A 71,795-nucleotide genomic window follows, 5' to 3' on the forward strand; every position below is an offset into this window, starting at 1 on the left:
TCTGAGGCACATTAGGGAAAGTTGAAAGAGTTCCCCATAAGAGGGGCTCAAAGAGGCTAACCGTTAGACAAAAAAAAGGCCAAATAAATCAGCCGTTAGACGAAAATACAAACAAATATTCGTCGTTAGGGATAAAAAAGGTAACCGTAAATATTTTTCTAATCTCAACCGAACAAAAATTGACTGATAGCCATAAAATTATCAAAAATTCAAACGTTTACCGTAAATAGTCATCACTCCAAGTTAGACTAGCTAAAAAAATGGTTGGATGCAAAAATTCTCAAATTAATTATTTCCAAATTCCTTTTCTGTTTGGTTTATACTAGCCTTCTCTTGGTTGTAATAAGCTCGCACATCAATAAGGTTTTATTTTTTTTTGTCTTCATTGAGAAGGATCGAAGGAAGACAATGATAATTATGCTAAAAAGTTATAGCTCATTGGAAGAGATCACGAGAATAAGAAAGGATTGAACGAATTGAAACAAGGACGAGAATGATGATGAAAAATAACATTCAGCAAACAGTGAAAACAAAGTTTGGCACAAAACAGGTGCCCTATGAAAGTGCGTGGCAATGCGACTTATAAATAGGTTTCTCCCAAAACACAATGCTACGAAGATTTTTCGGTGAAATGTTTGTACGATATGACTAATATAAGATTACAGAAATTGATTGAAATTTACATTCAAACGGTATAGGTGATTGCGTAAAGATAAGAATGGGTTTTATATAAAAGACATCTAATCGCTTGGAGATGTAATCGTTTTGGAATAAATTGAGATATAGCATGGATATCATAACTCTTCGTAATAACGTTTTGGGGAAAACTGCAAATGGAAAAACGTTGTGCGCGTTTTTGGTTTACGGTTGTATTTGTAGAAAAGCTCTCATCTAGGTAGGGGATCAAGGAGTAATAAAGGAACAAAGAAAAAATTTAAGAAAAGCTTGAATGAGGCAAAGGATATAATAAAACAATTACCTGGAGAGCAGTTAGCTGCAGTGAAAATAGAAGGCAAGAGAAAGAAAATGAGATGGCGCTTGAAATCAGCAGACATGACGGATGGCTGAGGCACTTGGCGAAGTTTAACTTTGCTTGCGCTTTAACTTTCCTTGTTAAGTCAATAGTAAAGGTGTCATATCATCAAAATGAGCTCAAACACGCCAACTCTATACTACTTTCCATATTATGAAAGAGAAAGAATTCCGAGAAATTAAAGTCAGTTTTGTTTCAAAGAAATTGACACTCTGATCTCGCGGTGGTGGCATTGAAAAACAGGAAGTAATACATAGGGGACTCTCTCGAGGAAATGAGTCATCAAATTGCTATGTTCTCAGGTCATGGATCACGGGTAAAGTTTGTCAGTAAAGTTTGTAATTAATTTTTGTCAGTAAACTTTGTCAGTAAACTTTGTCAGTAAACTTTGTCAGTAAACTTTGTTTGTAAAAAAATATTTTCTATCGAAATTTTGCTCTCTTACCATTGCGTGACGATCTCAGAAAAACAGGAAATCAATAATGCAACAGGAGCTTTCTCCGAAGAAATGTGTCATAGGATTTTATTTCATACTACGATGTTAGAACTAATTTTTTAACCTGCCCGATGCTTACATTGTATTTTTTCCTGTTTTTTCATTATAATTTTAAAGAATATCTTGAGAAATACACATTTTGACTATCGTGTAATTTCTGTAGGTACTCAAGATCAACTTCAGGAATTAATCCTTATTCATTTTCTTTTCTGTATTCAGCTAAATTGACTTTATCAATAGCTTTTTCACTCAACCCTTTAAAACCACCATTTGAAAGATACTAACTCATAGCCCAACTATATAGCTTATTAGAATTTAGATACATCTGATTTGTCCCGACGATACCACAGCTGAGCTGACATTAAGGTCATGATAATAAAGGAATGATTGTAAACTAAAGAAGCTATTGACCATTAACAAATTCCTCTTGTTCATACCATAGGAATTGTATAGAGAACTGTAACGAGAATACATATATTAATGTTAGGATGCGAAGAGTAAAGTCTAGATTTTGCAAGTCGTACAAGCTTTGACTTTATTGACTTCTGGAAATGTGTTCATTTAGCCCATCGTTAACTTTTGGAAGACTTTTTTTCTTACTTACAACTTGGGTTTTTCAGTGCTTTCTAACATGATTATTAATTTAACCCTTGAATCAAATATTATTTAATATTAATACTTGTAGAGCACGCTGTCAAAAGAGCATGAATCACGAGAACGATGAATCATCAGCACACCACAGCGATGTCAAATGCCACTACCAAGCCCAGTTTGACAACAAGATTTTTACTTGTAGGGTGAGCTGTAAAGCACATCTAATTAGGCATACTTTTCCATCTTCTTGACTTTCACCGACTCTTGGAGTTCTTGCCACAAGCTTTTTTTAAAGCTATTTATCCCTTTAACTCCCATGAGTGACTGAGACACAATTTCTCCTTACAATACCATTAATCAAGCAGACAAGTGATGAGCATGAAAACAAAATGTCAACAAGGGGATTATTAGTAGATCTAATACCAAATTCTCCAAACGAACATCATATGAACTGTATGGCAGACTCTAAGAAGAGTTGCTAAAGGAGATCTTGGTTGTGAAAGGTTACTGTAGTGCATAAGTTGCTGTTGATGATTTCTAGTTTCAATGGCTGGACAAGTGTGCGTACTTGACAACCTTACCAATACTGTGAGCTATGAGATAATGAGCTTAAGGTTACTTCCCACCTTCGCGAGTGTCCTTTGGGAAAAAAATTCGTACACGCGCTTGTTTGAGCAAAACCCTAACAAATTATATATCAAAAGAAAGCTGAAAGTACTTTGCGATAAAAATATAATTTAAGCGAGTTTTACTTTTAGGAAGTGTCAGGAGCCGGTAAGGGGCGAAACGACCGAGGGTTCTTCTATTGAATTTATCGGGTATAGGAAACCGCAGCACGAACAAACTGGTTGCAAAGTCTTATTCACAAGGCATCAATCAACAAAAGTATGTCGGGCTTTCCCGACATTTTGATTGGTTGTCGAGATATCCGCATCTGAATTTGGAGTAGCTTAAAATATGCGAGACGTGATGCGTGATTGGACGCTACGGGAAAATATTTTGAAAACACACTTTTGTTTTTCATTATCATTGGAATATTTCGGCGAAATTTCAAGAGAATCGGTCAAATCTAAATATGCTATAAATTCCCTCAAAGTGGATGTACTCCTCTCAAAATCAAATGCGAGATTTTAGCTCATAAATGTTCGTAATCAACTCTCGCCACACTCGGAGATTATGTCGCCTCCTGAATCCGCAAACCAATGGGACAACGGGACCTCCCGACGTCAATGACAATAGATCAAGAATTCCCGCGAAAAGTATCGCATGGTAAATGCGGTTTCCTTTTTCGCTCTGTAGAACTTTGGGGAGGACGACAATATAATGGGCAAAGTTGCTAAAGGCAAAAAAAAAAAAACCTACGATAAAAAACGTAAAGTTGCCGAAAAGCAAGACCAAGAATCTACATACAGCTTAAGGAATACCCTTATTGCTGAAATTAGTTTACTCGGGTAGGTTTATTTATGATTTCGAAAGTATGATTCGAGGCGATTGCTTGTGCTTTTGTATTGGATCCGTCAGATTCCGACGAACAATCTCGTTTGCGATCTGCACTGACTTTCATTTTTAAGCTGCTTGCTCCAATGATATTCGAGCGTTGCGGAACTTCAGCAGTCGCCGAGCTTGTCAGAGGTCCTTGTGCAAACCAAGAACCTTTGTCGCTTTCAGCAAGGATATTATTCTTTTCTTGGAAGAATGGTGCGCTTACTTTCTTCTTTGGGCCCCTCTTTTTGTTCATCCTAGCCCAAGGACTTTTTTCTGCTTTTGATTTTTCGATGAACGCAAAGTGAACGCACTACGCTTCTACGTGAAAATTTTTTCAAGTGCGCGATGTATACAAAATATGCAAATAACATGAAATTACTGCGAGAATTACTCCCAGGGGACTCGCTCAGTTACGAGATATGACACCTTCCTAAATTATTAACTTTTATTTGAAAATACGTTTTTCTAAATGAGTGAGACGCTTTTTGATATTTTAAAATTGTTCTTTTTGCAGATGTTAGGTAAAATGTCTGACTTCGATTTAGTCAAATAAAAAAAAAAACGATTGTTTTGGCCTCTGAGGGTGGGAAGTAACCTTAGATTACTCTCTGCCTTGCTAGTCACACTTATTTTTGCTATTCCTTCTATGATATTGATTTAAATTAATAGACCCATCGGAAATTAACCACATATATGACATGCATAATTTTTTTAATACTTCCTTTCCTTTTTCGAATAAAGGTCTGTTATGAGAAGGGAAAACAGAATCTGGTAGTTCTAAAAATGTGTTCCTCCAGTGATTCATCCTGGCTTAGATTTGTTCAGTGTGCCTGGTCTGGGTGAGCACTTGCAATAAATAATTATTTTTATCATTAATTTGGATATAAAGCGTGTTGTCATTGGTTAAAAGAGCGTGTTTTTTGAGGGTACAGAGCATGGAGCTGAGCTAAAGCTGTCACGCCATCTGCCAAATTGTACTATGTTTGACCTTTTCCGGGACTTCTCTCTGGCTTTTTTTCGTTAATTGAAAGTGAAATTTCGGAACAAGCGAGCCGGCAAGGAGCAACAGAAGAACCAAACAAAGGTTTTTTAAAAGGCCAGGCGCCGTAAGGTATGTTATTACAACGTGAGCAGAAACGAAATCCTCCGGGAGAAAACGAAATGGACAGTCCGAGTTTTAGAGGTTTTCACGCTTAGTTAAATGGCAAGCTTATGTACGGTAATAAAAATCAAACACAGCTAACACTTGTATAATAAGTAAAGTTTCGTGATCAAAAACAAAACAAAACAAAAGAGGAATGATGAAAAATATAACCAAACTTGCATAACTGTCAAAATTCATACTAATCATGCCGGTGTCAGAGCTACTGCGATCACGCTGTAGTCCATTCTAACAGGGATTCTGATTGGCTTATTATAGCGTGCTTTATGAGAGTATAGAGCATGCTGACGACACTGTTGTTCGCTTCGGAAATAAAGTTTCTTGTGAAAATTGGTCGTAATGCTTAGGAGTCGTAGTCGAGTGTTTCTCCCTACACTTCTTTCGTGCTCTAGCTGCTTCCTGCGTGCTTTACAACAGAACACAGCACAGTCAAAGGCTTCTCTCTATTTGTTAAGTAAAAATCTTGTTTTCTTCTAAATTTCTTTTCTCTTAGAATTATGGTGCTTCAAAAATATACTCAGCAAGGAATTGAAAAGGATGGGGTTAACAATGTACAGTTTGTGCATAAAGGATTATTCCACACTTAATTCACAACAACAACAGTACTATCTCATGATTATCGTCATTATTTCTATTATTGTTATTTCATATTATATATAACGAAGAGTTAATCACCAAAGTGTAGATCATAAGAGGTGGATATTTATCTCGCCGTTTTGCAGCTCAGTAAATATCCATCAATGACACTGTGTAGTGCTGTTGATGAATATTTACCATACAGATACCAAAAAATCAATATATATTCTTGAATAAACTGAAAATAGTCGGAAATTAAACTCTTCACGGGTAACTTGGTCTCATCGCATGCAGAGGTGAATAGTACTTGCTATTCACTTTCGCACTAGCTAATTGTGCGTGCACACGAAGCGCTTTTCATCTGCGTGGTATATTTATGTATGTATGTATGTATGTATGTATGTATGTATGTATGTATGTATGTATGTATGTATGTATGTATGTATATATATATATATATATAAGAAAGATGTTTTTTCGTCTTGTCACGAGCGTGGGACATGAGGAATCGAACCTTAGACCTTCGGATTTGCGCTCCGATGCTCTACCACTGAGCCACAGAGACTCTTACGAAGTTCTAATGACACGCGTCCTGCATACTGCTAGGATCAGCAATGTCGATAGCTTAAGAACATATTTAGTTACAGTGGTGTATTAATAATAATTACCATCATTTATACCAATATTGAAATGTTATCATTAAACTCTAGAACTTGCAATATGTGGTTGGTGGGGCACCCAAAAATTTGCATATACATGTAACTCTGTATTTATAGGAAGCCAAATTAGTCTGGTTCCCATAGAAAGATGTGCAGTGCCAGCATTAAATTTCTTAGGTCAACAGATGTACAAGTCTTAAACGTCTTGACCCCTAAGAGTGACTAGCAGCTAATTTTTTCAAGGTCATACAATGAAATGAAAAAAACTACGTGGGGGCTAAAATAGATGAGACATGTAATTGGTTCAGAGAGCAGTGTAATTTTTAGCCTAGAGAAAAATTAGGGCAGGAGAAAAGTCACCCGTCTATGTCAATACTGGCATATGTGTGCTGACCTCGTACTGAGGCTGGGCGTCAAAAAAAGTTTTCAGCAAAACAAAATAAAATGAGAATTTGCAGCGATTTTTTCTTTCATTTTAGTGATTCCGAAACACCATTTATTAGTGAGACAGGTGTAGTATCATAAATTTAGTTTGAAATGTTTGTCTCCGCGATAGAACTAAAATGAAAAAAATGAAAAGCGATAAAAAATAATTCTATGTGGCTTTCATTTTCACACAGTCTTTAAAGTTGCTAATTAACTGATCGCTCTCCAAGTAAGCAATGCATTTGTGTTTAAAGAGTGATTAATCATTCTCTCCTTTTTCATGCCCAAATTTCATGGTATCAACCTACGAATTACTCTTCTCTCTCATCAAAAGAGTTGTCTGATTTCATATATTTGTGAATTCATGCGCTGATTGCTATGTGCTTTTCGTTATGGTTACTGCAGTGCGTTGACATTTTCATCAGAAAGTTTTTTCATAGGAACCCCTCTCAGCTTAATGTGTACAAAAGTTAACCCTTGCATGTACCTTTGCATTCTCGGCCATTCTCAGTGAATCCGGAAAAGAAAAAGAAACAGCAAGCGAAGAAAACAAACAGATAAATTAGTGGGTCTAGTGGAATTGCAAGTAATCATTTGCCATTCTTTTAATCTCGTTAATACTAAATCAAATGTATTCGTATGTAAGTTCATTGTAGTTATATTTTAATTTAATTGCCCACAGTTAAAACAGCATGTCAGTCTACTATCCTCTGTGTGTCTCTCCCTTTCACTCTATCTTTGTTTTTTTTTTTTTTTTTTGCTGCTTAGAAATGACGATGTTAATGACAAATGTTCATGTTGTTAGTGTACGACTTGAACGCTTCTTAATAACTGAATTGAAGATCTCACCTGAACGATATAGAGGATTTTTTTGTTTACCTGTTTGGTACTTCGGACCTTGGTATCCAGCAAGACATGGACACTGATAAAGTTTGTCTGTAAAACGGCCCACAAGGATTTTCAGCACACATGTTCTTGCGAAAGAAAGAGAGAGATAAAAAAGAACTTTCACGCTCCATACGACACGACTTAGCCCAAACAGCGTACTATGCAAGTGTGTTGAAAAGTCACACATGAACTGCTTTTGCAATATTCACTTAAGAGAAACTTATAAAATGGCCATTCGATTAAAAGATCGTTATTCTGTGGAGTTAGGTCGTGGTTGGTACACCTAAGAAAATGAAGGGATGAAAAAATGAAATCAGTGAATAGAGAGGTAAGCGAATAAACGAGAGAACGAGTGAAAGGAAAGCAAATCTCATTCAGTCTTGAAACAAACCTTCACTCTGGAAGAAGGCGCGGGTAATTATTTTTATCCCAAGAGAAGTTACTGATCATTTATCTTGGATTACGCTGCCTTAACTATGGCTGCAATAATGAATGCCTAGTTATGTTCATACTGCTACATTTGTTCTCATGCCAAAACGAAAACAAGCGACTGGAAATGGAGCCTATCCTTTTAAAAGATTTACCTTTAGTGTTAATCTTTCGAAATATTCCCGCTATATTCTTAAAAAATTTTAGCGAATCCGCTCTAATTTACCCTAATCCAAATATCACTTTTGCATTTTTTAAAAGAATTTTCGCGAGAGTCATGAGGAAGAGTTGAACAGCACTAGACCTTGTAATTTTAAACAAATTGACGTTTCCCTAGCTTCTTTAGCTCATACGTATGTAATGATCAATATCTGAAAAGCTCTCACATTGGTTAAAAAAAAAAAAACAGAACAAAACAAAACACACACACATTCATTGTAAGTGGAAAAATTGTACTCAGTGGTGTAACCTTAAATAGTCTTGGCCATAGACAGTGTTGTCTATACCGTGAAACATGGCGTCAAGTTCCATTTTTTAAAAACCTAGGCTAGCCCCACATTTGAATCGCACATTTTTGTTGTGACATTTATTCTAGACTCAGTTCACTTTACAAAAAACCACAAAGAGCTTTGCGTTAAACAATTTAAAGAGCAGTTTGAATGGCGTCGGCTGAAATGTGTGGGATACATGATTTAAGTTGAGCTGGGATGACTTCATTATTTGGGACGATTGAGTACACACTATTAATCAATGAAATACCCTTCTTCTGAACTAGATTTCCTATTTTTCTGCATCGTATTTCCTTAAACCCGCATTTTCTTAGGCAATCTGAGTTAAAATTTATTTTTTCGATGTCTATTATCATCAGGGAAATTCCATTTCTGCGTGACATTGCCTAAAACAACAGTCGAATTACCGTACTAACACTGGTTAGTTTGGTGCTAGCAACTTCTTGTAGGACACAAGTATATTATTCCTAATTTCCAGCAACATTTTTTGAAACTTCAAGTTCTACACAGGAGGCGAAAAATTATTTTAAAAAAAATTGTTAAATTCGGTTGCATATCGTCCTTATCACGTAAATATAATTCCCAAAATATTTCTTGCAGGGAAACAAAAAGGAAAGTGATCATGAGAAGGAAATGGAATCCATTTTCGAAACTTTGACGAGTCGGGCTTGGTTAACTCACGTTGTAGAGCGCCGGACTGGCGTGGAGGAGGTCGAGGGTTCAAGCTCCAGACCGGCCAACACTCAGGGTCGTAAAATATTGAGGAGAATGTGCTGCCTCTGCTTTGACAACGGTTCTTTTCGGGTAAGTACGATAAGCCATAGGCCCCATCTCCTTTCTCTTCTCTGAAATGATTAACAGGTAGGTTAAAGAACCAACGCACTTCTCGCAAAGAGTAGAGAACAAAGCTCCTGGTGTTGTGGTGTGGCCATGTCATTCTATACACAGACCTCCACTTCAACCAGTTCTCGTTTCAACTACCGACACGGTTTTTTAAGCAAGACCACTTTCATCTAGAATTCCATCTATCTCGAAAAGAGGCCTGATTAAGGAATTCAATAAATTTCCTAAAATGGCGGGAACGTTTTCTATATTGGAAACTAATTTAAAAATTGCAAAAATTAACATTTACGCTTGTGACGTGGCCCATATCACATGATTGTGTGAAAGACCCATCACGATTGTGGGCGTTGAAACCATCCGCCGTTACATACCGCACACGTTTCAGGATCAGAAGACACAGGTGCCCGTGCTTGTACTCTTCCAACTCAACATGAACATTCCACTCATTGTTAATCGGAGATCTTTTCTTCAAATTAAATCCCGGCCCTGTCAATGGAACAATACCAACAATCACCTTTGTGCGTGGTTCTCGTAAGCGTTGTGGATCGCTAAGACACCCTTAAAACCTAAGCAATGTAAATATTTCAGATCCAAACACTCGCTCTAGTAGCAATTTTAATTATCCGCTGTCTGTTTGTCCATTAAATGCTAGATCAGTGAGAAATAAAACAGCTTTACTCCTGGATTACATACGTGATTACGGTGCTGATCTTTACGCTATCACAGAAACCTGGCTTACGGACAAAGATGCTTCAGTTAAAGCAGAATTCTTCCCTGCGGGTTACAATTTCATCGACTACCCTCGAACTGGTTATCGCGATGGTGGTACTGGCTTAAATTTCCGTGATTCTCTGCGTGTCAAGATGGTTGATGCGTGTGGAAAGGATTCTTTTGAATCCTCCGAATGGCTTGCTAGTTGCCTGGGCTGTAGTTTGCGTCTACTGATCGTGTACCGTCCACCTTATTCTACCGAGCATAAGGTTACAGTCAGTGTTTTCCTCAGGGAATTTTCTGGTTACCTCGAATCGTCTGTGCTTTCAAAGGAATAGATTTTAATCGCTGGTGATTTCAATATCCACGTCGATGACACAATGATGTGCGGTTTTTTTTTTCAGCGAGAAGTCAGCCATGAGAAGCTTCCAGCTTCTTGGCCCTTCTTGGTTAAGTTGTTATCGATACTGCAACCTGACGAGTTTACACAGAAATTTATTCTTAAAAGAAATAAAAACCAACAACAAGGTTATCACAGGGGCTGTCAGACCAAAGATTAATAACCCAAAAACCGAAACATTGGACTTTCAAATTGAACACATGCAAACTGTCAGCTATGCAGGAAAATGCTAACTACCAGTTCTTGATTGATTTTAAGCTACTACATTTGATTGATTGAGAGGGTGTCCAGAGTTTTAAAGACCATTCATGAGGTGAAGTAAAGTAACACCGGTGCAATTCTGGTTTATTTGGAGGCAAGAAAATCCTACATTACCATCTTCACCTCTGCTCTCTTAGAGATCAAATAAATAATTTCGCCTCACAGAAAAACAATAAATCCATAAAGCAAGAGGTAACGAGATTTAAGGAAATTATCAGCCTCATGATAAAGCAGACTTTAATTTATTACCACCTTCTCAGAGCTAACATTAAATGAAATGTATAGCAGGTGGCAAGGAAAACTTACGCTGCGATTCAGGGAGTATAAGGTTCTATGGGACCTACAGTAGAAGGTTCTTAGAACGTTTTGAAAATGCTATGCCTGAATGTTGGAAGAGGCTATCTGCCAATTTCACTGTAACATAGTTATTAAACTTTAAGAAATAATACTACGGGTGTGTGAGATATTATAAGTCGACATAACAAAATTCAACATTTCTCTTCTTGTGAATAGTTTGGGTTAAATTTTTCCATGCGTATTTCCATGCTTGTATTTCTTGTGAACATTTTACTTAATAAGTTCATTTCTAATTTTTGTGAGCTATAATTGATGATAAACATTTTTGAGGCTGTTCTGTGCTAAACGTTCTTTGAGATTTTTCCCTAGATTCCAGGCTACTTTAATTTATCCACACTAACCAACTGACAAAAACAGTGTTTAAGATTATTGTGACTGCTCTAACAAAATAAACCAGCCGAAAAATAGAAATCACGTGCAAGGGAACATCAGCTCATAACTCAAGGGGCTGTTCCCGCTACGACTCCAGCCAGTCAGTTAGTCAGACAGGTGTGCTATCATAGATTGAGTTTGAAATATTTTATGTTTCCGGGAAAGAACTTAACAACGAACATGTCAATAAGTTTGTTTTTTCTAAGTGAAAAGCGATAAAAAGGGAGTTGTAAGTGGCTTTCGTCTCGAGGAAAATCATTTCAAAAGAGAGTCTAACCAAAAGGGAAGGCAAAATGGTGATCAGCAAAGGGAGATGAGGTTCTGGGAATCAGCGGGAGATTTGTAACGAAATGGTAAAATAAGTAGTAGGGTGGAAAGAGCGTAGAAAAGAGGGCACCTATGTAAAACGGGCGATGTGGTGGAGAGGCAAGATTAGTTACGGAAGATTGTTACATCTAAGCAGCAAGGAAGTTATCAGATAAGTGCCCCGCCCGACCTTAGATGAGCGGATAAGTTCAATACTGTGCATTTACATCTCTCTGAAGGCAACGAAAGATAAAACTGGAGCAAACAAGTCTATTTTATTGAAGTGTCGTTTCAATTTCATTAAGGCCACAAAGCATAACTGTTCCTTTCCAATTCGATCCTGAAAGGATTGCATTAATGCAAAAAACAATCCAAACGCAGAGGGAGAGATTTTGACCGGTGCACCTCTTCCTCATAGGTTAAACTTCTGAAATTCTAGGATAATATAAGCAAAAACTATTAGCTTATAATTATTTCTACGACACAGTAAGCGAGTTGGACATCTCTGTTATCAGAATATTTGAATGCTGTTTAACATGCCGTTTTACATTATAGAATGTTCAACGTGGTTTCTCAAATTTACCTATGTAGAGATGTAGAGTTAATATAAAGAATGGCTAGAGATTGATCCAGGGTAGAGCCAAAGTTATACACGGACATAAGTCCCTATCTGAGGGGTTGCGCTTGAAACGAATCGACAATTAGACTTATTATTAGGTTTATTTTGCAAAACCCGAGTCATATTTATTGTACCAAGATGTATCCCATGGCTTTGAGGTGTTTGTTTCCATTATCTGGATAATTAACGGCCTCGTTACCACACGTGTTTGAATCGTCAGGTTGCCCTTTTGTCCCAAATCCGATCCTTGAGTCGCACGAGCCACACTCATTCTTGTTTTCGCTAACAATACCAATTCTGGCTTTAGAATATGTACTCCAACTACAAACGACATTAAACCCTTCTTTGTTGCAGTTGGCCTGTAACGAGCCTTGGGAACCAATCAACTCTTTCCACTTGTCACGACCTAGTGAGGTGGCGCGGTATTGGCCATCAGCGATCAGTGAGTGCAGAGAGTCAGCCTGCTTGTGGATGACAATGAACCTGAGCTGTTGGTTGATCTTCATACCGAGACAGATCTTGGAGAAGGATGTGTTCCAGTAGGTGGGTAGCTTTGACTCTTGTCCGTCGAACCCAGTCCCTCCTCCAGGAAGATTGTATTCTTGATCATTTATCCAGTAATGCTCATCATAATGGAAGGTGGTCTGAAATATAGGAGCAATTAAATTTTTTTTATTTACTGCGAATTAATGGATATTTTCTGTCAAAGTCCTGTCGTGTATCTGCATTTATTGATCCATTACGCATTTGTTTTACCGTTAAATTGACCTTGGTAATTACGCCATCGTGTCGTGAAGACTAAGGTCATTTTTTTTCCAACACGGACCCCGCGCCGTAGATCAGTGCATAACATACCTATCTAGTTATAAGGCGTTCTGATGTGTTTTCAATTGCCCGCCAATCAAGAGGCATTGATATGATAATAATTAATGAAGTGAATGAAGGATGATAGACGTTGCTATTCCTTAAAGAAATTCCTATCTCTTTTTAGATATAACAAAAACAAATTGGAGTTTGTTTGTGTCACGATAAAGGTAACCTGATCCCCCGATAAGACTCTGTGATGTTCCTATGATCCATGATTCCTCCTCATTGGCAAGTTGGTCGGCCCTAAATGTTCTATAGTCCTCCAAGAATCCTCCTCTACCTATCTCCCTTCCCCTCGCTGTGTAGGGGATGAGCAATGACAGCTCTTTAAATCAGTGTGATATCTACATATCCATTAACTAGCGTGGAACTTCAACTCAGATACGATATATTCTTTGTTCCGAACAGCTTTTAACCGAATTATGATCTTAATGATGTGTATTTCTTATCCAGCTGTTACATGATATTAAAGAAAAATATGTTAGCATATATTTATGCATTCTTTTTCATTCTTTTTCAACAGTCACTACACACAATAAGTCTTGAGCGAGGTCTGTTCTTCATGTATTACCTTCTCGATGAATCACAAAAGGCATAAATAAGTTACATGCACATTTTTAACTTGCAACGTTTTAAAAGAGAGCGGGTTCATACACGAGATGAATTATTTAATTAAAGTATGCACCTTTCTGCCGTCAATCTTCATGACTGGCGTCCATCCACCATCTCCACACCCAAAATTTCCCATGTGACAGAAAACGGACAATGGTTGGGAGTCAACAAGAAGGGTAACCACACCACTCACATTGGATCTTTTGAATCAAAATGAAAAAAAAAAAAAAAAGGAAAAAAAAAAAAGGAATACAACTAATAATAAAAACAATGATGGTGAAATAAAACTTGAGCTTATAAAAATAGTTATTATAGCTACAACGGTGACAGTGAAAATGATAATGGGAAAGATACTGAGTGATAATAACAATAATGATTCAACAAATAAGCAAATGAAAAGTTGATCCTTCAGCAAAAGACGACGTCAACAACTGCAGAATATAAACAACAGCCTTTGTAGCAACAAGGTTCGGTTATTTATCCTGGAATTAAACAGGTTTCTGGGGGCAAAAGATAATTTTTCACTTCTGTGAGGACAGTAATACAATCCACCAAAGTGAATTTAATTTAGACGGACTTTCTTTATTCGCCTATGGAATGTGGCTTGAAAATTGGGTTATATTCGGTGGCGTGATGGACTTAATAATAATAGATTATAAATAATCGAATATCAATCTACTTACATATCCTTGTCATGAATTTCTTTACACGAAGTAGCTTCTGGAAGTAGTTTAAAAATATCTTTGATTAGAATTATAAAATTATATTGTCTCTCGTGTGTTTTAATCTTTTTTTTCTTCCTGGCTGAACTGGAACATTTTCTTTTCTAGAGGACTTTCTTGGGTAGCATGCATGCATGTCACTTCAAATCCTACAAAAGAAGAGAGGTCGGTAGAGGGTATCATTATCATTGATAATAATTATTTCCATCCAGTCTTTAAAGTTACTAATTAACTGATGGCTCTCCAAGTAACCAAAGTAACTTGTCTTTGACGAGTGATTAATCATTCTGCTCTTTTTCCTGCTCAAATTTCATGGTATCAACCCACGAATTACTCTTCTCTCTTATCATAAGAGTTGTCTGATTTCATATATTTGTGAATTCATGCGCTGTTTGCTATGTGCTTTGCGTTACGCGTTATGGCTACTGCAGTGCGCTGACATTTTCATCAGAAAGTTCTTTCATAGGAACCCCTCTTAACTTAATATGTACAAAAGTCAACGTTTGCATGTACCTTTGCATCCTCGGCCATTCCCAGTGAATCCGGGCTTGCATGCGCAGTAGTAAGACCCTTTGGTATTGTTGCAAAAGGCATGGGGACTGCAATTGTGAAGCCCTTTGGCGCACTCATCGATGTCTGAAGACAACAAAAGAAACAGGAAGCGAAGGAAACAAACAGATGAATTAGTGGGTCAGGTGGAATTGCAGGTAATCATTTGCTTTTCTTTTCAGTCTCATTAGTACTAAATCAACTGTATTCGTATGTAGGTTCATTGTAGTTATATTTTAATCCACTTCACTTACCCACAATTAGAATTACTTTTCAAATCTTAGACGCCAGTTTCAGATTTAAGAAAAAAGCATGTAAGTTTACTTTCCTCTATGTGTCTCTCTCTTTCATTCTCTCTTGGTTTTTTTTTTCTTTGCTTAGAAATGATGATGTAAAAGACACATGTTTATGTAATTAGTGTTCGACTTGAATGCTTCTTAATAATTAAATTGAAGATCTCACTTGAACGATATAAAGGATTTTTTTGTTTACCTGTTTGGCACCTCGGACCTTTGTATCCAGGAGGACATAGACACTGATAAAGTTTGTCTGTAAAACTGCTTCGACAAGTGGCGTTGTTCGCGCAAGGATTGTCAGCACACATGTTCTTCTGAAGAAAGAGAGAGATAAAAAAGAACTTTCACGCTCAGTATAACACGACTTAGCCCAAACAGCGTACTATGCAAGGGTGTTGAAAAGTCACACATGAGCTGCTTTTGCAATATTCACTTAAGAGAAACTTATAGAATAGCCATTCGATTCAAAGATTGTTTTTCCGTGGAGTTAGGTCGTAGTTGGCACACCTAGGAATATGAAGGGATGAACAAATGAAATGAGTGAATAGAGAAGTAAGCGAATTAACGAGAGAGCGAGTGAAATGATAATCGGAAAAAGCACATCTCATTCAGTCTTGAAGGAAGACGAACGTTCACTCCGGAAGAAGGCGCCGGTAATTATTTTAATCCCAATTGAAGTTACTGATTATTCATCTTGGATGACGCTTCCTTAATTAAGGCTGCAATTCATATATTATAGAGTGTTTCCCCGGACAGGCTGCTTTGAAATATGAAAAAACACAGAAGAGAGTCCTTACCACGATGTGATAGTGATATGAGCTTTCGTTTTGTCTGATTTCCTTGGGGTTGCTGTACTTATCAGATGACAATAACTCGCACCACAGTCTTATTTCGAGGGCCAAGTTCACAGAAATACAAGAAGGATGTTGAAGGCATCTCATGGTACACTCCAAGTCGTCATATCAAACTCATGGGGTACAAATAGTCTTAACATGAATGTAGTGACCACGCCCACTTCAACACCCCACTCAAATCGAGTGTAATTTTCGAATGTTTTACCATCGTGCGGATTCTCTACGGAAAAAGCACTCAATGTACCTCTGAAATATTAAACTATAATATTGTGGCTTTCTATTTCGCTAATTTTCTAACTTGAAGGTAAAGTTTTTCCCTCGTCATTTTTACATTTTCTCCGAGCGGTTGCGTGAAATTAACAAGGCGTTTTTGATCAAAATACGACCGAGCGCAGGGTCTCGGGCGATATCTCTTTTACGCAGGCGCAAATTAAAAATGTACCACCAGAAGCAGAAAGAGTAACAAATTTCCTTTGTTTTGATATGTAAAGTGTCGAACAAAAAGCAGATTTACCCTCGTCAAATGGCGTTTCAAAACAGCTGTATCTCCCTCCTTTCGATTTTTTCCTGTTTTGTAACGTGAAAGCAGTAGGAGAGGGATCGGGAAACTCAGAAAGCGCTTTGGGAATTAATCTACCATCGTTTACTTACAAGATAAACAAGTAAGATTTGTGAAGTTCGTTGAAGTATGAAGTCTAAATCAATGCCTTTTTTAAGCTTGTTTGCTGGATTTTTCGTAAACTTCCCTGATTAATTTTTCGTTTCAGCTTACTAATCTATACTATTTCAAAGCAATGTAAAAACGGAGACGAAGAACCAGTCCTTTCAACAATCGTAAACAAAGTTTTTGAGCAATCAGGTATACGAGGTGTAATAATTAATAGCCGCATATCAGAAGTCTTCGGAAAGAAAGTATTCTGTCTTCAGAAAGCTGTCAAGAAAGCTAGTAATCGTGGCGGAAGGCAATTAAATGCACTTCTTAGCAAGTTGGAAACGGGTCCTCGGTGTCGATTTAATATCATATCGATCTCAATATCATATAGTTTGTATCTTTCTTCCGTGGATTCGCCTTTCTAACGAGGGATGTATGTTGAGTATTCATTGCAAAATCGCTTTGTTTTTTTTTATTTCCCTCTTTGGCCTGTCCGCCATTTTGAAAATTCGTCACGGAGAGCATGCGCATTACGTGGGGTCAGTGGTTGCGTACACCTGGAATCGAGAAAAACAAATGTTCGTCGCACTGGGGAAAGAGTTTGATATGGTGCACCGAGAATATTCCAACTCAAGGCACATTCAAATAACGGAACTCATCTATAGAAAACAGACCTCGTCTAACGTCTGTAACTCGGTGGTCCGCAGTGTTGTTTTCTGATGATCGGGTCAATGGAGCATTTTCAGCGAATAGCTAAATACATCTGTTACAATTTTTTAATGAGGTACTCTTTTTATAATTTAGCAAATAATTTGTTCCGTTACTTATTCAATCACAACTCTTCCCAAAAACTGCGAGGGTAATGCATATTAAAGAAGTTAGTAAATACCACACCTTTTTCTTAAATGCGAATTTGATCTTAGGGGCGTATACATAAATGTTGTAATATCTTTTCGGTCTTTCCTGCAAACGCTTCCCTAAAAAGCGCTCTCTCTTTTACGCTGCACAATTAATATCATTTTTCTTTCAAAATTTGGAAAGTTAAACTACTACACTTTTATGTCAATGAGACTCAGTAAACTATAAGACCACGAGACGGCTCTAGTCTCAACTATGATAATCTGCAGAAAAGAAGTACTTCCTTGTGTTTTTCAGTCGATCGGAGGCAAGCGTGAGGCAGCGCAAAGGGCGGATAACACGCAAAGTGAGAGACGAAAAAAGAAACTGAATAACGAATTTACAAGATAGGATTTATGTATTTTTTCTAACTGAATGTTATATAACTCACAACCATACACTTGAGTACCGCTCTCGCTAAGAGCGGTCCTCTCGACTTCCCGTCGATAGTAAAGGTTTTTTTTTATTTTTTTGCCCATGAAAAGGGTTTAAGGCGTATTTCAAAAATAGTTGTGTCGCCACAAGCCAAAGTTTATTTTTGGTTGGACCACCCAGTTTTTAAGAAATAATTGTAATAAATACAGGCGGAAATCGGGCCAAAAAGGCGTATTAGTGCACCGATTGCCTTAGAACCGCGGATATCTCTCTAACTTTCATTCACTAACATCTTTAAAACAACGCAAATCCGCATGTTTGCTCAAGTGCGCTCGAGATATCACTTTGACCATTTAAACTTTGGTTTTTTTATCTTCTACGTTGAAGATTTTAGGTTTCTATAATAACTGGATAGAAAATAGACCCCAAGTTGTCCTGAAAAGTCGCATGAACATGATCCGTGTGGTAACGCTTCATCGACTTACAAAGTAAACAAAGGTGACTGGATGGCGACTCCTCGATAATTATCGTTGAAATAGGCCATGAGCCACGCACAGTGTGGAGAAGATCAAAAATTAAAAATTGACACTCTGGTCTTTACAGACATTCCGCGTAGCTTACAGGGACACAGAATCAAGCAAAAATATGTTTCGGTGTTATTTACGAAACAAGACGCATACACTCTGAAAGAATTCTTGCATTTCCTTCTGATAATTTGCACACGGAACGCAATAAATTGGCCTTCCTTTCTGGAAATTTGTTTCCATCATTAATTATTTAATGCCGTTATGGACCACGACATTCTCCAGTGACATACTAAACATTTCCGTGGACCATCAAAACCTAATAAAAAAATATCCGGCTTGATATATTGCGTGACGTGATTATGCTAATTTGTTTCCATCTTTTGCTGGTATAAAAAGTGAAACCAAACACCAGCTAATGCAACGAATTAGAATCTAAAGTTATACATGAATTGGAGAATTTTACATTTTACTAATAATTTCATCTCTCCAGATGTTTACCTGTTTCATGGAAGGTAAATATTACAGTGGCCGCGGGAGATGGTTGCAAACATTGTAATGGATTACAAGCAATTGCAGACTATCGAGATTGTTGCGTAGACTATCCTAAAAGGTGTTTAGTGAACGGCATGAGTCTCTTAGCCAAGACGAAACCCTAAGTTTATATTCAAAACAGAAGAATATGGAAAGCTTATAGTTTGAGAAATTCTGTTGGTCAGCATGTCAGGTGATCACGTCGCGTGTAATAAACAAACCTAACTGTAGATAGAAATATGAGAGATGGTAAGATTTTTCTTTCTCTAACCAAACTGTCTTCAACAAAACTCTTTCTACTGGATAACAGTCGAACTAACGTTGAATGTAGATAAGTAAACTTTTCACTTCTAGATTTACACCGTCTATTTAATTCAGAAAGAAAAAGTGAGTTTTCTGTTTCTCTTCTCTCGTTGAATACAATTCACCACTTATTAGTGAGAACGGGGCCTGAGTTACCGAGTGCGTAATTAACAGTGACTTACGTCAGCGAAGCAGAGAATGCTTTCGATGTGCACGTTTCGAGCGAAAGGCCGTTTTAATGTATTCTGCTAGAATAAGTTGCCTGTTTTCAATTTTCGGGAAACTTTAAACGCAATTTTTAAGGTCAATATTTCCGATCGCGGCTATCGTGCGTGATTACCGGTACTATTTTTCAAGCAGTCAGTAAAAAGGACAACAGTTCATGACCAGCTCAGTTCATCTTCTTTCGCCTGGTAGAGCTTTTTTTTACTTTCCACAATACGTTTGGGACGTTGGATATGTTGTGATTTGTCCAGTTATACCTTTTTCTGGAGGTCGGTTCTCGCCTTGTCATAGATCATTTGTTATGGCGCACAAAACTTAAGGTCAACAGGGTCATGTTGCATGAACTTTGATTTGATTATCATATTTGCATATTTTTAACATGCGGCATGTATGACCATGACTGATTCTTGGGTCTTATTATCTCTTATAAATACAATAGGCCATGAATCAGTTATTCGAAACCCACTCATTTCTTTGGAAACCCGTGAACGATGGCGATTTTATTTCATGGAGCGTGTCTTAGCAATCAACATTTGGTTATTCCCAAACAAATGCAAAGGCTTTTTGTTGAATTTCTTGTCCTGTGGTATGCTCAAAGCGTGGTGCGCTAAGCTTGTGCTCAAAACATGTCGTTTAAATTTCCACGGCCGAAACCAAAGCATCCTCAAAGAAGTGTTTTTGATGGCCTGCCGCCATGGTGAAATTTTTATACAATATGACTTACATAAGATTGCAAAAACTGATTAAAATTTACTTTACATTCAAACGGTATAGGTGATTGTGTGAAGATAAAAAATGGGTTTTATGTACAAGATATCTAATCGCTTGGAGATGTAATCGTTTTGGAATAAATTTAGATATAGCATGGATATCATAAATCTTCGTAATAGCGTTTGGGGGAAAACTGCAAATGGAAAAACGTTGTGTGCGTTATTAGTTTTCATTTCTACTTTAGTAGAAAGGCCCGCCTTATCTAGGGCGGATGGGATCTAGGAGTAATAATGGAACAAGAAAAAAACCAAGAAAAACTTGAATGAAACAAAGGATATGACAAAAAATTTATCTGGAGAACAGTTAGCTGCAGTGAAAATAGAAGGCAAGAGAAAGGAAATGAGGTCATGGATAACGAGTAAAGTTTGTCAGTAAAGTTTGTCGGCAAACTTTGTCAGTAAAGCTTGTCAGTAACCTTTGTCAGTAAACTTTGTTTGTGAATAAATATTTTCTATTTAAATTTTGCTCGCTTACCATTGCGTGACAATCTCATAAAAACAGGAAATCAATGATGCAACAGGAAATTTCTCCGAAGAAATGTGTCACAGCATTTTATTTCATACGACAATGTTAGAAACTAATTTTTTAACCAGTCCGATGCTTACATTGTATTTTTTTCATGTTTTTTCATAATAATTTTGAAGCATATCTTAAGAAATACAAATTTTGACCATTGTGTAATTTCTGTGGGTACTCAAGATCAACTTCTTCTCTGTATTCAGTTAAATTGACTTTATCAATAGCTTTTTCACTCAACCCTTTAAAACGAAAAGTTGAAAGATATTGACTCATAGCTCAATTATATAGCTTATTAGAATTGAGATACATAATATATAGGTTTAGCCAAGCCTAAAAGCGGAGCTCTTGCTAGTTTATTTTCCGGCCCTTTACTATAATAAAAACTGCAATAAAACTCTTCAGCACTGACTGTAGAAGAGTTAATTCAAGGGAATTTAGGGACCAGTCCGGGGTTAGAAGGGGAAGAACTGAAATCACTAAAAAAGAGTATGTCAACACGGCAAAAATTCTCTATTGTTCTTAAATTGAAAATTATTTCATTTCTGTTTTGCTTGTTTTGACGGCAATCTCTGAACAGCTAGTGGAGGAAGACGACGAAGGAGGTTGAAATTCCTCGGCAGAAGTTTTGTCATGGTGTTTCGCTTTGTTGAATTCTTACTTAGTTCATGCAAATTCGTACACGAAAATGTCATATTTCTTCAAAGTACTATCTGTGCGTTGATGACTGAATATTTTAACGACAATTCTCCAATTAATATAGGTGAATAAAGCTAATTTTCTGACTTAATGACGAATTCTTATTATCAAATAAAACGTTTCTCAAAAAAAAAAAAAACCAATACTCGAACCAAAGGTAAACATGAACTGGATGTAAGTCATACTGAAACTAACCTTGTGATCTGACAGCCCTTTGTATCATAAAGCAAAGCTCCAATAAGAGAAGGGAGACAGAAACAGAATACATGACACAGAAAAGGATTCAAAAAGTTCTGGTCAAGAAACGAATTCTTTACTTAATATTACTTATCATGACAGGGGAAGTTTAAAACAATGGAAATTAGGCTGTCGCCGGTTTAACCAATAGCAGTCAAATCATTTCGCATGTCAGCTGTTGTGCCTTAGTTTCTACCAGTAAAAATGTTTGTTTAGAATGCTGCTCGGTTCAGCAATAATTTACCTGTCAATTGCCATAATTAAGTTTTGTCGCATCATTTTGTGGCCCGACATGCTATCATGAAAAATTCATACATAACAGTTATAATTATGCAGCAGTGTAACACGTCAGCAAATTTTCCTCCACGAAATCTTTCATATCCATACTGTCGTCCCATTTTAGGAATGATAAATTGAATTTTTTAAATGATAAGCAACTGATTTTTAAACTGTTTGTGCTGAATTAGGATAAATTGGACCTGAAAGAATTGGTTTAGGTCACGAACCTTCCTACAATTTTTTTCTTTCATAACAAAATCGATAAGACTTTTAGACCGGTAAAGCTCGCAAAAGTTCTTTGTCATAATGTAGTTTACTAAATTGGTTCGTCGTTGAAAATGTGTGCGTTAACTAAATGGATAGATGCAAACCTAGTTTGTGAAAATGAAGAATTCATTCGAAAGTTTCCTAGGTTATCGTTTTTACACATGCACAACAGCTGGCATTGTGAAACTTTGCCAAATTATCATGCAACCACTGTTTATTCTGGTGGTGGTAAGAACTTCCTGTGTGTCATGATATTCGTGATGGATAAGTTTTGATTATCATGGAGCCTTGTTACAAGCTAAGTCAGCCAATTCACCTCCGCGACACCTTTCATATCCATATTTCTGTGAATATTTCCGTCTTCCCCTTTTTTTCGCTGAAAGATATGTACAACAGCTGGGATTGTGATGCTTTGTTGAATTATCTTAACAATGTTTATTTTGGTTCTCTGGTAAGAACTTCCTGTAAATCATGTTCCTTCTCCATTATTTACTGCTCTCGTCTGGCAATAAAGGCAATTAGAGGCAATGAATCAGCAGAAATTCATTTTCACAAGTTCAAATTAGCTTTGATATCTACACAATTTTCAAACTTTTCACTTGATATACACTAATACACGGTCTGACTTCTTATCTTCATTATCAAAAACTGGAATGGTGTTGTACTATAAATTGCTGACTTTTTCTTGTAATTATTATTATTTTTATTATTATTGTGATCATTTTTAGTCTCAGGAGGGAGAAGTCCTACTTCGTAAGCCCTTAGCTTTTTTTTTTACCAATTTAATTATCAAATTAAGTCCATTATATTCCGATTTTGTAACTAGTAAGAAGACAAAAAAAGAAATAAAAAGGTGGGTTTTCAATTATCATAGAGTGCCATAGAAAATTAAAATGTGTCTCCGTTTATGGGAAGTTACTTCAACATCGTGGTGGCGCACACGTTAAAAAATGACCGTACAAAAAATATTGAAGGAATATTTCTCTGCAAATGAAATCTTTGAGGAGAATCAGTTGACTTCTCTTTCTATTAGTGGTAGTCTTTTGGCATACCTTCAATGAATTTACATTACTTCGTGTTTTCCCTCTAAAAATATAAATGTTGTCAAAATAATGTGCTCATGTTTCTTAATTTGTTTTGATCACTTTTATTATTAAAGAGGTTATTTATATTGCTTTCGAGTTAAAAGCAGATAGAGCAACAAACCTGTCTCCTTGGAGCTGTATTGTTGCTATGGTAGCCTTGATTGTTAGAAAAACAAACACAGTTTGATTATAGTTTATTGGGCATTTTTGAACATCGATTTCAAGGAAACAAACTGAAAAGTGTAGAAGCTATTATCCATAAAAAAAGAATAGGTTTTTTCCAAATAAAGAAACCATTTGAACCTTAACAAACTTTGAATCCAGACTCATTTGACCCCAGCCTCTCACAACCATCGATTCCCAGTAAACGGACGAATTTTCTTAGTTCAGGATAAAACTGATTTAGATAGTCTTTGAAATTCTGGTGCAAATCCTAGTTGCCATCCTTGTCCCTAACTTTATTAATATTATTACCTGTTATGAAAAAAATCAAGAAATGCTTCAACATTTTGCTAAATAATTTCATATCATAAAGAAACGAATATTTTTAGCTATTCGTAGAGATGTTTTTACCACCAACGAACATTCTGAAATTTTCAAAAATAGTGCATATCATAAATTTGTTTTACCGTTTTTTTTATTATTGTTATTATTACTTTTTTCTATTCATTTATTTATTTATGGAACAATCAGCATTGTAAAATGAAAAGATATCAAGTAGGAATCAATAGCATAAACCAGGTAAGAGAAGGAGCCTTCACATAGTTTTAAGGGGTATTCTAGGAAGCGGGGAATTGAGGGAACTAAAAAAAAAATAATGAATAACAACAAAACGGAAGCTGAAGCTACGCTGACGAAGCAGTCCACTATAAGTGTGAAACAGGAGTTTTAAACAATACAGTTCACGAAAAAATCATCTAAAAGATTCCATTTAGGTTCGGTGGTCTGTAACTTTCGAACTTTCGTCGGCCATTTCATTTCACCGATTTGGCTGAAATTTGGCATGGTCCTATTTCAGGGTCCTAATTGAGAAATTGATACAAAAAAGTTCCGATTATTTTTGCTTACTGAAAAAACTGCAAATCACACCTGGTCTGCCCGTACTTGCCCACCAATATGGCGGATCGAGGGTGATCTTTGACTTCAACTCGAGTTCTATAGTAAAGATTCCTCAACATTTCATGATATTCTTAAAAATATTTTCCACTCCTTTTAATACTTATTACGAAAAATATGGCAAATATCTAATGTTAACAAAATTTTATCTCAACGTTGTAAGGTCGTTTCAGGCCGCCTTGAACAATGACAAAATTTACCCCAACTTTATAACCTAATATCTCCAGTGTTGCCTCGATTCAAACGTTACCATTAATTATGACCAATGTTTGTTCATAGGTGAAAAGATTTCACTAATAAAAAAATAGAGATAATGTCTTTGTCGAGGAAAAAATATATCAGCCCGTAATGACCTAGCTATGTTTGGGACCTGGTCCTAAGAGCTCCTAGATCAATTCGCCGATCAAAAGAAAACGGTTTAAATACACCTTTCGTTCAGATCGTTTCCTAGTAATTTGGAAATATCTTCCTTCTTAATACATACTTAACGATGTTGAAGCGAAATTGTTGCAACGGGATGATTTTTACTCACTAATTGAATTTAAACAGGCGCTCCTGCTTTAACTAAGACATGCGCAATTACGCTTAGTAGAGTTTATTTTGCCTGCCGTTTTGAGAAACATTCTCATCAACTCTGATATACTTTTGCTGATAGCAGGTAGTCATTTATTTGAATTAAATCCTTGCAAGCTTAAGATAAATGGTACGGTAAATACAAATTTATGACCTAAGGAATGACCTAAAATGACCTAAAATGACCTTGAGTGATTTCAAAAATGACCTTAAAAAGCCTAGTATGACCTTGTAAGATGTAAACGATACGGTGTCGACAAAATCTGAATCGGACCGGCCGGACCGGATCGGATTGTTCATTTCGGTTTGCGGATTTTACGTGGTTTAACATTTGCTTTTTCGGTTTTCGTCAAAAATTCAAGTGCTTTTTTTCAAAATTTTTCCGCTTTTTTTTTTTCGATCTGAGCGGCAATTAAGCGCCTCCACTGATCTCGAACAGCCACGAAACACAAATGTTATTGAGAGGAATACGTGACAAACCAAATGTCGCTTAAATATCAGGTGTGGTTTCTTGAGGTTTGCTATATACCATCGGGTCGAGCGTGTGCATATCCCTTTCATGGTGTACTCGAGACATAAAGACTCGATTACAAGGCTTTAACATCGTTGATGCGAAATTCAGTTAATTGCTAGAGCAGGTACTGAGGCTTCTTTTATGCTTATGAGTTGATCAATTCGAAGTTTCAAATTTACTCCTCCCCCCCCCCCCCCTCCCCCCCGCCCGGGCATTTGAACTTTTAAAAATTCTCGCCCCGAAAAGAAGACAAAATGTGGTTTCAACCAAAGTGTAATGGAATCGGATGTATATACCAGACACTGTTACGGTGTTTAAACTCGTGATTAAATCAGCGGTCTGCACGGTCAATGGCATGTAACTTTTTTCGTCACGGGCTGGAATATTTTAAAAATTGATGTAATTTACATTTATTTTTTATTTCAAGTTTGATACCGAAAAAGGACGAAATTACAATATGCCCACGTCACCAAGAGGCTTAAGGCACACATTGGGTGTGTAGGAGAAAAAGGTGGTCCATGCCCCCAAAGTGGCCACACAAACAGACTACCACCAAAAGGAAACAGAGGGCTTTCTCTAGGGCAAGCCAAAGTTCTTTATCAAGAGTTGACTGTCATTATTTCTATTGGCATCCTTAATTTTACTCTTGATCTGCCGAAAACTAAATAAATGAAGATTTCGTGTAATTGGGAGTTAACATGTTTAATTGATGCTTTTTTTTTATCGCTGTAGAGGATGCTGTCACGAGGCTAGCAAATATTCAGTTTTTTTCCTTGTCTCACCGAGAGAAAATGAAGATGTATATGATATTTTGACAGTGATTCTACAAACACATATTTCTCTCCTTTACTATACAGCTATTTGCAGAGAATGCAGGAAAAGAGTAGGATTGCTACCGAACAGAGGGCGAAGTGAAGAAGACTAATTTGAGAAAGGTGGTGGTCGTGGTCGTCATAACGATGACGATAAGATGTTGGTGATGTTAATATCAGTTTTACTGAGTATGATAGCCGTGGTGCTGATAACGACAACAATGGGAGGAGTGCCAAAGATGTTGGCGATCTCAATATCAGTTTTAACGAGGATGATGAGGGCCGTGCTGATCACGAGGACGATGTGAGGTGCCAAAGATATTGGCGATGTTGATGTCAGTAAAAACGAGAATGATCGTGTAAATACTGTTAACGATGACAATAGGAGCGATGAAGACAAGAACACTGATAACGCTTTAGAACCTGACAAATCATAGCAAACAGGACATGTAAGTAAAAACTACCTCTTTGTTTGATGTCCATGTTATGATGATCCTTTAACAAAAGTAATTACAAATCAGGTTAGGTTTAATGCCAGTAAAGCACAGTATACTTAAAGAAGAATTAATCGATCAACATGGTGTTACTTTTAATTTTAAACAAAAAAAAACATGAAGATAAAAGCCAAGAAAGTGTACTGTTCCTCGATCTATGTGATTGATTACTTCTATTCACGGGTCCCACTTTCTCCTGAGGTAGACAGAAGTACCACCGGATGGCATTCCTTTAAAGAACGACAAAGTCTTGCAGCAGATACAGAGAGACATTTTGTTGAGAGCTTCCGGAAAAAGGAGTCGAACGAATTCCTCAGTATTTGCGGAGTAACCCCAGTTACAATGATGGACACAGGCCTGCATTCAGCAATGGAGTGAACCGAAAGAAGAAACATCACCGAAGCAAGCGGCGCTATGGTTGAAATTTTGCAGACTTTGTCTCCAAGGCATCACGATGAGTTATGGGACGAGTTAGGAAGATCCGAAAATTTGTGTGAAGCATTCAACACCGCCAAGACAAACACGTTTGGGTCATCACAGAGTGTTATTAAGTATCTTCCTTGCAGCAGCGCAGAGCAACGCCAGGTAAAACCCTCCGAAAACAAATTATTTCTATAATGGTGGATGTTTCCACTTATGAAGAAATACGACCTTTCATCCTTGGCCTCACAAAATACACGTTTTGCGAGGTAAGGAAGTACAGCTCAAATCATGGGTGTGGGACACTCGTGGCACTAAAATCGGTTCCTCGTTGTAAAATTGATCAGGCAGGTAATTTTCTGAGTTTTCTCACTAGCCACTCCATCGTGCAAGACTTTCCCTTTAGTGAAAAGGTTCTGAAATTGTTATCCGGGGAAGTAGTGCAGACGCTAAATATTATCAAGATGTCGGTCAACGAGCGCATTTTTAACCAGTATCTACAATACTGTGAGGAGAGCGGGACATACTCCCTTAGTAGGAGCACACTTCCAAGAATTTTAACAGCGTTTAAAGCATCAACAACAACATCCCTTCAAGGCCTTGATTGAATTCGTAAGAGTCTTCTTTATATATTTTTCGTTCTCAAAACGGTGAGCAAAATCAATCCCTCCGAGTGTTAATGGCAAATCGATAGTTTACATTCTTCCAAGTAAATGGCAATTTCTGGATGGGGGCACTGGGTAACATTGGAGATATCAGGCTGACAAGTTGGGGTAAAATTTCCACTCTTCAAGACGGCACAAAACGTCCTTCGAACGTTGAGATAACTTGTCATCAAAGTATGTCATTTCCCACATTTTTCCAATAAATTTAAAGAAAAGGGCTAGGTTTTTATTAATTTTAAGAGATGTTAAAAAATCTTTACGAAAAGACTCAAGTTGAAGTCGTATGAACATCTTCGATACGCCATGTTGCCGACCAAGTATGGCAGACTAGGCCGGCTTTATCGATAATTTGCAACTTTTTAATACCCATTTCGTGGTTAGACGCTGAAATCACCCTTCCTGCCAAATTTCAGCCAAATCGGTGTTGTTGAGTGGCCGCGATTTTTTGAAAAAGCTTGTAATTTACAGACTATTGCTCTCAAAAATCAATTTTTTTTCTACAAAAACAGTTCAATTTTTCCTTTTTTTGATACCATTCATTTTCAATGTAAATTTAACTCATGCTTTATTTCTTTCTCAGACTATTTTTTGTTTTCCACAATAGCCTATATTTCGATAGATCAGTAGTTTTCCCTTGTATGTTTAAGAAAACTAGCAAAATTACTCAAATATTACGGAAAAAATTTAAAAAGATTAAAAATATTTTCCTCTGCATCATTAACATTTTCGTAAAAAAACTCTGTGTCGGAAATGAGAATAAAGAATCTGCTATGTTCCGAAACTTCACGTTTCATTTAATCATTTAATAAAAAATCAACTTGATCTTTCCCCTCCCGTCTCATGCTCTGGTCTCTCTCATTTTTAAAGACATAACATGATCCTGTTGTTCAATTATCTGACACATCGCAAAAAATCAACCGAAAATCAATTAACGCTGAATAATCTCTCACTAGAATGGCACACTCGATAAAAATTGAAATTCAATGAACGAAATAGAAAGTTAGTCCAGTATATCAGTTCAGTGTTCCTAAATATCTCTAATCAGTATCAATGTGTGAATGCGATGAGGAGCGGCTACCGCTGGATCCCTCCTGGGCCTGAATGTCGGGGCTTCGGGGTTGAGTTGCGGAGGGGTCTGTACATTCTCCCGATCGCAGGAAAGCTCCAGTGGGTAAAGGTGTTGTACTGCCTGTTCGAGTGTTCTTTTCCCCGCTCGAAGTTTGGCAGCGCGAACGATTCCGCCTCGTCCCGAAATCAGGTCTTCCACGAATCCAATTGTCCATTCATTGCAATTTCGTTCCTCGTCCTCGATGATGACCACCTCCATTTTGGCCAAGGGCGTGGTTTGACCCCTGTGTTTCATCCGGTGTCGTTCTCTCAAGCCTCGTAAATATTTGTCCATAAAGCCTGCTTGCACCTTCGCAGATATTTAGCTCTTCTGCGCGGATCAAATTCTCTTGAATGGTGTGGTTTCAGTTCTGGTAGCTGGTTTGATCGAAGAAATAGTAGTGAGTTAGGGGTAAGCATGGGTAACTGTATGTCGTCTTCTCCACATCCAGTACCACTTCACACAGCTCTCTCCAGGTCAACATTCCGTATCCGATAGTCTTGTTTAAAGCTGTTTTGACCAGTACGATGAGGCACTCGAACTGTCCTCCCCACAAAGCGGCGTGGCTGAGGTTGAATTGCCACTTGATGTTCTCATGTGGTAAGTAGTTTTGTGTCTTCTCGTCACGCATAACTTGTTTGAGCCACTTTTCGGCGCCAACAAAGGTTTTGCCATTGTCGGAAAATATCTTCTCCGGCGCCCGCGGCGCACGATGAGCCGTTTTAAACTTCTTAGGAATTCACTGGTCGCCAGGTTTGGTAGTACTTCCAGGAATAATCCTTGTGTAAGACTGCATGCGCACAATGCAAGATAGGCCTTTCCTTCTGTTTTGGCTCTGATACGGTACTTGATGGGCCCTGCAAAATCAACTCCGCTAACCGCGAATGGGGTGCTCCCCTCTGTGCGGTCAGTGGATAGGAGTCCAGGAGGCTGTGTTGCCAGTGCCATGGCCTGAAACCGCTTGCAGCCTGAACACGCCTTGAGAACTTATTCTACGAGTGCCCTTAAACGCGGTACCCAGTATAGCTCTCGCACTTTGGTCATGGTAAGGGTCACTCCTCCGTGCGGTGTGTCGACATGTGATCGGTGAACTAATTTGCGAGTGAAGGGCAAGGAGTCTGGTAAAAACTATGGGGTAATGGCCTTGAATTCCTCCCCTGCACTCTGAAAAAATTCCCTCCTGGTTTCCTTGCACATTCAACTGTAAACGGTCTTCAAATTTCTCGCTCGAATTTGCTTGTTGTTGAACTCGCTTGATCCAGAACGTTGTCTGTTTCTGTATTTCTTCAGTTATAAGGGGACCAACGACTCTGTTTACGGAAAGTTCTTATGTTGTGGAGGAATCTCCCGATCCAGGCACCCACTCGCAACACACGCCACAGCTCGTGCTTCTCCAGCAGCTCATCGAAGACGTCGTTGTTCTCTGTTTTCTCTCGCGCGTTTGTTTCGTAGATGTCGTTAGAAGGTCTGGCGGCCGGTCCTGTGGTTTTGCTAACGAGCTTGGTCCTTGCCACCAAAGACCTGTCAATCTACTAACATCTCCTCCCCGATTCCCCACGTCCGCTGGATTCTCCTCTGTTGGTACATGCCTCCAGTTCATTTGTTTTTCTTGGATCTTCCTCACTCGATTTCCCACGAACTGTTTGTGTCGCCATTTCCGCGGTTCCAGTCCAGTGCTACTGTGCTACCCAGCCAACCATAAACACTTCTTACGGGAAAACCCTTCGGGACTTCTTTCACATTTTGTACTAGGTTTGCAGCCATACGTCCAGCCACTAGTTCAAAACGAGGAATCGTGAGTCACAGAGAGGGTCACGGGTGAAGCAAGACCGAGTGGATCGTAGATTTTTGCGAATTTTCCAAGGATGTACCTTTTGTCGGCTCAGCGGTTGAAATCGGGAAGCTGACTTTAATTTCGTCCTTTTCTTTGTCCCAGGGGACTCCCAGCAGTTTTGATTCGCCCTTTCTGATTCCCACTTGTCGTTTGGCGTAACTCTGACTTTCTTCATCTGAAGTCGCAGTTTCAACTTCTAACTTCTGATTGTTGGAATACCACTTGTGCAGCTTGAAAGTCGCCTCACCTAAGATTGCTGTGGCTGTCATCTTTATTTCTAACGTTTGTTTTATTTGAAAAGATAGAGGGGCCGCAGCCAGGATGAATCATCTTGTAAAATTTAAAAAACGATCTCTGGCTAAAACTTTTAAAAATACGAGCTTTCGGCTGTTTGCGCTACAGCCTTCAACGGGTAAAATGATAAAAAAGATAAGAAATACTAGGTGTGAAGTACAAAGTAGGAAATTAAAAATGCTAATAACTAAGAATGTTTGTTAAAAATACTAGGTGTGAAGTACAAAGTAGGAAATTAAAAATGCTAATAACTAAGAATGTTTGTTAAAAAGAATGTTGTATTGTCCGGGCAAAGGACAGGAATTGTTGTCTGCATTGGGAGTTAACTTGGAATGCCACGCTTCTAGTGTTTTTCTTGTTCTAAAACTGCCTTTGTCAATAACAGATGCATTATCAAAGTCTATTGCGTGATTATTGGCCCAGACGTGATTGGAAATTCTTGAGCCTTTTGCCGCGGTTTTCACATTTCTGAGGTGTTCTTTCTTTCTTGTGTTGAAGGCCCTGCCAGTCTCACCAATATAACACCATGAACAGTCACCACAAGGAATTTTATAAACAACATTTGTTTGAGATTCCAATAATGGTCGAAATTTTGGGGCCGGGAACTGTTGTTGGAGGGTGATAAGTGGTTTGTTCACCACTGTGATGTCGTGTTTTTTGAGGACACGAGTCAGAGGTTCTGTTACGCCTTTAATGTATGGAAGAGAGGCGAACGACTTGCGTGATTCGGACGCCTCGACCATCTTGAAAAATGTGCCAACAAGTTCCTCCGGGGACAACACACAACATTCTTTTTAACAAACATTCTTAGTTATTAGCATTTTTAATTTCCTACTTTGTACTTCACACCTAGTATTTTTAACAAACATTCTTAGTTATTAGCATTTTTAATTTCCTAATTTGTACTTCACACCTAGTATTTCTTATCTTTTTATCATTTTACCCGTTGAAGGCTGTAGCGCAAACAGCCGAAAGCTCGTATTTTTAAAAGTTTTAGCCAGAGATCGTTTTTTAAATTTTACAAGTTTGTTTTATTGTCTCCCCGCCACTAATTAAATCATCCACTAGTTCCGGGTTCACCATTTTGTATCGATGTAGATGTTCTTTGATAACTGCAGCTAAGAGGAATGGAGACGGTGCCAAACCAAAGAGTACTCGAGTGAATCGCAAGGTTTCTACCTGTTTGCTTGCCAGATCCTTTATTTAATGAAAGCGTAAGGCATCTCGGTCTTCTCTTCGGACGCGAATTTGCAAGAATGCTTGGTTTAAGTCGCCTGCTATTGCCACGGGATAGAACCTATTTAGTATCAGCACGTTCCAAAGCTGGTTCTGTAGTGGAGGGTCGATTTCGAGACACTCGTTGAGTGAGAGGACACGTGCATTTGCTCTTGCAGAAGCATCATAAACAATACGTATGTTTGTAGATTCTGCGTTCTCGCGCACGACCGCTTTATGAGAAATGTAGAACTCTCTTCCGTCCTTGACCACCTCGTCAGCGCGTTCTACGATCCCTTGACTCAGTCGGGTCTGGATAATGTCGTTGTACCTCTCCAGCTCGCCTTGCATCTCTAACTTCCGTACAAGATTTTTGAGACGTTTTAAACTTCCTGTGTAATTGTTCGTTAGGGGAGGATGATTCCCTCTCCATGTTAGGCTCGTCTCGTACTAGCCTTTTGAACTCCTGGTTAGTTGCTCTTTGAACTCTTCGTGAACGGTTTCCTGTTCTCCACTGGGATTGTCCTTTAGCCCCAGGACGTCTAACTTGCACGATTATTTGTAATCGATTGCGGAGGTCTGCGTTAAGAACATGTTGCTAAGATCCAATCCCGTTCCAGGTGACAAAATCGTCCAGCCGAACTCCGTATATTCTGCTACTGGTTCTCCCGAGCACCCAACTCTTGGTCTTGCCCCTGTTTTGATACTAGCGTACTCGTTTGCTCTTAGGATCAGATCAAAATCAAAATCGAATTACGATTCGGGGCGATTGCTTGTGCTTTTGCATCGGTTCCGTCAGATTCCGACGAACAATCGTGTTTGCGATCTGCATTGACTTTGATTTTTAAGCTGCCTGCTCCAATGATATTCGAACGTTGCGGAACTTCAGCAGTTGCCGAGCTTGTCAGAGGCTCTTGGTCAAACCAAGAACCTTTATCGCTTTCAGCAAGGATACTATTCTTTTCTTGGAGGAATGGTGCGCTTAATTTCTTCTTTGGGCCCCTTTTTCTGTTCATCCTAGCCCAAGGATTTTTTTCTGCTTTTGATTTTTCGATGAACGCAACGTGAACGCACTGCACTTCTACGTGAAAATTTTTTCAAGTGCGCGATGTATACAAAATATGCAAATAACATGACATTGCCGCGAGAATCACTCTCAGACTCGCTCAGTTTCGAGATTATGACACCTTCCTAATTTATTAACTTTTATTCGAAAATACGTTTTTCTAAATAAGTGAGACGCTTTTTGATATTTTAAAATTTTTCTTTTTCCAGATGTTAGGTAAAATGTCTGACTTCGATTTAGTCAAATAAAAAAAAAAAAAAAAACGATCGTTTCGGCCTCTGAAGGTGGGAAGTAACCTTAAATTACTCTCTGCCTGGCTGGTCACACTTATTTTTGGTATTCCTTCCATGATATCGATTTGAATCGGAAATTAACCGCATATATGACATGCATAATTTTTCAATACTTCCTTTCCTTTTACGAATAAAGGTCTGTTAGGAGAAGAGAAAACAGAATCTGGTTGTTCCAAAAATGTGTTCCTCCAGTGGTCTGGGTAAGCACTTGCAATAAATAATTATTTTTATTATAAATTTGGATATAACGCGTTTTGACACTAGATAAAAGAGCGTGCTCTATGAGAGTACAGAGCATAGAGCTGAGCTAAAGCTGTCACGCCATCTGCCAAATTGTACTATGTTTGACCTTTCCCGGGACTTCTCTCTGGCTTTTTTTCGCTAATTGAAAGTGAAATTTCGGAACAAGCGAGCCGGCAAGTAGCAACAGAAGAACCAAACAAAGGTTTTTTTATAAGGCCAGGCGCCGTAATGTACGTTATTACAACGTGAGCAGGAACGAAAATGCTCCTGGAGAAAACGAAATGGACAGTCCGAGTTTTAGAGGTTTTCACACTTAGTTAAATGGCAAGCTTATGTGCGGTAATAAAAATCAAACACAGCTAACACTTGTATAGTAAGTAAAGTTTCGAGATCAAAAACAAAACAAAACAAAAGAGGAATGATGAAAAATATAACCAAACTGGCATAACTGTCAAAATTCATACTAATCATGCCGGTGTCAGAGCTACTGCGATCACGCTGTGGTCCATTCTAACAGGGATTCTGATTGGCTTATTGTAGCGTACTTTATGAGAGTATAGAGCATGCTGACGACACTGTTGTTCGCTTCGGAAATAAAGTTTGTTGTGAAAATTGGTCGTAATGTTTGGGAGTCGTAGTCGAGTGTTTCTCCCTACACTTCTTTCGTGCTCTAGCCGCTTCCTGTGTGCTTTACAACAGAAAAGAGCACAGTCAAGGCTTCTCTATTTGTTAAGTAATATTTAGATATCTTGTTTTCTTCTAAATTTCTTTTCTCTTAGAATTATGGTGCTTCAAAAATATACTCAGGAAGGAATTAAAAAGGATGGGGTTAACGATGTACAGTTTGTGCATAAAGGATTATTCCACACTTAATTCACAACAACAACAGTACTATCCAATAATTATCGTCATTATTTTTATTATTGTTATTTCATATTATATATAATTAAGAGTTATTCACTAAAGTGGAGATCATAAGAGGTGGATATTTATCTCGCCGCTTTGCAGCTCGGTAAATATCCATCAATGACACTGTGTAGTGCTATTGATGAGTATTTATCATACAGATATATACCAAAAAAATAATATATATTCTTGAATAAACTGAAAGATAGTCGGAAATTAAACTCTTCACGGGCAACTTGGTCTCATCGCATGCAGAGGTGAATAGTACTTCTTGCTATTCACTTTCGCACTAGCGAATTGTGCGTGCACACAAAGCACTTTTCATCTGCGTGGTATATGTAAGTATATATTTATATATACAGTTAGATATATTTATATATGCAGTTAGATATAGCTCTTTGGCATACAAAGCTTTGCTTTCATGTCCAAATTGAGCACTCTACTAGGATGAGTCATTGCTGCTAGCATTATGCATGCTCACTAGTTTTTCTAGTTTGAGCACTCTGGCATGGCTTAGATGATCCCACATATGTGAGATCACTTGGGGTGGCTATATGGTCTTAGCTCCATCCTAGCATCAGCACTGCACTGATGAGGCCCAGAAGGCCGAAACAGTACTGTCTGCAGTTAGTTATATATATCAACAGTTACTTTAAAAATATATTTAGTTACAGTGGTGTATTAATAATAACTACCATCATTTGTACCAATATTGAAATGTTATCATTAAACTCTAGAACTTGCAATATGTGGTTGGTGGGGCACCCAAAAATTTGCATATACATGTAACTCTGTATTTATAGGAAGCCAAATCAGTCTGGTTCCTATAGAAAAATGTGCAGTGCAAGCATTAAATTTCTTAGGTCAATAGATGCACAAGTCTTAAACCTTTTGACCCCTAAGAGTGACTAGCAGCTAATTATTTCAAGGTCATGCAATGAAACGAATGACTTCCAATAGGGGGGCTCCTTTAAACAAATTCACCTTGCCAGTACCATTTAATTTACAGGGAACAGTAAGAAGAATAAGTACACTCATGTTAGCGTGTAAAGGGTTCAATTTCATTGAGTTTTCACTGTAACCTCAGATTCATTAAATCTGTTATCGTCAGGTATTGTTCTGGAGTGCTAAGGATGTGGGGTAATCTATCGTAGCCGTCAGTACTGGTTTGGAAATGAGGACCCAGTTAAGACTGCGGTCCCGGACTGAGCTTCACCATGCATGGCCTGGGGTAAGTTTTAAAGCTCGACCACCAACGATCAATTAAGCCAATTTTTCCAAATAATTCATTATAATCTGTGACATTGCTTGGAGAAACAGATTCCTGTGTTCTGTTTTAGCATTATAACACACTTTCTATTGGTTTACCATCATTATAATAACCATGCAGAATGTTGGGAGAACACATGAAAAAATTGTTAATCAGATTTTGGATCATATTAACTATGTCGATGATGCAGTTAGCAGTCTTCAATACTCCTTCCAGCAGGCAATGACCAACTGGATCATAGACAGAGTGGTCCAAGATTATTGAGTCCCAAATTCTGAAATTATAGTAAGTAAGAAAAAATTTGGCTCAGTTTCCAGTGAACTTACTGTACACTACGGTCATACACGATGAAGTCTAAGGCTCAATATGACAGCTTGTGGCTTCCATGGGCGACTTTCAGCAATAAATACAGACATTTTTTAACGCATCTTTATGATACATTCAATTTCAACAATCTCTGATACCAGTTGGTAGGATCGGTTAAAACTGTTGACTAAATAACGAGGGAAAACCTATTACAATTTAAATTAAACTAAATACGCTAAAACTTAATACAGTAAGGAAAATTACAACGAAAATAATGATGAAGCATACAAAGTACCAAAACTTACATTTGTTGCGAGACTGAAGAAATAGAGCTGAGTTACTGCCAAACGGCGAAGAGGCTGCACTTAGTGCCATACGATAAAATATGATTGCAAGAAATATAATATGAAATATGATCGCAAGCGGAATTATTGAGTAAAACTAACAGTCTCAATGAGCAGTACGTTCCAAATACATGCTACGTTACGCAACGTTACATTGCAGAGCGCACGCAAAAATTTTTACTGTAATCAGTGTCGTTGTATAAAAATAATAGACTAAAGAAAAAGACTTTTGTGATCTACACAGCTTATGAAACCTTTACAGTGGCCAATTTACCTTAGCAACTCAGTTGATTAGGCTAAATCATCTTGTAATACCCTCCACTGACGCAGTGCCACAGCTTCTTTTATGTGAAATTTACCCCCTCTATTCATACGTGCAAAGCCTCTCACTTGGCAGTATCACAGCAGATTAAATGTCATCATCTGCACTACACTGAAAATGCAGGGCAGTATTAGCTGCAGTCGTGTAGTTTTTTTCAACTGTGCTTTGTACTTGTAGACTCCTAAAAATTCTTGTTTTTTAATCAACCAAAACCAGGAAAGATAACAGCTATTAAAAATTTCAAGATTGCGTCATTTTTTACCAAATTTTGGTTGAGACAAATTTAAAAGCCAAATTAGTTAAAAAAATGTCATTACGTATTATCTTTTAGGCTTGTCAGGTATGCCGTCAAATATTCAGCGATGGAAAGACTAAGCACCACTGTCGTGCATGTGAAGGTGGGGTCTGTGATGCATGTTCAACCAATAAGAAACCCGTTCCAGAACGAGGCTGGGGTGAGAAACCAGTGAGAGTGTGTGACTGCTGTTTTGGAAAACCGTCAACTGTGGAGGCTCAGCCTCAACCCACATGAGACTTAAAGTAAGGTTGTCTTCTGAAATGAATTAACAGTAAAACACTAATCCAGAACCCTAACTCCCTGAAGTGATTAACATGTAACTTCTATCTATGATGTCCATACGTTATCGAGCAAACAGGTAATGAGAGTGCACAAAGATATCAGGTATACGTTTTCATCTTGATCTAACACCAAACTCTTGTAATTAATTTAGAGAGAATTGTGTAGCAGCTAAAGGGAAGAATTAACGATTACATCGTGAGTTAAAGGATTGAGTTTGGTTTTGATTTCTCTTCGATATTACATACATATTTTGTGCTCGTTTGAACAGTGATTTATCCCATGCTCTTGAAGAGGAAGTTCCTCAAGAAATTGTGCACCCTCAAGATGACCACAGTCTGTATTCTGAAAACCCTTTTGGATCAGTGGCTGCCAGAAAAGTAACAGAAGTTGTTCCGTCTGCTGTGGGTGTTTAAAAAAGCCATTGTTTATCCGAAGGGGTTCATCTTTAAAGCAGCAAGGCCAGGATACTGGGTACCAGACTCTCAAATTTTAGCCTGTAACTGTTGCCAAACTGAATTCAAGGGAAGTGATAGCAAACATCATTACAGAGCCTGTGGTGTGGGTGTCTGCAACTGTTCAGAAAGTAGACCTGTGGCTTTAAGAGGTTAGGATCACCCAGTCAGAGTTTTTGACCAGTGTGCTGCTAAAAAAGGACAGTTTTAAGGTCAATTTGTTTTCAGTGAGATGCCAGCCATGATAAACTTCCAGCTTATTGGCCCTTTATGATCAAATTTTTATTAAAACTGCAACCTTATGAGATTTACATGAAAATTATTACTTCATGGCCTTGCATGGAGATAGAGAGCATCATCAATGGCTGTGAGATCAAGTTTGATTTAAGTCCATGGCATCCTTTGCTTGAAGTCTTTTAAACCAAAACTAGAGTCTTTTGAGGGCTTTCTACTTAAAAGACATAAAAACCAACAAAAAGGTTATCACAGGGGCCTGTCAGACCTAAGAACAATAACCCAAAAAGGCAATGGACTCTCAAATTGAACACATGCAAACTGTCTGATATGCAGGAAAATGTTCACCATCAAGTCTTGATTGGTTTTAAGCTACTATATTTGATTGATTGAGAGGGTGTCTAGAGTTTTGTAGACCATTCACTTAATGAAGCAAAGTAAAACCGGTGTAATGCTGGTTTAATTTGGATGCTAGAAAATCCTACGTTATCCTCTTCACCTATGCTCTCTTAAAGAGAACAAATGAGTAGGTTCTCTTAACAGAATCAATAAATTTTTAAACCAACAGGTGATGAGAGTAAAGAAAATTATCAACCTTATGATAAAGCGATCTTTAATTTACTACCACCTTCTCAGAACTAACATTGAAAGAAATGTATAGCAAAGGGTGGGGAGAAAATACACTGCGATCCAGGGAGTGACAGGGTACATGGGACCTACAATAGTAGGTTCTTGGAAAGTTTTAAAAATTCTATACCTGAATGTTGGAAGAGGCTATAGACTAATTTTGCTCTACCATAGTTATTATACTTTTAAGAGATAATAATACAGGTGTATGAGATATTATTAGTTAAAATAACTAAATGCAACATTTCTCTCCTTGTAAAAAGTTTGGGTGAAATGTTTTCCATGTATATTTCCATGTTTGCATTTCTTGTAAGCATTTTCCTTAATAGGTTTATTTCTAATTTTTTTTAGCTAAAATTGATGTTAAACATTTTTCAGGCTGTTATGTGCTAAATTTTCTTTGGGATTTTTCCCTAGCTTCCAGGTTACTTCAATTTATACACATTAAGCAGCTGAAAAAACACTATTTAGGACCATTGTGACTGCTCTCATAACATAAACCGGCTGAGAAATAGAAATCATGTGAAAGGTGACATCAGCTCATAAGTAAAAGTGTTGTTCCTGCCAGAGCTTATCTAGCTTTTATTGTTGTCGAGCAACTAAGGGTCTGTTATTTACACGAGGGCCCTTAGAGTTTTCCTGTAATCTGCCTCCAACTCCCGTTGGGTGGGATGCCAATCCATTGCAAGGTTAACCCTATCTGCCCTAAAATCAGGATGTATTTTTTCCACACCATCCTTTATGTTTTCTGAGGAGCAAAGGAGGAGAATTAGTTTAACAGTCCACTGAGAGATTTAGTTGGTGATCAATTCCTTGATTTGAGTGACCTTAATGTCTGATCTAGGGGTGATAAGGTAAGAGAAATTAGGTGCTTGTCTCTATTAGGAGTCAAGGGTTTAATAAGTGTTTGTTTTTTCATTTTCAATTGTTTAATTCTTTTAGAGGACAATGGATTCTGAGAATAGGAAAGGTAAGGCTTTGAGCTTTTCAGTGGATGGGAGGGATGTCGAAAACCAAAACAAAAGAAATTACAACAGCCTATTGGAATATAAGAAAACATCGGATGGAGCCAATCGAGATTTCAAAGCTACCACAAGCAAACTTCCTGGGGGCCGAAATAGATGAGACATAATTGGTTCAGAGAGCAGTGCAGGTTTTTTAGCTAGAGAAAAGTCAGGGCAGGAGGAAAATCACCCGTCTAGGTCAAAAGTGGAATATGTGTGCTAACCTCGTACTGAGGCTGGGCGTCAAAAAAAGATATCAGCAAAACAAAATAATATGACAATTTGCAGCGATTTTTTTCTCTCATTTTAGTGATCCCAAAGCACCATTTATTCAGTTTGAAATGTTTATGTCTACGGGAGAAAACTAAAATGAAAAAAGTGAAAAGCGATAAAAAGAGAATTGTTTGTGGCTTCATTTCAAAGAACATCATTTTAAAAAGAGTCTGACCACGAGGGAAGGGAAAACGGTGACCAGCAGCGGGGGATAAGGCTCTGAGAATCAGTGGGAGAGTTGCAACGAAAGGGTAAAAAAAGTGGGAGAGAGGAAAGAACGTAGAAAAGGGGGCATCTATGTAAAACGGGCGATGTGGTGGAGAGACAAGATTAGTTACGGAAGATTGTTACATATAAGCAGCTTGTCCAAGGTAGTTAGCAAATAAGTGCCCCGCCCGATCTTAGATGAGCTGATAAGTCCAGAACTGTGCAAGTACATTTCATAGGAGGCAACGAAAGATAAAACTGCAACAAACTAGTCTATTTTATTGAAGTATCGTTTCAATTTTATTTAGGCCAGAAGCATTGCTGTTCATTTCCTTTAAGGTTTATAGTGATACACATAACAATCCAAATGCAGTGGGAGAGATCTTGACCCGTCCACCTCTTCCTCAAAGGAAACACCTTCTGAAATTTTAGGATAATAATAGAAAACATTATTGGCCAATAATAATTTCTACGATAAAGTAAGCGAGTTGGACACCTTTGTTATCAGAATATTTGAATGCTGTTTGATATGCCGTTTTACATGAAAGAATGTTCAACTTGGTATCTCAAATTTACCTTTCTAGACTTAGTAGAAAGAATGGCTAGAGATTGATTTAGGGTAAAACCAAAGTTATACACGGATATAAGTCCCTATCCGAGGAAACAGGAAAAATCTGTATAATGACTATTAGACTTGTTATAAGTGTTTTTTTGCGAAAACTGAGCCATATTTATTGTACCAAGATGTATCCCATGGCTTTGATGTGTTTGTATCCATTATCAGGAGAAACGCCGGCCTCGTTACCGCACGTGTTTGAATTGTCAGGGCTCCCTCCCGTGCCAAATCCGATTCTTGAGTCACACGAGTCACACTTTTTCCCGCCGTTGCTAACAATACTAATTCTGGCTTTAGAATGTTCTTTCTTAGTACAAACGACATTGAACCCTTCTTTGTTGCACTTGTTCTGTAATGAGCCTTGGGAACCAATCAAATCTTTCCACTTCTCACGACCCAGTGAGGTGGCGCGGTATCGGCCATCAGCAATCAGTGAGTGCAGAGAGTAAGCTTGCTTGTTGATGACAATGAACCCGAGCTGTGTGCCGATCTTCATTCGGAGACATATTTTGGAGAAGGAGGTGTTCCAGTAGGTGGGTAGCTTTGTTTCCTGTTTGTCAAACCCAGTCTCTCCACCGGGGCGGTTGTATTCATCGTAATTGCTCCAATACTGCGAGTCATAATGGAAGGTGGTCTGAAATGTAGTAACAATACATTTTTGTGTTTTCTCTGAATTGATGAATATTTGCTCTCTGCCTCCTGTTGTGTATCTGCATATATCTAGCTGTATAGTATTAGTATAAGTATTTATTTTTTTCTCCTCCATTTCGATAGATTAGAGTCTAATGAATAATTACAAGTAAGATAAGAGGGTGGAGAAGGGCACAATATAGCGAGCTAATTAGATACTCTTTACCTTAAATTACATTTTTTCATACAGTAAAAAGAAGCGATACAATAAGACGTAAGATATAAGATACAAATGTAAGATACAATATATAAGAGAGGGAATAGGAATCACACCTTAAACAACAAATATTTAAATAAAACATGGTCAGAGGAAGACATTAATCAGTACTGGGAAAGGTAATGTGAGAAAAGTGCTCTTTTAAAAGGTTTTAAATGGGCTTCTCTCGTATAGATATATGAATATCATTCGAATAATAGCACCCTATAACTGTTGGAAAGAATTTATTTATTCTGAAGAGGCTGGGGTTCAGGTGTTGAGAAGATGTACTTCTCATGGCATAATCATGGATCTCATATACAAAAGAAAGGGTAAAATTAGAAGATTTTTGTCTACAATAAAACCGTAGAATAGTTGACACGTACTCAATTTAATTATGTCAGGAAGCTTAATTAGGCCGAGGCTTACATAATGGGGAGTAACATGGTCACCAATTGTTACATTGTTGATGATTCTCATAGCTTTGTTTTGTAGCTTTACCAACTGAGACAATTGAACTTCGTAATCATTCCCCCACAATATGCAGCCCTATGTTAAATAAGGATGTACAAGTGCACGCTTGACTTAGAAGAGATTGAACTGTTAAATATCGTTTCAGTTTTGCGATTATGTTTAGACTTTTGCTAATTTTACTTCTAATATAATCAATATGATCATGCCACAACATAAAGGAATCGATAACTAATCCTAAGTATTTAACGGTGTGAGCTATTACATGATACTAGAGGAAAACACGTTAGGATATATTTATACATTCTTTTAAACTTTTCTTTTTCAAAAGTCATTATAAACACCATAAGTTTTGAAATTTACGTTGAACAAAGTCTGTTCTTCGTGCATTACCTCCTCGAAGAAAAACAAAAGTCATACATATGTGACATGCACGTTTGCAATTTGCAATGTTTTGAAAGAGAGCGGGTCTATATACGAAATAAATCATTCATTAACAGTATGCACCTCATTTCCGTTAATCTTCATGACTGGCGTCCATCCTCCATCTCCACACCCAAAATTTCCCATGTGGCAAAAAACGGACAATGGTTTCGAGTCAACAAGAAGGGTAATCATACCACTCATACTTGATCGTTTGAATAAAAAAGGAAAAAAAAGGAAAACAAGAAATGAAGTAGACAATGGTAGTGAAATAAAACTAAAGCTTATTAAATAAATATCATAACTACGATGAAAATGGCGAAGATACTGAGCGATAAAGATAATTATCCGACAAATACACAAATGAAAAGTTGATCACTCAGGAAAATGCGTTGATAACTCCGTAATATAAACAACAGCCTTCATAGCAACAATGCTCGGTTATTTGTCCTGCAAGTAAACAGGTGTCCGAGGACAAAGGGCATTTTTCACTTCTTCTTTGAGGGCAGTAATAACTCCACCAAGACGAGTCAAGGTTTAAAGGAGGACTACTTCGCGTATAGGATATGGTTTAAAAATTTTTGTAGCTCGGTGACGTGATGGCTTAAACTAATTGTAGGCAAGCGAAATATTTGATGTACTATGAAAATAATACCTAGTATCAATTCTACTTACATGTCATTAATTTCTTTACAAGAGTTAGCTCCTGGAAGAAGTTTAAAAATATCTTTGATTAGAGAGAATTGTAAATTTATTTTAGCTATATCTTAATCCATCATTGGGAAACTATATTGAGCCCAGTCTGACTGACTGACCGAATAATTTTGTCATGTTCCAGGCTCTGCTTTGTGGCTGAAAGCAGTTCTCAGTTTTCTTTCACTTTGTTTGGTAGCACGTATGTTTTCTTCAAATACAACATTGATAAAAAGCGACGTCGGGAAAGCATCGATTGTTGTTATCTTTATAAAACAATATTTTTTTTTATTTAGCCAGAGGAGCTTAAAATTAAGTAGATTGTGAACTCGAAACGATAACTGCTATTCCCGCTGCGGATATTGTTATCATGTCAACTCTACGCGTTCTTGTACATTTATTGAATGCTCTCAACCAATCAGATTTTTCATATTTAGTTTAATGTATAAAAATAGTGGTTTTCCTGCACCTTTGGTAATCTTAAATAGTATGATAAAGGTAGTAAGATTCTTAAAATTGCCTTGCAGTCTTTGCTTTGTAATACCTGTAAATTCTCAACTAGTATATAGGGGATCATCTATATTTCGACCCCAACGTTTACCTTTACACTCTCGTCCATTTCCAGCGAGTCCATGTTTACATGTACAACTGTATGACCCTTTTGTGTTATTGCAAAATGCGTGAGGACTGCAGGTGTGTAGCGCGCTAAGACACTCGTTGATATCTCCAAAAGAAATAATAAAAATAATGGAAAAATGGACTGACAAATAAATGAACAATTAAAAAAATAGCAACTTATATGAATGCAAGACGCTTAGGTGTTTATCCTGTACTATTTGGTTTTTTAGTTAGAAGGCAGAATTTTTTGGTTTGTATTTTTTATGTCCGTGGGTGTGGCAACACTCTTCTAGCATTTCACTCATTTCATGAGAAAGTTCGAAATTAGAAAATCCTCCTTTGCTCAATATTCCCAAAGGTAACGCTCACCCTCGCATTCTCTTCCACTCCCAGTGAATCCAAGTTTACATGTACAGTTGTAAGACCCCTTGGTATTGTTGCAATAGGCATCAGGGCTGCAAGAGTGTGACCTTGCAACACACTCATCGATGTCTGTAGATATAAAGCCGACAAATAATTACGGAAACACATCAATAATTTAAAAGGTCAGCAGCATTACCTGATATTCGCATTTGATTTGTGCAGCATTGATACTTGTTGTTAAGAATATCAAATAGATTCCTGTAGCCATTAGACAGTCTGTGCAACAAAAGATGAATGAAACTAAGAAACAGTGATCAGCGGATTGATTCCATTTGGTGCGAAAAACCTTTCATTATCAAGAGTAATTTTTTTCAATGTGATTTTGTCTACATGTATCTCTGCCTGCGTTCAGTTTCACTATGTATTTTTCTGCTGAGAGAATCGAGATGTAAGTTACGATTCCTTTGTTGATAATTTACAGATGTAAGCTTCATTTTTTCATCACATAATTGCTTTGAATCCAATGTCTACCTCTACATTCTCGTCCATTTCCCGTGAATCCATGTTTGCATGTGCAATTATATGAACCTTTAGTATTGTTGCAAAACGCATCAGAGCTGCATTTGTGTAGTCCACGAACACATTCATTAATTTCTGAATAAGAAAAAAAATACACCAATAAATAAAAACAAAATTATCGTACAGAAAGAAAAAAACATGGAAGCACCAACAACTGTAAAAAAGAAAGACAATAAATGTAGGCCTCTTTTACATACTATTCTTAGTATGGTAAACGCAGTCTTTTGTTTTATCATGGTCACTACAGTTACCTTGTAAGTCACAAACAGTACTGATAAGCTTCAAAACAGTGATATCCTTTTTTTTCTTTTAATCCGGAAAGCTCATTTACTATTTTTTCTGTCCACTTTCAGTGCAGCTCAGCAGAAGATATGTGATGACGAATAAGGAGAAGGGAGATGACGAGAAGATAAGGCAAAAAACCAAAAATTCGCCTTTGAGTTGTGTTGGTGAAGAGACCGCAACAAAGCCCTGTTGCGCTTCGGTTTTTACTGGCTAGTAAGAGTGGTTTAAGCAACTCAAGGACGCAAAAGCTCTGTTATTCCGTGCGACCCATTTAACAAGCAGCGGTAAAGTTTTTCCTCGTTGTTGTTAAACTGAAGGTCTCAAAATATCAACATTAAAGTTGTGTTTACCTCTTTCGCAAATCGGACCCTCAAATCCAGCGGTACACAGACACCGATAACCTTTCTTAGTAAATCCGCTTTGACAAGCAGCATTGTTCTTACAAGGATTTTGAACGCAATTGCTCTGACAGAAGAAACAGACCATTGTCATTGTTATTATTATCATTATAATCATTTTTATCATCTAATAGTCAACCACACCGCTACCGTCATCAACATCGTCATCGTTATCCTTGTCATCATAGTTGTTCTCCTATTTCTATATTTCTCCAATAACTTTGAAATGCTTTGTCTTTGAGAAGATTTTGGTAAAGAACACAGACACAATATTACCGCTAATGTCTTGAAAGGGTGAAAACAACTCAAGTTCGAAACTAAAGGTAAACATGAGACTAAGGGTCTTAAAAAAATAAACAAAGTAAACCAATCTAAATCTTAAATTGAAAGTTATATCTACCTCAGATGCGTGATAAGAATACATTTCTTGTTCTATCAACTTTTTTTCGTGTCCTTCATGAGTAGCATTGTTCAGTTCACATTTATAGTTTCCATTTCCATCTGCTCGTGCATAAAGCTTAATGCTGACACAGTCGGGCTCCATATAACACAAGTTTTCACAGAACCTGGAAATTGTTATTTCTGCGGTGCGAATTGTATGGTTTACGAGGCGTTTCCCTTCAAATGCTTTCTCAGGCCCAAACTCCACATTGCGACACTGGTCTGCGATGCAGACGTCTTTGAAATGGAAATAATTAATACATTAAACGTCATACGACTGCTTTTGGTGATAAGTGACATTTAATTATCAATAGTGTTAGACTTCTTTCTTCGCCTATTTTATTCCTATCTAGTAGAAAGTCTTTGAAAGGAAAGAGATATACAAACCCTCGACAGTATCTCGGGTTTCCACAACTTTCTCCCAAGTCTCCCAGATTTTAACATTTCTTCATTAGATATAAGTGATAAAACTAATTTTCTAACCTAATGGCGAATTCTTCTAAGTTGAATATAACGTTTCCCAAAAAGTAACGATAACTCAAACCAAAGGTAAACATGAATTGGATATGGGTCATACTGAAATGAACCTTGTGACCTGACAGCCTTAGGTATCGTAAAGCAGAGCTCCAATAAAAGAAGGGAGACAGAAACAGAATACATGATGCGAAGCACGATTATAAAAGTTCTGGCCATTTAACGTATGCCTGAAACAGTAGAAATTAGGCTGTCGCCGGTTAAACCATTGGCTGTCAAACTATTTCGTATGTCAACTGTTCTGTCTTAGTTTATACACGTCTACAATATTATACAAGTATACATATTTGCTTAGAAGCTGATCTGTTCAGCAATAATTTGCCTTTCGATTGCCATAATAAAGTTTTGTCACATTATTCTGTGGTCTGATATGCTATCATAAAAAAAACTGATAAATAACAGTTGTAATTATGCAGCCGTGTTACACGTTAGCCAGTTCCACGACACTTTTCATATCCATACTGTTGTATGGTAAAAGGTAAATGGAATTTCCTAAATGATACGCACACTGATATTCAAACCGTTTGTGCCGAATTAAGATAAACTGGACCTGAAAGAATTATTTTAAACGAAGTGGTCTCCCAATAAAATAAGTAAAGAATCCGTTAAATTCCCCACGCATTACAATCAGTCAAAACAATGTTTATGTCAAAAGCGAACAACAGTGTCGTCAGCATGCTCTCTACTCTCATTAAGCACGCTACAATAAGCCAGTCAGAATCCTTTTTTGGAATGGTTCGAATAATCGAATTAGTCGACCAAGCGACCAAGTCGCTTGGTCGACTAGTTAACCGCAAATTAATGCAGCCATTGGGCGTAGAACTGACAGATGTTATCCGTCAGTCGTAAACAAAGTTAACTGTAAAAGTTCAATGTTTTAGACTTGGCGGAAAGAAATTAAATGGAAGCCTTAACAAAGCCAAAATTTTTACCGTTAGTTATAAATCTGTCACCGTACTGAGACCTACTAGTAAACAAAGTTATACGTCATCGCGGAAATTAAAAAAATCTTACCCGAAAAACAGTTTTTCCTGAGTTATAATATAGAGATCAAACGGAAATTGGAAGACATTATCGATGATTTACGGGAGGAACTATGGTGGTCATCCTTTTAGAGTGGGAACTTCAGGCATATAAAACTGGCTTTAATTTCCAGTTCTTACCCTTACGTGTACAGCATTTCCACCCACTCGTGCGACGAACTATTTGATATTCTGCTGAACGTGTTTTGGCCGGCTTATTATAAATGTAAACAATAATATCTTAAACGACTTTGAATACATGAAAATCATTATTGTGTAGTAACAGTGAAGGGGAAATATTCCTCGTGTTGCCACATGCGCCTTTTTTAGTAAACTAAATATAGAACCAGGCACAAATTTAACTAGCTTCTTCTCTATCCTTTGATGCAATCGACGCCAACTTGATTTGCTCAACTGCATTGGAAGTTCAACGTCTTTGCTACTGCACAGAAAATATTGATGCAATCTCGAGGAAAACAGCTCTGAACGAGCGGCTGCTTTAATTTTGGCATGGACCTACCCGCTCTGTTTGTTAACCAGCATCGCTATGTTCGAAGGTAAACAAGAAATTGAATGCTTTGAAAGACCGTTTAGGTATTTGCATATTAAGAGGCGATTTTTTTCACCTTCTGCGGACTACACATTACAATCAATAAACATGGTATTCTAAATAGCTTTTAATCTGAGGCACATTGAGGAAAGTTCAAATAATTCCTTATAGGAGGCCTCAGGTCTCAATAGGGCTAATTGTAAAACGAAAAACGAAAATACTGACAAATTTTAACCGCAAGTGTTAAAAAAAAAAAAAAAAAAAAACAAAGTAATTAACTGTTAACATCTTTTAATCGCAACGGATTACATTCAAACGGTGTAAGTGATTGTATCAAGATAAAAAGTGGTTTTATGTACAAAATATCTAATCGCTTGGAGGTGTAATCGTTTCGGAATAAATTGAGACAGCTTGAATAATCTTCATCGTCATGATGTTTTGGGAAGAACAGCCTTTGGAAAAACTTTGGGCGTGCTTTTGGTTTTCATTTCTACTCGTAGAAAGGCCCGCCTCATGTAGGGCGTAAGGGATCTAGAAGTATTAAGGGAACATGGAAAAAAATCTAAGAAAAACTTGAATAAAACAAAGGATGTGATAAAACATTTACCTGGAGAACAGTTTGCTGCTGTGAAAATAGAAGGCAAGAGAACGGAAATGAGATAGCGCTTGAAATCAGCAGACATGATGTATAGGTAAGGCACTTGGTGAAGTTTAGCTTTGCTTGCGCTTTAAGTTTCCCATTTAAGTCGCACTCAAGTTGTATGTGCTGCAGCAACTCGAATCTGTTTTCACTTAACAACGAAACGCTGCGCAATTTGCTGGTACAATAGACTAACAGCTTCCAACTGTCTGAGAGAACTCGGGGTTCATTGGCTCTAAATTAGATTCTGGCCAATTGTAGCGGCCTGTTAAAGACATGGTTTCTTCGCTTTCGTTTACTTAATCAGGAAGGGACTGAAAACGTAAACAGAACAGAACCTTGGCGATATGGGTTTCTAATTAAATTACAGAGGCTTTCTCCCTAGAAAATTTGAAAATTCTAATGCGTTCTAATGACTCTCATATAATATTCATTATGGTGGGTAGATGAAATTGTTGCATGGTGCAGCAACGTCCTAATTTGATGATGGTACAAATCCGCGTTTTAGTCCACAAAAGTACTCTCAAACGCTTTTAACGCTTTGACAAGGAGCGGTAAGGTAAATTAAAAGATAAAATTTTGCCAAGGCTTAAATTTGCCGTTCAGATATTTGAAAAGAATGTTTAATTATAGGAAAATCCCTTAACTCACCATCTTCATCTCTTCATGAATTCAGTTTTCAATTCGCTTTCTGATTCATCAACCTGTATTGCTTCAAGTCCAACGTTCGTATGTAACTGCGGTATACACTCTTTCCCCGAATAAGCCCCTGTGCTTATTTAAAGTTCATTTATATATTGGCAATATGAGCAGGTGTTTTTTTTTGCATCCCCGCTAGTTTGTTTGAGAAATTGTAGCGGCCTGTCAAAGGGATGGTATCTTCTTCTTCGTTCACTTAATCATAAAGGGACTGAAAAGGAAATAGAACAAAACCTTGGCGATACGGATTTCTAATTAAATTGCAGAGGCTTCCTCCCAATAGTTTGAGTAAAATATTTTCATTTATATTTACATGCTGGTATTTCTTGTAACTCAACAACTCAAAATCTGTTTTCACTCAACAACAAAACGTCGCGCAAGTTGGTGGTACAATAGACTTTCAGTTTCCAACTGTCTGAGAGAACCCGATGTTCATTGGCTCTAAATTAGGTTATAGCCAATTGTAGTGGCCTGTTAAAGAGATGGTTTCTTCTATTTCGTTAACTTAATCATAAAGGGACCGAGAATGAATACAGAATAAAACCTTGGCGATATGGGTTTCGAATTAAATTGGAGAGGCTTTCTCTCTCATAAAAAATGTGAAAATTCAAATGCGTTCTAATGACTTCCGTCTGATGTTCATTATGGTAGGTAGATGAAACTGTTGCATGGTGTGTGATGTCCTAACTTGATGATGGTGCAAATCCGCGTTTTAGTCGACAAAAGTACTCTCAAAGACTTTTTAATTTTCTTAAGGCTTAAATCTGCCGTTCAAATATTTGAAAAGAATGTTTAACCATGGGAAAATCCCTTAACTCATCATCTTCATCTTTTCATGAATTCAGTTTTCAATGCACTTTCTTACTCATCAACCAGTATTGGTGCAAGTCCAACGTTGGAATGTAATTGCAGTATACACTATTTCCTCTAATAAGTGCCCGGACGTTATTTAAAATGTATTAATATACTGGCAATGCAAGCAGGTTTCTTTTTGCATCCCCACCAATTTGTTTGAGAAAGTGAGGTGGGAGGGGGGAGGGTTAGGGCACTTATTGGAGGGTGCGGGTATTTATCCTTTTGGCCTTGGTGGTGGGCCACTGTTTGGGGGAAGGCACTTATTCAAGCGTGGGTGGTTATTAAAGGAAATACAGTATTTGTTTCGTTAACAACCATGTTTGTCTCCAAAGATTAAGACAAAAAAAAAAAAATAGTTGTAGGGTAGGCAGCCATCAAGAACACACAACATTTCTGATATTATTCTAGCCTTTGCCCAAAATCTTTGATGTCTTGACAGTGTGAAGAACACCCTGTTTCTTCTTGAAAGTCTCTCGTCACAAAAACAAAACAAACAAATAAAACAAAACAAAGAGGAAGACGTAGATATGCCTTAAATAACAATATCTAGTCACTGCATTTTAACAGTGTTATTGTTCGAACGAGTGTCTTCTCTGTCGGCTGTATATTTGAACATATTAAATTTACAACTTTTGCCAATTTCAACACCCTATCTTTATCAGAAATAAGCTAGGTAATTAAAGTTTCTTGAGAGGAAAGTCGTCTGTATTTTTTTTGAGAGCAGGACGTTAGTACCAGCTAAAGGAGAAAGTCAACGATGAAACAAAAATGAAATGATCAAAAAGAAAAGGAAAAACTTCGTCCACGGTGGTCGTGATCTAAGAATTCGAAAGATCTCTACGCGATACGAATCGAAAGCGCACGTTTAAGAAGTTTACATTCAATATTGATCGGCGCGGGACTCTTCCGGCTAAGCTATGGGTTACGAATCCCATGTTAAAATACATTTTTCTATGGGAGTTTTGTCTCATATACACAGCTCTTGGATCATAAGGTAAGTTTTAGTATAACTCTTCGTAGGTTCCCACCTCATTATTGATAAATCCACACTTCATTTTGAGTCGTTACTAACCCATAAAGATAGCATTGTGGAGTTTATATGAAATAATTCATATTTGTACTGCGGTTGTAGATGAAAGTGAAATGTGATCATCGCAGTAAATTTCCAATTTAAGCAATTGGAAAGAAGAAGCCTGAAAAAAAATCAGGGCTTCAACGGGATTCGAACCCGTGACCTCCGCGATACCGGTGCGATGCTCTACCAACTGAGCTATGAAGCCACACATTGGGAGCGAGGTCAATTTATTGAGTTCATATCTTCCCGTGCAGTGAAATGATGTGGAGTTTATATGAAATAATTCATATTTGTACTGCGGTTGTAGATGAAAGTGAAATGTGATCATCGCAGTAAATTTACTGCGATGATCACATTTCACTTTCATCTACAACCGCAGTACAAATATGAATTATTTCATATAAACTCCACATCATTTCACTGCACGGGAAGATATGAACTCAATAAATTGACCTCGCTCCCAATGTGTGGCTTCATAGCTCAGTTGGTAGAGCATCGCACCGGTATCGCGGAGGTCACGGGTTCGAATCCCGTTGAAGCCCTGATTTTTTTTCAGGCTTCTTCTTTCCAATTGCTTAAATTGGAAATTTACTGCGATGATCACATTTCACTTTCATCTACAACCGCAGTACAAATATGAATTGTTTCATATAAACTCCACATCATTTCACTGCACGGGAAGATATGAACTCAATAAATTGACCTCGCTCCCAATGTGTGGCTTCATAGCTCAGTTGGTAGAGCATCGCACCGGTATCGCGGAGGTCACGGGTTCGAATCCCGTTGAGGCCCTGATTTTTTTTTCAGGCTTCTTCTTTCCAATTGCTTAAATTGGAAATTTACTGCGATGATCACATTTCACTTTCAAAGATAGCATTATCACAATTTGAAATTTGTTACATGTTTTAGATGTTTGTTCGGATCTCAATCCGGAATCATCAGCAAGTTGTCGAATTAATTTGATTCCCTTTTTTATCGCTATTATCTTGTTATCTTTGGTTTTCTCTCCGATGAAACTTATTTAAAATGATATTCACTGGTATAAACAGCAATAATGTAAAACCACTTTGACGTCGTCTTCGGATAGATAGTCGCGTTTGGCATTTTCACGGCCAATGAAAGGCCGTAGCAGTATATCAAAGGGACTGCATAACAGAATAAGTCTCTTGAGGAATAAAGAGAGGCCTTGAATTGACCAAGTTTTAAATAAAAAGGACTAAAATTACAAATTTAATCACAGTTGCTTCGGGTTTTGAATAATTGGTGTCTGGACGCCAAGATGTCTGACCATAGACTGTGTATTTTAGAAACATGGCGAAAAAAAGAGGTAGAAAATTTACGCTTAAGTCGAACAAAAAATAAAGTAACCCTCTAATATGCAAAACTTTTTTAGTAAATCCATCGCCCTCAATGTAGAGCCTTTCACAGAATTCTAGGTGAAAATTAAGGGAATAATTTTTCTTTCAGAATTAGTTCGTCTCCAGAGAAAAAAAAATCAGTATTTGTCTTGGTTTTAGATAAAAATGGACTAAAATTCCAGTTTTATTACAAGTACTTCGAGCACATGAATAATGGCGTCTAAACGCAAGTATGCCTGACCCTACACTGTTTATCTTTAGAAGTAAGGCTGAGAAAATGAAGCGATGAAAAACTTACGCCTTGTTATAATTAGAAGTGATACATGTCCGTTTTAATGATAAACTTTCCTGTGAATTTATCGCCTCTAATGCCGAACCTCTTACAAATTATTTGGTGAAAATTAGGGAAAATGAATTTTCTTAACAAGCAGTTTTTAGCACCAAACTTTGCTATGTTAGATGGTAATTCAAAACAATTTCATCCCCCAAGTGTTTTGCAAATGTTTCAGCCGCAAGTTTTGAGTTTCTCAATCCCTTTTTACAAGCAATAACAATAAGTTTGGATTCCTTTTATTATATATTTATCTTATTAGACGTTTTTGTGTGTAGTATCGGTTAGTATTTTAACAAGGTGTGCCGTATTTTGACTAGTCCATGGGGCACAACTCGTTAAAATACTCAGCGATGCTACACACCAAAACGTGTAATATTAATATTAATACGTGTTTTATCCAAGTGCTATATCTCCTTTCTGCTAATTCTCTCTGCTTGTTTTTTACAAGGCGGTAAAATCAAAGCGGATAGACAAGCGTAGCAGAGAAATTAATGACCAACTGTCCAAATAACCGTACAATATCGCAAGATATTTGTACTCTATTTGCGCATTATTTGCACTCTTCTTTGTGCAGTTGGATAATAAGCACAGATATTGAACGTCGGAAAGCACTTTAGCTAAACTGTCACAAAATTGTTGAATTGTCGAATATAAAATTCACGATTTCTGTTTAAAATTCAAATTACGTGAAAATTTCACTATTTGCGAGGGAAGATCGCCTCGTCTTGAACTCAGTAAAATTACCACAGACCATCACTTCAGTGCTTAATCGCTATCCAGCAGACAAGAGTGAATAAAATGTACTGTACTATCCACTGGATAGCTAAATCTAGTGAATAGTGTTATCGAACTGGGCCAAGTGAGCAAATGATGAACTTAACACGGATCTACACACGAGTCCACACATTTTATGTGTTTCCATTGTCTTATCAAAAGTTTCTAGAAAGTTCGAAAAGAATATCAGACCTTGGGGCTCGTCAGCTGGTTGTCAGTAACTTTACTTAAGATCATATGACATAACGAGAACAAGAACTCAGTAATTTTACAAAGGATCATACGATATGGCGAAACGATAGGTGGCCGCTAGTATTTCACTGATGCTCACATCAATTACAATGAGATCACTCACCTGTAGTACTTTCACTGAACTATTAAAATTACTTATTTCCATTCTTTAAAAACACGTTTGCATTATTAATCCGTTGGACATTGTTCGTCGCCCTTCGAACGACCGAGACCTGATTTATTGTTCGCATAACCATTGCTATTTAAAAAATACTAGCTTTGAAGCTGTAATTTTGCTTAACATTCAATATTTACAAAGTGTACTTGCATTCGATATCTACATTTGAGATTCAAACTCTTCATAAAACATTCAAATTCGAGATTTACAGTCAGGATTGTATGTGAAGCATTTTCATTGGAGACTTGCATTGAGAAATTTACGTTGACTTAAATTCGCGAGTGTTGTGAAGCATTAAAGAAGAGTCAAAGCAAGTCTTGTAAAAATTCTCTCAGTTTTTTCGAATTCCAGTTGATGTATATCCCTGGTATATGCATATGGAAATTAGCGATGGATCTCTGCCCTTCAATACTCAAGGGGAGTATTACGAGTTTAATTATCATTAGTTTCTCCACATTACTAGTTCAGTCAAGCATTACAAAGTAAATCGCCCTAATGGAGTGATAACTTTACTTCCCAACTGAAATCTTGTCGCATCATTTATCATATCAGTTGTCAAGAAGCAGAATTCTATTGTAATAATTTTCATAACGCATTCTTCTGCTTGAGGTTGCTCTCCCTGTTACAATTTATCTGAGTTTAGCACAGACGGGTTACGTAATTATTTAGGAATTTGGAAACACTAGTAATCACTCTAAGAAAAATAGCGGCATTTTAAGTATTAGAAAAGGTGTCGTGGGAACATGTAAGGCGCTTAAGACAACTGCATGAACTGCATGGACCACATGGATAAGAGTGCTCTACTTGCTGTACAACACTAGTTCCTACTATATGTTGTGTCTATTATTTGAGACGTTTTCCTGGGAAAATATGATTTTATGAATTCGTACCTATTAATAGATCGAAAACATGCAAGACCTCTTACAAACATTGCAAATCATTAGCGAATTTCTCTAGACGCGTTCAGTGCCCTTTATTCTGTTCATATCTCCCTTCCTTTAACTTGCTCTGCCTTAAAAAGTGGATTCCATGTTGACGTGCATCTTTTCAATAACAAATCATAGCATGCACTACACGAGATGCAGCTGAGTGAATCACTGATGTTTCATTAATCATCATCTCTTTCATAAATCTAATTGAACGGACCCGCGGCGACATTGAATCTGTCTGTTCTATGTAATAAAGAAGCAAAAATGGTCGGTGGTGACGCTATCTTTCCGTCTGTCTTCCAATTGATCACAAGTAAGAAGCAATCAAATTCATTTTGTAAACTTCTTCAAGAATAGTGTTACTAGAAATATAGTCACCGTCTGCTTAAGATCATGTTTGACCGAACCACTTACTAGGAACCAATACTTAAATGCTACGAGACAAAGAGGCAAGATACGGTCTGTTTTCTATCAACAAGTTCCGTTATTTGATGTGCCCAGAGTTGGAATATTGTTGGTGTACAACGATTTTGAATGTGCCTTTAAATGCCTTCAACATCCTTCAGGTACCCTCGTCAACTGTGCCTTATCTGTTCAGAAATAGGGCTTTTTGAAACTAATACACCCTCCATTACTGTGTCACACAAAAAATACCGCAGGAACAATGATCATGAGTTTGTAATAGACGTGTATGCCTGAGTCACTTTAGTATCTCTGAAAAGAGATGTAATTGCAATCAAGTTGGTTTTTGAAAATAAACCAGTGCTGTCTGGGAACAGGCGCTCCAAGCTCCAGCTGTGAAATGATCATCATTCGAAATAAAAATAAATGGTCAACATGAAAAAATCCTGGCAAGGAATCAACGTACTTTTCCATCGACGGAAAAAAAAAACTTTGAGGTCATATCTGCAGTAAAGGATTTTAATAATCGCAACAAAGTTGTTAAGGAAGGTTCGCGGATACCTAACATTATTTATAAACACCTTGCAACAGTCGGAAACAGACTTGCTAATAAACTTCTCATTCCCCAAAAACATCATCTAAACCATATTGATGAATGCAAATCTTCAATTTCATCCTTCCTTTTTCAGCCTGTTTTACCCGTAGAATTACTGTCAGAATGTTACTTGTACAGAATGATAAATCTTATGGTTTATACTCTTCACCTACCAAACTACTCAAATGTTCAAGTGCCTTCATAGCTCCTGTTCTTTCATAGGTACTTAATACATCTATCAGATTAGGAACTTATCCATCAAAGCTCAGAATTGCTAGTTACAATTACACCAGTATTTAAGAGTGACTATGATACTGACGTAAACAACGACAGACCTATATCTTTACTTTCAAATTTTAATAGAGTATTCGAGAAAATAATTTACAACAGATTGAAGAGCTATATAAAGAAAGACGAACTTTAGTATTCCTCACAATACGGCTTTCGTAAGAAGCATTCAACCAAACACGCAAAATTGGACATTGTTAATAATATACAGACAAACATGAATCAACAATTGCTTTCTTTTGGAATATTCATTGATCTTAAAAAAGCCTTCGACACCGTCGATCAGAACAATTTACTTGATAAGCTCAATCACTATGGCTTTCCCGGATTAATTAACGATTGGTTTTCCTCATATCTCAAAAATCGCGCGCAAACAACGTAAGCAGGCCATCATATATCAGACAAAGCTGTCGTTAGATGTGGTGTTCCTCAAGGATCAATTCTTGGACCATTGCTTTTCTTCCTATATGTCAAGGATATCCACAGATGCTTAATTAAATTTAGGTTTTACTTCTTTGCAGACGAAACTAACATTTCGTATGCGGACAAATTTCTAAAAAGATCTTAAGACAATAGTCAGCAACGAGCTACAAAACCTTTATAACTGGTTCACAGCCAACGAGCTAACTCTTAACATTAAAAAATCCAACTAACTAATTGTTCATCCCTACCAAAAGCGACTTCCTTACCAACCAAAACTTTGCATGTTTGTTAATGAAAAGAATAAATATGTTCATCGCGAGTCTGAAGTTTACATAAAATACCTGGGCGTTCTTAATGATCAGAATCTCTCTTGGAAATACCATATTGATTCTGTTGTTACAAAAAGAATTAAAATGTTTGGCTAGTTGCAAAGCTATGCCACTTTGTACCTCGACCAATACTACTGAATATCTATAAGTCACTAATTCATCCTTATTTAACCTATGGTCTGCCTGGGGTAAGGCGTAAAAGAATTATCTTAACAAAATTCTAATTCTTCAGAAAACAGCCCTTTGTTTGCTGTACTTCGCAGACTGGCATGACCATGCAATTCCATTATTACTCGAAGCTAACGTGCTTCCAAACTTTTCTTTATTATGATTCCGTAGCGACCTTAACGCACGATATCAGTAATGATAAAGCTCCAGCAAACATGTTAAATTTATTTCAGCTACCATTGATAAGCTACCAAGGTAACTAACGGATCTTCCAAAGAAAGCTTTTAAAAGAGTTGTCCGAAAATTGCTATTTGATCAGATCTAAGAAAAAGAGTATAACTACATTCAAATCCCCATAATTATTAAAAAAGTAGGTACATAGATACACTTGTTAAGGGTTTAAATGTCTGCTTTTCTTTTTCTGTGTTATCATTTAAGAGTCAGTGACTCTTTTTCTTTAGATATTAGATAACTTTTGTCATTCATGTACTTGTCTTGCCCCGCCACGATTAGCTTTCCAGCTATTTGCAGGCAAACTATCTCATTTTTCTTTTTCGTACAAAGAACAAAGAATAAATGTCAGTAACCGAACGCCGGTTATGAAGATTGACGATACTTTCCAGCCATAGATTAGGATTTGTGTTAAGAAACAATTAACGACTGATTGTTCGACTGAAATATCTGGCATTATCATATAGTGTCGGAAGAGATAGAAGTAGGAGAAATGGAGGTTTGGTCTGTTCCTTCGTGCATTTTTCACCTACCTTTCCGGAGGAAATTGGAAAGGGATGGTCTTTCATACGACCTTATTACTTTATGATCCAGATGAGAAACATTTCTGCAAATTTATTTTGAAACAACATGTAATGTGTGAACTAGTTTTCGAATTATTGACTTAATTGTCGTTGTATTTTTTGAGTTTGATTGAAATGTGTTTGGAATAAGTGAACGCATGCATCCCATTTCTGATTCAGAAAACCTTTCGTATGATAAACTTTACTGGAATGGTTATAGAGAATCCAACCTTCCTGGGGGATAACCTGGGTTTGACGAACAGGAAACAAAGCTACCCACCTACTGGAACACATCCTTCTTTAAGATCTGTCCCGATATAAAGATAGAGTAGCAGCTCAGGTTCATTGTCATCAACAAGCAGGCTGACTCTATGTACTCATTGATCGCTGGCGGGAAATATCGCAACACATCTCTGGGACGTGCGTGGCTCAGTGCGGATGGCTCCAACGTAACAGGGAAGGGTTCAATGCTGTTTGTGAAAGCGGGGCATCTTCAGCCAGAATTTTATTTGTCAGTAACGACGCGAACGACTGCTATGCGTGTGACTCAAGAATTGGATTTGGTACAGCAGGATACCCTGATGATCTGAACGCATTTGGCAACGCGACAAAGCGGGGTGCAGGTAATGGAGACAAATTCATCAAAGTTATATGATACATCTTAGTGCAATGAAACCAAATCATGGAAGAAATACAACCAAAAGTTCATTAATAAGATAGGAGTGAGACACGGTGTAGACGATTGTCATTCCCGCTCGTTTCACTATGACTTACATATATTCTTAACCGTTTACTTCTAACGGAGTTGTTGGGTTGCGTTACAACATTTTAAGGGTCAGCCTTTACTTAGGTTGGGAGGAGGGGGGGACGCACGTGGAGTCAAGGGTATTTTCAGTATTATAATCCAAATATCATTGCGTTTCATTTTGAATATTCTCGCTTTTACCCTGTACTTACCCTAATGAACATTCGGTTTGGTATGGAACATATCTCGCCTCGACAATGAAAGAAAAAAAAAAAGAAGCAAAACAAGAAAGACTTAAGCCAACATGAGCTAAGAAATATAACCGAAGATCAAAATCAGCTAAAATTGGAATTTTAGGAATAAAAAGTTTGAAGGAACTTCTTGGAAAATAGATTGAAAAAATTAAAGTTCAAGGTTTGATGGAAAATGAGAACCCGTTTGCACTTAGGCCCCTCTTAACTTGTATTCACTTTTATCGCCAGATAAAGATCTAAAGATAAGCACCAAGCTAGCTAAACGCCATTAGTGGGATAACTTTCCAAAGTTTCACGCAGGTGGTTTAAGGTAAATAGCCGGTACACGTGTTGCGGCATGGCTCTAGATTTGAGGAAAAATTATGAGCACATGAAACAAAGGATAGCTTTCACAACGAAAATCAAGATGTAATTTGTAAAACTTTAAAGTAAACGTATAGCTGCATGGAATTGGATTTGAAGATCTATTGTGAACATTATAGCCTGGTTATAAGTGAGGGAATTCTAATGATGGGGAACACGAACGATGGCGATGTTAACAATCCGTGTTGTAAACATGTATTTTCTCCTAACCTAGGCGCTTTTATGATGTGGTCTACTTTAAAATTCTTTTCTATTTTGGGGAAAGCGGTCCATTTTTTTCCTCTGGGTTTTATCCCATATTTATATATGCGACTAATACAGAAAATTGCACCGCCATAGCAATATTGGTTACATTACATTCCTGTCTGTGTTACTTTCTAGAGTAACAACCTGAAGAGTAATAGAATTCTTGAGTATAATATTCTCTAGGGTTTGTCACCTTACGGTGTAGCTAGAGAAAGAAAAAGTTAGCGTTTCTCGGTTGAAGCATCTCTTGGTTACACCACTCTTCGGCTAGCGATACGATTGCAGTGGACTGACACTTACACTTCAATAATTTTCAAGGAGTCTTAAACTTCACACTCCTTTTTTTAAGGTTGCTGAATTAAAGGTTTGATACGATTAACAAAAAAGCCTATTGATTACTTGTTTTGGCACCTCGCACCCTTGAATCCAGCAGCTTTTGCCAGAAAAGATGTTTTGATTTTCAGCATTGACGTTCTTGTGAAATAAAGCCAAAGATAACAACAATAAATTTAAGCATGAAATAAATTACTTCGTTACAGCCATCTTCATGTTCAATTCAAAAATTAAAAACAATAATCAAGTTCAATCATGAGCATCGTTTTTGGGTTTATGCTCAAACATGAAGCAACTTCCTTTTCATCGTTTTCTTTGGCACAATTATGTAGAAACAATAAAAAAATTGGAGGAAACCATAGAAGCAAAAGCAAAGCAACAACAACAACAACAGATATTTGCAATACAATGGGAGATTGTGAGTGTAAACCCTGTCAAAAAATTTTCTACATCAAAACGACATGTTCACAATCCTCAAGTTACGGAAAGGATATTTCCCTTTTCTATGCTTAATATATCGAGGAAGCGTTTTTGAAAAGATATCAAGAGTTATTTTTAGACGAGGCAAAAGATCATCAGAAAATTATGTCTAGGAGCATACCCTCAGATTATTTGTGGCATGAACTAAAAATAGCACTTTTTATCAATGTTTCATCTTTCTAGAACAACGGCAGACGTTCAAACGTCATGGGGCTCAGACATCCATTCTCCAAAATGCGAATTCATTGTATCTGCATTAACTCTCTTAGCGGTTCCATGGAGAAGCGCGAGGCTCACTTTCTTATGAGTTGTCTTTGGGCGGGCACTGTAGACAACATTTCTTCAGTTTACTTATTTACCTTTTGTTCCTTTTGAATGATGTCGATAAAAGAAAAGTAAGGGTTGAAAAAAAAAGAAATAAAAGATCTCCTTTCAGCTAGCGAACTCAACCGATTCGAAGGGCTCGGTGGAGGAGGAATCTTTCATCCATACTGGTCAATTGACTCTAATATACTACTCCGCCCATCGCATCTTTATTTGTGTCCATAATTTGATGAACTATAACTGAAAGATTTTTGTGAAAAGTTGATGCTACCAGAATAAGTTCGAACGTTTGGCCTCGGTACAGGTAAGTCTGCGAAAAATAAAACTTCCCATGGCCTAGTTTGTCCAAGATCTTGAGGCTCCTAGTTTTAGGACTAATCACGGCGAAACAAAAGGACGATACTTCAGAGTTTAGACAAAGACCACATCAGAAACAAACTTTAATAAAACTAAACACTGACTACAATATTCCTATCTTACATCTTAGCCTATGGTAAGGCGACACTACTGCGTTGAATCAATCTCACCGAGAGAGATAGCACAACATTTTAAATTGTAGGAGTAGTTTCAATTTTAAACATTTTCAGCAAATTACGCAAACAACAGGCACTACATGTATTAAAACATCAACTGTAACCGATAGAACTAGAGTCTATTTCATTTCCTCCACTATTTTACCAGCGCCAAAAGGACACAAGATGAATCAGTTCAGCATTCGAAAACGTGGCATTTAAATGTACCATGCTCTGATTGCAAGGGACTGTAACAGCTAGAAAATTCTGATTTCGATGATCGATTAATGCCGATAATTGTTCGAATCTTTTTAGTCATTTCAAGTCTAAAGCAATGAAGTTCTAGGGAGACCGGCCAGGAATGATGGCGTTCGAGTGACCTAACACTGCTGTATCTATTGCATAAAAGCCAAGTGGCAATTAAGCAAAATTCATTGACAAATATGCTTTTTTGGGCAAATATTTTACAAATTTGATTAATGAAGCTGACGTGACTAACATTTTAGGAGAAAACGTTTTAAATATGCCTGTATGCTGAGGTCTAAGAAATTTAAGGATTTGGAGATATCTACATTTCTCTTAAGTAATGTAAAGGCGTAGTTACTGTATATTGAGCGCTTTTTGGCGACTGTTTGTCTGACTTTTTTTTCGGACTGAATAGGATGTCATCAAGGTAAACCAAACGTGATTTACGGACTTTATTAGTACGTCAAAATTTGGTTTTATTGCACCAATATGTACCCCATGGCTTTGATACTCTTTTGTCCATTATCTAAACCAATATGGCGTGCCTCGTTTCCGCAAGACTCTACGTTATTATGTTGACTTCCTGTACCAAATCCAATCAAAGAGTTACACGAATAGCAGTCGTTCTGGTCATTGCTAATGATACCAATTCTGACTTTAGAACGATCTCTCCGACCACTAAAGACATTGAATCCTTCCCTGTTACAATTGTGCTGTAAAGAGGCGTTGCTGCCAATCAACGCTTTCCACTCGTCACGACCCAGTGAGGTGTTGCGGTATTGGTCATCAGCGATTAGTGAGTGCAGAGAGTCAGCCAGCCTATTGATGACAATGAACTTGTGGTGTTTGTTGATCTTCATTCCAAGACAGATCTTAGAGAAGGAGGTGTTCCAGTAGGTAGGTAGCTTTGATTCTTGTTCGTCAAACCCAGTCTCTCCGCCGAAGAGGTTGACTTTATCGTGATTTTTCCAATAATGCGCGTCATAATGGAAGGTGGTCTGAAATAGAGGAGCAATTAATTTTTGTATTTCCTCCAAATTGATGGATATTTGCTGTCGACATCCTGTCGTATATCTGTATTTATTGATTTCGTACTAATTTGTTTTACCGTTGAATTGACCTCAGCGTTTACGACACCGTGTCGTGAAGACTAACGTCAATCTTTTTTCCAACTCGGACTCAGTGCACGACACATTTGCGAGGAGTCTTGCTGTGTTTTCATTCGCACACCAATCAAAACTCATTGAAACAATAATCGTTTGTGAAGTGAATGAAGGATGATAGACTGGTAGGAGGATAAATTCTTAAAAGAATTTCGGATCTCTTTGTGTATGTATGTATGTATATATATATATATATATATATATATATATATGTATGTATATATATATATATATATTTATATATATATAAAGAAACTGTAAACTTCCGTGTCGAATGAAGATACTAAAACCAATGATAAGCATATTGATGCATGTGCTGCGGGATTGAACCCTCAGTTCACATCTCTCCGTTTTACATGAGAAATGTCATGGTCATGAGAAAGAACAAAGAGAGATTTTTTATTTCGAAATATAAACCAGTTCTTAATGACTTGAAATTACGCTAATTGCTCGCGCGCGCTTCGAATTATAATAGCCATTATATTGTTAATGTGATTACAATTAGATCAGTGACGTAACAAGTCAATAAACACATTTTGCTATGCTTGAAGAGCCGCAACAGCGGTGAAACGCGTAGCGCAAAAGCAAAGTAAAAGTTAAAAGAAGACTTTTGTTTTTCATTGATTTTAGTATATATATATATATATATATATATATATATATATATATATATATATATACACATATTGGTGTTTCATTGTGTCACGATAAAAATAACCTCCCTTAAGACTCTGTAATATCCCTATGATCCATAGTCCCTCCTCATTAGCAAGTTTACTGGCACTAAATGTTCTATAGTCTTCCAAGAATCCTCATTTACTTATCCCCCTCCCCCTCGCTGTTCAGGGGGATGAGCAATGACAACTCTTTCAATCAGGGTGATATCTACAAATTCCTTAAATAGTCTGAAACTTTAACTCAGATAAGATATGTTCTTTGTTCTAAACAGTTTTTAACCGAAATATGATCTCAATGGTTTGTATTTCTAAACTAGCTATTATATGATACTAGAGACAAATATGTAAGGGTATATTTACACATTCTTTTTCATTCTTTTTCAATAGTCACTACACAAAAAGTCTTGAAATTTACGTTGAACGAAGTCATTTCTTCATGTATTACCTTCTCGATGAAAAACAAAAGGCATACATAAGTAACATGCACGTTTTTAACTCGCAACGTTTTGAAAGAGAGCAGGTTTATACACGAGATGAATTATTTAACAAAAGTATGCACCTTTCTGCCGTCAATCTTCATGACTGGCGTCCATCCTCCATCTCCACACCCAAAATTTCCCATGTGACAGAAAACGGACAATGGTTGGGAGTCAACAAGAAGGGTAACCACACCACTCACATTGGATCTTTTGGATCCAAATAAAAAAAAAAAAGAAATAAACCTTTAAAGAAAACAGTGATGGTGACGTAAAACTTGAGCTTATAAAAATGATTATCATAGCTACAATGGTGGCAATGATAATAATAATAAAGGGAAAGAAACTAGGTGATGATAATAATGAATCAACAAGTAAGCAATTGAAAAGTTGATCCTTCAGAAGTTAACAACTATGGAATATAAACAACAGCCGTCATAGCAACTATTCTTGGTTTTTGTCTTAGAATTAAACAGGTGTCCGAGTGCAAATGATATTTTTTCACTTCATCTGTGACGACAGTAATGAAATCCACTGAAATGAATCAAGGTTTGAAAGAGGACTTTCTTTGCATATGGAATGTGGAAAATTTGGAAATTTGGGTACATTTAATGCCGTGATGGGCTTTAAATAATTGCGGGCAAGCGGGATATTTGATGTACTATGAAAATAATATCGAGAATCAGTTGTACTTACATGTCATAAATTTCTTTACACGAGGAAGCTCCTGGAAGAAGTTAAAAAATGCCTTTTATCAGAAGAAATTTTGAACTTGTGTTAGCTACATCTTAATCCATTAGTGGGATTAGTAGTAACTATATTGACTGCAATCTGACTGACTGGCTGAAGACTTTTATTACATTCCAAGCTCTGTTTTTTGGCTAAAAGAGTTCTCAGTTTTCATTTACTTTGTTTGGCAGCATGTATGTTTTCTTCAAATACATCATTGATAACAAACAGCGCCGGAAGAGGATCGATTGTTGTTATCTTAAAAAGGTAATAGATATTTTTATCCAGTATTCAAAGTTTCTACCTTATTAAAGGCTTACCAAGTTTATTACCAGTTGTGTTTGAAAAATAATTCATTCGAAAAATATCAAAGACCCATGATTGGGCATTTAGTTTCAAATCTGGCTGATAATATTAACAGTAAAAGCCGCAGCAAATGCCAGCTCGTATTTTGTGATTTTAGAAGAAGATAAATTTCAAACGCTTAAGAATCATCGATGGATTTGTTTCAGAGGCACTTGCCAATTAAAAAAAAAGGAGATGAAGAAAAGCTTTAAGCTAATAAGCAATTACTAGATGAGGTTGAGTAAGATATCTTAAATTATCAAAACTGAGATCTGAGTTGTCTTCTGAAGCCAAAGGATGAGGGAAATCACACAGACACAAAGACAAGGTTTAATGAATAGCAATTTCATGCAAAATCGAATTCAATAATTTTCTCATTACATAGATTTTTCAAAAACCTGAGTTAGCAAACGTTTTTAAACACTACACGGAAGAGGAAATTAGAAACTAAAAGAATTTTGAACTAGAAATGATAACTGCAATGTCTGCCGTGGATATTGGGTTATCGTGTCAAGTGCACACGCCATTGTATACCGACTGAATGCTCTCAACCAATCAGATTTTTCTTTGATTAAAGGGAAATGTTAATTTATTTTATCTATATTTAATTAATCATTTGGAAACTATATTGATTGCAGTGTGACTAATTGACCGAAGAATTTATCATTTGCCAAGCTTTTCCAAGCTCTGCTTTGTAGCTGAAAACAGTTCTCAGTTTTCTTTCACTTTGTTTGGCAGCACGTATGTTTTCTTTATGGAACAATAAACAATGGGGCTTAGAGATTAAGTAGAATTTGACTCGAAATGATAACTGCAATATCCGCTGCGGACATTGTGTTATCATGTCAACTGTACACGCTGTTCTATATTGATTAAATGCCCCCAACCAATCAGATTTTTGATAATAAATTTAATGTATAATATACTAATAGTGGTTTACTTGCACCTCTGGTAGCCTTAAATAATATTATAATGGTAAAAAGATTCTTAAAATTGCGTTGCAATGTTTGCTTTGTAATACCTATTAGTTTCCATCTAGTGTATAGGGGAACCAATGCTCAATAGAAGAACAGTGCTATCGCGAATGTATAAAGATTCTTTTTTGACTTCTCATCAAACGATTTTTTCTTCTATATTTTGACCCCAACGTTTACCTTTACATTCTCGTCCATTTCCAGTGAGTCCATGTTTACAGGTACAACTGTATGACCCTTTGGTGTTATTGCAAAATGCATGAGGACTGCAGGTGTGTAAAGTGCCAAGACACTCGTTGATATCTCCAAAATAAAACGATAAAAAGAATAGAAAAAATAGACATACAAATAGATGAACAATTTAAAAAATAGCAGCAGATATAATTGCAAGACGCTTTGTTGTTTATTCTGTGCTATTTGGTTTTTCAATCAGAAGGCAGAGGTTTTTGTTTTTGTTTTTTTTTATGTCTATGGATGTAGTACTGCTGTATTGGTATTTCACTCTTTATCAGAAAGTTCGAAATTATAAAATACTCCTTTGCTCAATATTCTCAAAAATAACGCTCACCCTCGCATTCTCTTCCACTCCCAAGGAATCCAGGTTTACATGTACAGTTGTAAGACCCCTTGGTATTGTTGCAATAGGCATCAGGGCTGCAAGAGTGTGACCCTCCGACACACTCATCGATGTCTATAGATATATAGCCAACAAACAATTGACGAAAATATATAAATGACTGGAAGGTCAGCAACATTACTTGATATTCATATTTGATTTGTACAGCTTTAATGTTTGTTGTTGAGAACATCAAACAGGTTTCTGTAGCCATAGGACAGTCTGTACAACAACCAAGGATGAATGAAACTAAGAAAAAGTGATGAGTAGATTGATTTCATTTGGTGAAAAAACACTTTGATGATCAAGAAGAATTTTCATTGTGATTTCGTCCATATATTTCCCTGTCGCGTTCACTTTCACTTTACATTTTCGTGCTGAGAGAATCGAGATGTATGTTATCATCCCTTTTGTGGATAATTTGCAAATGTAACTTTTTTTTTTCCTCACATAACTGCTAATGAATGCAACGCCTACCTTTACATTCTCGTCCATTTCCCGTGAATCCATGTTTGCATGTGCAATTGCATGAACCTTTGGTATCGGTGCAGAACGCATCAGAGCTGAATTTTTGTAGCCCGCGAACACATTCGTTGACGTCTGAATTAAAAAAAAAAAACAACAAATAAATGAAAACAAAATTATCGTACCAAAAAAAACTAAAGCATCAACAACTTTAAAAACAACAATCATTGGGTAGGCCTCCTTCACATATTGTTCTTAATGTGCTAAGCGTTGTTTCCGTCTACTTATGACCACAACACGTCATTTTTGGTTTGCATCGAGTGAAAAAATGTACTGAAAATGAATCGACTAACAGCCACCTTGTCAGTCTCATGTAGTAGTGATGAGCTGCGAAGCAGTTATATCTTATATCCTATTCTTTTAATCCGGCTATAATTGCTTGTGGTTTATGTATTTTTCTATTGTTCCTTTCCCCTTTCAGTGCAGCTCAGAAGATATGTGAACACGAATATGGAGAAAGGAGATGACGAGAAAAAATGAAGAAAAACAAATATTTGCCATTGAGTTGTAGTGGTGAAGGAACCGCAATAAAGACCTCTTGTCCTTCGGTTTTTACTGACTAGTAAGAACGGTTTCAACCACATAAGGACAGAAAAAGCTCTTTCATTCGTTGAGACCTAATTTACAAGTAGTGCGGTAAAGTTTTTCCTCGTTGTTGTTAAACTGAAGGTCTCAAAATATCAACGTAAAAGTTGTGTTTACCTCTTTCGCAAATCGGACCCTCAAATCCAGCGGTACACAGACACCGATAACCTTTCTTAGTAAATCCGCTTTGACAAGTAGCATTGTTCTTACAAGGATTTTGAACACAGTTGCTCTGACAGAAGAAACAAACCGTTGTCAATTTCATTGTCATTATCATCATTACAATCGTTTTCATCATCTAATAACTTTAAAATGCTTTGTCTTTGAGGAGATCTTGGTAAAAAGCACAGACACAATATTACTGCTAATGTCTTGAAATAGTGAAAACAACTCAAGTTCGTAACTGAAAGTGATTATGAGATAAAGAGTTTAAAAAGAAAAACAAAATACACCAATCTGACTTTCAAATTTAAAGTAATATTTACCTCAGCTGCGTGATAAGAATACATTGCTTGTTCTATCAACTTTTCTTCGTGTCCTTCATGAGTAGCATTGTTCAGTTCACATCTATAGTTTCCATTTCCATCTGCCCGTGTATAAAGATTAATGCTGACGCAGTAGGGCTCCATGTAACACAAGTTTTCACAGAACCTAGAAACTGTTATTTCTACGGTGCGAATTGTGTGGTTTACGAGGCGTTTCCCCTTAAATGCCTTCTCAGGTCCAAACTCCAAATTACGACATTGGTCCGCGATGCAGACACCTTTGAAATGGAAATAATAATACATCAAATGCAACGTTATTGCTTATGCTGATATGTTGAGAATTACGGAAAACTTGGTAGGTGATATTTCACTATCAGTTGTGTTAGACTTGAATTTTTTTCTTCGTCTATTTTATTTCTATCTTGCAGAAAGTGTTACAAGAAAAGGGATATACAAACCCTCGGCCATCTTTCGGGTGTTATTATGAGAGTAGGTAAACACGTACACGGCAATTCTCTATTGTTCTTAATTAAATTGAAAATTATCTCATTCCTGTTTCGCTTCTTTTGAGGGCTTGTATTAAAGGCACGTATCTTCGGAAAGACGACAATCTCTGGACAGCTTGGGTCAGTGGAGGAATACGACTATGGGGGTTTAAATTCCTCGGCAGAAGTTCTGACATCGATTTTGTAATCGTCTGTGCTTCGCTTTGTAGAATTCTTACTTAATTACAGTATTGTGCAAAAGTAATGCAAACGGAATTCGGCGAATTTGGTTATTTGTTCTGACGATCTTTCGTCGAAAGTTCGAAGCCTGTTAGGCGATGTTTCGTTTGAGCGGAGAAAGCTTTTTCGTTGAATTTTCGCCACGACGCGAAAATTCTGCGCCGGAAAGTGTCTTTCGATCATTAGTGTTAGAAACTTCGCTTCAAACTGACAATAGCCTTCCACGAGTGATCAAGTTTGTATATTATGCAACAAAAAATATGTTTAAACGTATTTCCAACCTTTTGGACAGACAGAGACATTTAATAATTGAGACTAAACACAGTAGACAAAAGGACTAAACATCAAAAAGTTATCACGTCCGACAGACTCTGGGCTCGATCTGTGGATGACAACGAAATCGGGCAAATTGTACCGAGCGTTCGCGTCTTACGGTAATTCCGACCATGATACATGTACTTAGCTGAAATTATCTCCCTGACGAATCCAGATATTTTGCACATCAACTCCAGCTTCCTGATGTTTAAACAAGCCTAAGCCATGATGATTTTAGAGATATGAAATTCATATATTTGCACTGCGGTGAAGAAATGAAATTAGGAGATCCTCGCAGCTAGGAACACTACTGGAACGAGCAGTTGAAAATAGGAAGTAATTAGTGTTAACAACTGGGTTGAAAACGTAAATTAGCCACCATAAAGGGTAAAAAAGCCGACGTTTCGAGCGTTAGCCCTTCGTCAGAGCGATTAGAGGAATTGTGGGTTGTGTGTGGATTTATATGCAGAAAGTGAGGCTACGCCATAGGTGGGAATATGGTGACGAGAAAACAGGAATAAATTAGTTGAATGAAAAGCGCTCCTTGATTCCGTGGGGATTAAGGGTGCCGATTTGGAATATAAATTTTTGTTCTAGTGTTTTACGGCTTTCCGAACTGCCTAGATGTAAGGAAAGGCCGCAAACTGCCATATGCTGTTTAGAATGATTAGGAAGATTAAAGTGTCTAGCAACTGGTTTGGATGCGTCCTTGTCATTTCTTTCCACATCGCGAAGGTGTTCTCGGAATCGGTCACCCAGTCGTCTTCCTGTTTCGCCGATTATAACTTATTGCAATAAGTGCAAGTTATGCAGTAAATAACATTGGCGGAGGTTCACGTAAAGTGATGAATGATCTTAATGGATCTTTTAGGTCCCGATATTTTCTCTACGTTGTGAATAAAAGGACAAGTTTTGCATCGTGAGCGAGCGCATTTAAAAGTTCCAGATTGGTCATTGGTTTGAAATGAACTCCTGACTAAAAAGTTGCTTATGTTTTTGTCACGTTTGAATGAAATAAGTGGGGGTTGCGAAAAGATAGTGCCAGTCTCTGAATCGTTTTGGAGTAATTTAAGATTTTTAAGAATGATAGATTTAACTGCGTGGTCGTGAGGGTGAAATGTAAGAGTAAATGGAATGCGGTCAGTGTTTTCCTTCCCGGCCGTTTGTAGTGCTGCCTGTCGATCGATTTGTTGGGCACGGTGGTAGCCCGCTTGAACGACAGAAACAGGATAGCCACGTTTATCGAAAAACTGGCACATTGCCTCTGATTTTTCGGAAAAATCAGAGTCGTCACTGCATAAACGACGAAGTCTGAGAAACTGTGAAAAAGCTATGGAGTTCTTGACGTGTGATGGATGTAAGGATGAATACAACAAGTAACTATGTGAATCTGTAGGTTTGTAGTAAACACTAGTACATAAGCCGTTGCCTTCAATTGAAATTTTGATGTCTAGAAAAGCCAAAGAAGTGTCGGAAATTTCCCAGGTATATTTAAGAGCCGGATGAGAGGAGTTGACGGCGGTTATAAATTGAGTGAGGTCCTCTTTGGTAGAGGAGGTAGCGCCGATGCAATCGTCAATGTAGCGGCCGTAGAGTTCAGGTTTTTTCTCATTCGAATCAATATCGTCACCAAATTCAGTGCGCCCAAAATTATTTTTTCACGTAATATTATGAGAATCACAATCAGAGCCATGTACCAAAAACGTAACAAACTCACCGAATAAATTCTACATTGCCGCTCTGAACTTTCCAAAATCTGTCCAGCTGTTTTAGTACAATCCATTCGTGCCAAAATTTTACCCTTTATGGTGGCTAATTTATGTTTTCAACCCAGTTGTTAACACTAATTACCTCCTATTTTCAACTGCTCGTTTCAGTAGTGTTCCTAGCTAGCCTTTACACTGCGGTGAAGAAATGAAATCAAGAGATACTCGCAGCTACGAACACTACTGAAACGAGTAGTTGAAAATAGGACCTGAAACAAATCAGGCCTATACGGGATTTGAACCCATGACCTCTGCGATACCGGTGCAGCGCTGTACCAGCTGAGCTAACAAGCCAACTGGGAGCTGAAATCTAAAATCATCATTCATCGCCTGGATGGTTTATTTGGACCCAACACATTATCCAGCTTTCAGTTGGCTTGTTAGCTCAGTTGGTGGAG

General features: G+C 37.3%; 5 protein-coding genes and 1 pseudogene across 6 annotated transcripts in view; 1 reads left to right on the forward strand and 5 right to left on the reverse strand.

Annotated features, from left to right (window-relative positions):
• Nucleotides 1–2,009: 2,009 nt before the first annotated feature.
• LOC149042519 (zinc finger FYVE domain-containing protein 1-like) lies at nucleotides 2,010–38,428 on the forward strand (annotated as a pseudogene).
• Nucleotides 11,764–14,387, reverse strand: LOC149042520 (putative skeletal organic matrix protein 5). Its single transcript, XM_089213115.1, has 3 exons — nucleotides 14,289–14,387; nucleotides 13,679–13,805; nucleotides 11,764–12,770 (listed from the first exon to the last, which is right to left on the reverse strand). Exons 2-3 carry the CDS (start codon nucleotides 13,739–13,741, stop codon nucleotides 12,252–12,254), a joined length of 582 nt encoding a protein of 193 aa, XP_089069241.1. The 5' UTR covers nucleotides 13,742–13,805; nucleotides 14,289–14,387; the 3' UTR covers nucleotides 11,764–12,251.
• LOC149042521 (vitamin K-dependent protein S-like) lies at nucleotides 13,853–16,125 on the reverse strand. Its single transcript, XM_089213122.1, has 4 exons — nucleotides 15,970–16,125; nucleotides 15,369–15,486; nucleotides 14,841–14,963; nucleotides 13,853–14,476 (listed from the first exon to the last, which is right to left on the reverse strand). Exons 1-4 carry the CDS (start codon nucleotides 16,111–16,113, stop codon nucleotides 14,388–14,390), a joined length of 474 nt encoding a protein of 157 aa, XP_089069248.1. The 5' UTR covers nucleotides 16,114–16,125; the 3' UTR covers nucleotides 13,853–14,387.
• A 1,586-nt stretch (nucleotides 38,429–40,014) lies between the features above and the next one.
• LOC149042522 (putative skeletal organic matrix protein 5) lies at nucleotides 40,015–43,466 on the reverse strand. The gene is made up of 2 exons (XM_089213112.1): nucleotides 43,043–43,466; nucleotides 40,015–41,812 (listed from the first exon to the last, which is right to left on the reverse strand). The coding sequence occupies exons 1-2, from the start codon at nucleotides 43,160–43,162 to the stop codon at nucleotides 41,294–41,296; spliced, it is 639 nt and encodes a 212-aa protein (XP_089069238.1). The 5' UTR covers nucleotides 43,163–43,466; the 3' UTR covers nucleotides 40,015–41,293.
• Nucleotides 43,467–44,257: 791 nt separating this feature from the next.
• LOC149042523 (uncharacterized) lies at nucleotides 44,258–47,118 on the reverse strand. Its single transcript, XM_089213123.1, has 3 exons — nucleotides 45,847–47,118; nucleotides 45,164–45,286; nucleotides 44,258–44,761 (listed from the first exon to the last, which is right to left on the reverse strand). Exons 1-3 carry the CDS (start codon nucleotides 46,019–46,021, stop codon nucleotides 44,613–44,615), a joined length of 447 nt encoding a protein of 148 aa, XP_089069249.1. The 5' UTR covers nucleotides 46,022–47,118; the 3' UTR covers nucleotides 44,258–44,612.
• A 14,569-nt stretch (nucleotides 47,119–61,687) lies between these two features.
• Nucleotides 61,688–71,795, reverse strand: part of LOC149042524 (uncharacterized) — an 11,744-nt gene continuing 1,636 nt past the window's right edge. Inside the window, exons 2-9 of one of the 2 annotated variants that reach the window (XM_089213072.1) lie at nucleotides 68,592–68,869; nucleotides 68,224–68,338; nucleotides 67,474–67,596; nucleotides 66,949–67,071; nucleotides 66,561–66,683; nucleotides 65,029–65,059; nucleotides 64,416–64,542; nucleotides 61,688–63,014 (exon numbers count right to left, since the gene is read on the reverse strand). In XM_089213072.1, the coding sequence (XP_089069198.1) occupies nucleotides 62,493–63,014; nucleotides 64,416–64,542; nucleotides 65,029–65,059; nucleotides 66,561–66,683; nucleotides 66,949–67,071; nucleotides 67,474–67,596; nucleotides 68,224–68,338; nucleotides 68,592–68,869 (1,442 nt within the window). In that variant the 3' untranslated portion in view covers nucleotides 61,688–62,492. Of the gene's footprint in view, nucleotides 63,015–64,415; nucleotides 64,543–65,028; nucleotides 65,060–66,560; nucleotides 66,684–66,948; nucleotides 67,072–67,473; nucleotides 67,597–68,223; nucleotides 68,440–68,591; nucleotides 68,870–71,795 lie in introns of both variants that reach the window. The other variant, XM_089213073.1, reaches the window with a different exon arrangement.

This window comes from Pocillopora damicornis, chromosome 7 (assembly GCF_964200805.1).
Source record: "Pocillopora damicornis chromosome 7, jaPocDami1.2, whole genome shotgun sequence".
NCBI lineage: Eukaryota > Metazoa > Cnidaria > Anthozoa > Scleractinia > Pocilloporidae > Pocillopora > Pocillopora damicornis.

Bases quoted from the DNA above. Each gene is read 5' to 3' on its own strand.
- LOC149042521 (XM_089213122.1), bottom strand. From the start codon at position 16,113: ATGAGATGCCTTCAACATCCTTCTTGTATTTCTGTGAACTTGGCCCTC. The intron at 14,964-15,368 runs GTAAACAAAAAA...TGTTGTCTTCAG, and splicing joins AGGTCCGAGGTGCCAAACAG to ACATCGATGAGTGCGCCAAA. The intron at 14,477-14,840 runs GTACATGCAAAC...CTTCTTTTGTAG, and splicing joins GAATGGCCGAGGATGCAAAG to GATTTGAAGTGACATGCATG.
- LOC149042522 (XM_089213112.1), bottom strand. From the start codon at position 43,162: ATGAGTGGTATGATTACCCTTCTTGTTGACTCGAAACCATTGTCCGTT. The intron at 41,813-43,042 runs GTGCATACTGTT...ACTACATTTCAG, and splicing joins TGAAGATTAACGGAAATGAG to ACCACCTTCCATTATGACTC.
- LOC149042520 (XM_089213115.1), bottom strand. From the start codon at position 13,741: ATGGGAAATTTTGGGTGTGGAGATGGTGGATGGACGCCAGTCATGAAG. The intron at 12,771-13,678 runs GTGCATACTTTA...CCTATATTTCAG, and splicing joins TGAAGATTGACGGCAGAAAG to ACCACCTTCCATTATGATGA.
- LOC149042523 (XM_089213123.1), bottom strand. From the start codon at position 46,021: ATGATAAAAATGATTATAATGATAATAATAACAATGACAATGGTCTGT. The intron at 45,287-45,846 runs GTAAACACAACT...TTTCTTATTCAG, and splicing joins GGGTCCGATTTGCGAAAGAG to AAATTAATGAATGTGTTCGT. The intron at 44,762-45,163 runs GTAGACATTGGA...TTATATCTACAG, and splicing joins AAATGGACGAGAATGTAGAG to ACATCGATGAGTGTGTTGCA.